General features: G+C 29.9%; 7 protein-coding genes and 1 long non-coding RNA gene across 22 annotated transcripts; 3 read left to right on the forward strand and 5 right to left on the reverse strand.

Annotated features, from left to right (window-relative positions):
- Positions 1–4,111: 4,111 nt before the first annotated feature.
- LOC143200822 (uncharacterized) lies at positions 4,112–5,428 on the reverse strand. The gene is made up of 2 exons (XR_013006819.1): positions 5,297–5,428; positions 4,112–5,039 (listed from the first exon to the last, which is right to left on the reverse strand). It is a non-coding gene; the product is annotated as an uncharacterized LOC143200822 (long non-coding RNA).
- Positions 5,429–17,236: 11,808 nt separating this feature from the next.
- On the forward strand, positions 17,237–23,838 carry LOC143200802 (spermine oxidase). 2 transcript variants are annotated; one of them, XM_076411520.1, is made up of 5 exons: positions 17,237–17,448; positions 18,628–18,907; positions 20,762–21,323; positions 22,446–22,648; positions 23,265–23,398. In XM_076411520.1, the coding sequence occupies exons 1-5, from the start codon at positions 17,268–17,270 to the stop codon at positions 23,272–23,274; spliced, it is 1,236 nt and encodes a 411-aa protein (XP_076267635.1). In that variant the 5' UTR covers positions 17,237–17,267; the 3' UTR covers positions 23,275–23,398. The 2 variants fall into 2 exon arrangements, with proteins under 2 accessions (XP_076267635.1, XP_076267634.1); XM_076411519.1 differs by lacking the exon at positions 23,265–23,398 and adding an exon at positions 23,552–23,838 and having other exon boundaries at positions 17,238–17,448.
- Positions 23,839–26,055: 2,217 nt separating this feature from the next.
- Positions 26,056–28,735, reverse strand: Pngl (N-glycanase Pngl). The gene is made up of 10 exons (XM_076411512.1): positions 28,349–28,735; positions 28,137–28,274; positions 28,022–28,075; positions 27,803–27,968; positions 27,559–27,740; positions 27,322–27,504; positions 26,940–27,262; positions 26,591–26,883; positions 26,382–26,540; positions 26,056–26,327 (listed from the first exon to the last, which is right to left on the reverse strand). Exons 1-10 carry the CDS (start codon positions 28,562–28,564, stop codon positions 26,161–26,163), a joined length of 1,881 nt encoding a protein of 626 aa, XP_076267627.1. The 5' UTR covers positions 28,565–28,735; the 3' UTR covers positions 26,056–26,160.
- A 70-nt stretch (positions 28,736–28,805) lies between these two features.
- LOC143200812 (pyroglutamyl-peptidase 1) lies at positions 28,806–34,022 on the reverse strand. Of its 4 annotated transcripts, none has more exons than XM_076411535.1 (4): positions 33,879–34,022; positions 29,600–29,854; positions 29,308–29,540; positions 28,806–29,217 (listed from the first exon to the last, which is right to left on the reverse strand). In XM_076411535.1, the coding sequence occupies exons 2-4, from the start codon at positions 29,792–29,794 to the stop codon at positions 28,992–28,994; spliced, it is 654 nt and encodes a 217-aa protein (XP_076267650.1). In that variant the 5' UTR covers positions 29,795–29,854; positions 33,879–34,022; the 3' UTR covers positions 28,806–28,991. The 4 variants fall into 4 exon arrangements, with proteins under 4 accessions (XP_076267650.1, XP_076267653.1, XP_076267652.1 ...); XM_076411538.1 differs by lacking the exon at positions 33,879–34,022 and adding an exon at positions 30,579–30,706; XM_076411537.1 differs by lacking the exon at positions 33,879–34,022 and adding an exon at positions 30,125–30,232.
- On the forward strand, positions 29,836–38,754 carry LOC143200810 (TM2 domain-containing protein almondex). 5 transcript variants are annotated; one of them, XM_076411528.1, is made up of 7 exons: positions 29,836–30,004; positions 30,055–30,125; positions 37,755–37,903; positions 37,953–38,080; positions 38,140–38,312; positions 38,366–38,507; positions 38,562–38,754. In XM_076411528.1, exons 1-7 carry the CDS (start codon positions 29,929–29,931, stop codon positions 38,600–38,602), a joined length of 780 nt encoding a protein of 259 aa, XP_076267643.1. In that variant the 5' UTR covers positions 29,836–29,928; the 3' UTR covers positions 38,603–38,754. The 5 variants fall into 5 exon arrangements, with proteins under 5 accessions (XP_076267643.1, XP_076267647.1, XP_076267645.1 ...); XM_076411531.1 differs by lacking the exons at positions 29,836–30,004; positions 30,055–30,125 and adding an exon at positions 37,498–37,627; XM_076411533.1 differs by lacking the exons at positions 29,836–30,004; positions 30,055–30,125 and adding an exon at positions 37,538–37,622.
- LOC143200801 (uncharacterized) lies at positions 33,959–37,057 on the reverse strand. Of its 3 annotated transcripts, none has more exons than XM_076411516.1 (3): positions 35,709–37,057; positions 35,251–35,645; positions 33,959–34,804 (listed from the first exon to the last, which is right to left on the reverse strand). In XM_076411516.1, exons 1-3 carry the CDS (start codon positions 36,925–36,927, stop codon positions 34,724–34,726), a joined length of 1,695 nt encoding a protein of 564 aa, XP_076267631.1. In that variant the 5' UTR covers positions 36,928–37,057; the 3' UTR covers positions 33,959–34,723. The 3 variants fall into 3 exon arrangements, with proteins under 3 accessions (XP_076267631.1, XP_076267633.1, XP_076267630.1); XM_076411518.1 differs by having other exon boundaries at positions 34,583–34,804; positions 35,251–35,473; positions 35,691–35,830; XM_076411515.1 differs by lacking the exon at positions 33,959–34,804 and adding an exon at positions 35,022–35,145.
- Positions 38,746–41,489, reverse strand: Grip75 (gamma-tubulin complex component 4). The gene is made up of 10 exons (XM_076411506.1): positions 41,267–41,489; positions 41,073–41,214; positions 40,683–41,001; positions 40,468–40,633; positions 40,111–40,416; positions 39,792–40,050; positions 39,560–39,740; positions 39,267–39,474; positions 39,124–39,192; positions 38,746–39,068 (listed from the first exon to the last, which is right to left on the reverse strand). The coding sequence occupies exons 1-10, from the start codon at positions 41,333–41,335 to the stop codon at positions 38,787–38,789; spliced, it is 2,001 nt and encodes a 666-aa protein (XP_076267621.1). The 5' UTR covers positions 41,336–41,489; the 3' UTR covers positions 38,746–38,786.
- On the forward strand, positions 41,398–46,783 carry Su(var)2-10 (E3 SUMO-protein ligase Su(var)2-10). Of its 5 annotated transcripts, none has more exons than XM_076411507.1 (10): positions 41,398–41,934; positions 42,024–42,193; positions 43,140–43,287; positions 43,350–43,509; positions 43,568–43,821; positions 43,924–44,164; positions 44,221–44,455; positions 44,512–44,690; positions 44,752–44,916; positions 45,711–46,783. In XM_076411507.1, the coding sequence occupies exons 1-10, from the start codon at positions 41,908–41,910 to the stop codon at positions 46,046–46,048; spliced, it is 1,917 nt and encodes a 638-aa protein (XP_076267622.1). In that variant the 5' UTR covers positions 41,398–41,907; the 3' UTR covers positions 46,049–46,783. The 5 variants fall into 5 exon arrangements, with proteins under 5 accessions (XP_076267622.1, XP_076267623.1, XP_076267624.1 ...); XM_076411509.1 differs by lacking the exons at positions 41,398–41,934; positions 42,024–42,193 and adding exons at positions 42,540–42,660; positions 42,753–42,865; XM_076411510.1 differs by lacking the exons at positions 41,398–41,934; positions 42,024–42,193 and adding exons at positions 42,544–42,691; positions 42,753–42,865.
- Positions 46,784–60,948: the final 14,165 nt, after the last annotated feature.

The following is a 60,948-nucleotide window of genomic DNA, read 5'->3' on the forward strand; positions in this document are numbered from 1 at the left end:
ACTAAATTGGTGGATTCAACAGAACATTTCTGAAGATTATTTATTAAAAATATACAAAAAAATTAACGTTACCTTTTCTGTTATAACAAAATATTTATAAATTACATTACAATACTAGGTCAATTTCAATTGGCAACTATTTTGATGATACATATAAAAAAAACTCAATTATTTCTACATTAATTGCTATGAAAGTAGCACAAAATACTTATACAACATAACAATCAGCAACTGTTTCATTTTATACCACTAATTATCAATAACGTGTTTTTATTAGTAATTAAAATTGGTAAACGTCAATATACGTAAACCGCTGAGGCATGTGCACATGTCAAATATACGTAACAGCATACGCATATTTTTGTTATAATTTCTGGGCATATCAGAATATTGTAAAATATCTTATTTATTAAAACTACGCCTGGATATATTTGAAATATATATGTACTATCATTACTTTTAAAAGATTTCAAAATAAAATTAACTTTTTGAAAAAGAAATGCTTTAAAAACTATTTAAACTGTTTTTTTTCAATGACATTTCATTCGGTATTAAATGTATTTGTTAATTAGAGGTGATGGTAGACGTTAAAATACGTAAACCATTAAAATATATTTTAAAGGTCATACGTAACAGTATACGTGTACACCTGATATGAATTCCAAATATAGGCAAACTTTAAACAGAATTAAAATTTGTATCAACTTTATGCCACATTTTGTAATATTATTTGTCTAAATTAGGAACTTTAATTGTATGAAATAAACGTCGTTTTGTAGATATGAGGAGCTGTTTGAGATTTGCACGTTATATTTGTATGTAACGTTTGAATAATTTAATTAGTTTGTTAAGGACATCACTAAAAATTACTGTTAATTAAAAATAATTACGCCTCAGGCTCTGGAAATTAATAAAACCTGTAATATTTGGCTGTTAAATCCCATTTTTCCTATTTCATATTATTGAAATTATGTTTCCCTTAAAAATTACTTAATAAAATGTTGGAATACAACAGTTTATAATTAATAAAGAAAATATTTTGGTGGTATTAAAATATGGAACCTCATAAATATGATATTATACCTAAAAACTTTATAGTGTGTCTGAAAATGAATATTTGTTTTCCACTAATTTTTGATTCTGATTTATTCAGCTAAAACCGAACATTTTATAAATTCAATATTCTGTTTGGAAATTTTGGTAGGCGATACGTAATTTAATTTCTAATTTTTTTTTCATAAAATTTCTCATGTTAAAATATTTTGAGAACAAGATAAAATGATATAATTCCTATAAACTTAGCTTTTGTATAGCTTGACAGTAAAAATATCTCGATTCAACATATAAAATAAAAATAATATTTTCTCTTCCTATAATAAATAATACCTGTATATATCAATTTAATATTTAAAATAAAAAATGTTTTCTCATTCTATTATAAATAGAAATAAATTTCAAAGAACAGTTGATATTTGTTTTCGACCATTTTTTAAATTTTGATTGATGCAATTAAAATTGGAAGACTAAAATAAAATACTGTGTTATAATTTCAATATATTGGATGTTAAATTTGTTTGAAAGCGCCTAGAAAATACTAAAATTAAAATATGAACGACATAATCAGTTTGGCAAGGACTAAAAATAACTTTCAATTAAAAATAATTAGGATTCAAACACACACAAATTTCATTCTAGTATAATATAATGTATGATTAAAATCATATTAAGTTTATATTCTACATATTACTTATACTTTTGATTCTAAATGATTCAGCTAAAACTGAGCATTTTATAAATGTAATATTCTGCTTGTCTAAATTCTATCGATGATCAAGAACAAAATTCCTATTTTGTCTGTTCAATATTATTAAAATGATATTTCAGTTGAAACGTTGGACTGCAATACGATTTATAATTTAATTTTAAGTTAATTTCTTTTTTATTAAAATTTGTATAAGTAAGCACAGAAAATATTTAAAATAAAATGTGGGTGTCTTAATAGTATTGTATACACTAAAATCAGTATTGTATACACTAAAATCATGTTAAGTTTAATTTCTACATTTTACAAGTACTTAATAATGAACTATCAACATTGTTTCATCAAGTCAGATATGTTAATAAAATTCTAAAATGTAATACTGTATGACATAAATAATAAAAATATTTTGATGATATTAAAATATAGAGAACAAGATAAAAAGGGTAGTATTCCTATAAACTTGGCTCTTGTATAGCTTCACAGTAAAAATATCTCTATTCAACAGATAAAATAATAATATTTTCTCTTCCTATAATAAATAATACATATCAACAAGAAATTAATTTCTATATATCTCAATTCAATATATACATTAAAAAATATTTTCTCATTAGAAATAAAATCAAAGAACGGTTAATATTTGTTTGGGCTATTTTTTAAATTGTGAATTTCAATATAAAATGTAAATATTAAAATTATTAAAATTAAAATATTAAAATATTAGTAAATAGTAGTAATTTCTAAAAATGACTCTCAGTTAAAAATAATCACGATTCAAGCTATTTTCATTTCATTCTAGTAGAAAATAATATATAATAATAGTCATATTAAATCATCAACGTTGTTTCATCACATCATATATATATCAATAAAAAGCGGAAATAGTTATATATAACGAAAATATTTTGTTAATATTATATCAAGAACAAGATAAATATGACACAAAGTTATTTACTTCTGTATAATTAAACAGTAAAAATATTTCCGGTATGTATTCGACGATTCTTTTTTTAATTCTGATTAGTGTAGCTAAATTTGAACACTAATACAAAATATTGTCTTATAAACTCATATATAATATATATATATATATATATATATATATATATATATATATATATATATATATATATATATATATATATATATATATAATATTATGTTAAATTTGTATTTAAATGTTTGAACTAAAAATAATATTGTTTTAATCTCATTCGAGCGTATGTTATTAATTCAAAACATATTATATTTTACTAAAATACAATACTATATGTTGTAAAGTATACTGATCTTTCGATCTCATCATAATTATAACATAGTTCATATAAAGTTCAGTTTGATTTCATAAAAGTATCTCAACTTTATGCATTTAAAAAAGAACTAACATTCTTTCTTTCTGTTATACGTAATATTTTCAATTATAAACTAATCTTAAGTTTTTACAATTAGCCTTTCAAAAATTGGGCATTATATATTATAATATTCTACAAACTATTATTTTATAAATCCATCATGTTGTGTTAAATTTATATAAACACAGTTAAATATCAAAATTGTGTAATTGTAAAAGTATCCGAAATATATCAATATCAATAAAATTTATAATATACCATTCACTTTAGCGATGCACACTTAGTGCAATATGGAGAATATATAAAATATCACATAAAATACCGTTCTAATTATGCCGCAATTTTTGGTTCCGATGGGTTGACATATTATGCCACTCAAATTTCTACAGTACTTCTTTCTACTAATTTCTATTCATCATATTTCTACAGTTATTTCTCTGTAATTTCCCCATTAGTTGTTTGATATATTTTAACACCAAAGTCTCATAGTTATATAGATTACTTTAGTTTTGCGTCATTTATTAATAATAACCTACACATTCAAAACCCACATCGAATACTCGATATTGTATCTTGTTAAAACCTGTTTAATCACGTAACAATTCGTCATATCTCACTATAATGCGCAGTCATACCAATAAACATGTTCTCGACCCATTTCATTCTGCATTACCAACATCGTCATTATTATTTCAACAAAAATACGACATCTAGATGCAAACGCCCTTTTATGGGAATAATAACGTAAAACAAATAACTCTAAAATTAAGTACTTACTGTGTCACGGCCATAATTGTTGTTTTTTAATCTCCCATAGTACGAAACCTAGGCTTCATATTTGTCTCTCATAGGATAATAAAAATCCCGATGATATAATTCACTCGTTTACCAGTGAATGGTATGTAAGATATATATGTATCACATATAATTTCTTGTTCTATTTTTTTTGTTTTGTTGGGAAATGGTGTTTAAAATTAATAATACTGCGTAAAATACGTTTCGGTTTTAAAAATATTTTATTCAAATCGTTGTTATAGTGTTTGTACAAACGCCATTCTATATCTTGTTTCGTTTAATATATAAGAGGGAGTTGAATATAGCTACACAACTTAGCCGTTCTAGGTTAGTGAAAATTAAATGTAAAAAATAATTGGGGGAGAGAAAAATTATATATGAGCAAAAGCATATGCTTGTGCGGTTATTCTGAATTTAATAACTAAATACTATCTTTAAAAAAATGTATAATGTATAGAAGTTATTAAATTGCAGGCAAGAAGAATAATAATAATATAGTATTAATAATAATAATAATAAAATATCTAACAAAGATAATGGAATTCACAATAAACGGTTTAAAAAGTCAATATTTATATATATGTATGTGGAAAAAGAACTTCAATCGTTTCAGTTTCGTAACAAACAACAAACACCAACACTACAACTGAGCAGGAAAGAGCGAGAGAACTGACAGAAACTGTATATCGTCGTTATCGTAGGGGGGGAAGGAGGGGTAGAAGACGAATCGGTCGATAAACGAAAACCGCTTCCTATAACCTCTCTCCATCATTTTCTCGTCGGGATTTAGTTCAGATCTAGAAAAATTCTATTATGGCGGCCGTAACGACCGGTTTTAGTGGACCTAAACGAGACCACGGGGGTCTCTCTAAATCTTAACTTCAAAGTAAATTGCAAATAAACAAATTAATATTAAAAATACTAAAATAAAAATACGTTACTCTTTCTGCGTGCCTTTCGCACCCTACTTTTTACGGTCTGTCGTCTCTTTTTATGGTCTTATTTTTCGTGTTTCGGGATCAGAGCGTGCGCGTTCCTAGCCTAGACCCCGCGCCCCCTTTATCTTATATCGATCGATCGATCGACGACGACGACGCCATATTGGACACGTTTTTTATCGTCGATATTCTCTGAAATTAATGGAGATTGTGACACCACAGTTCGGTGAAAAACAAACAAGTGTTTCTTCAATTCCAAAACGGAATATCAGTAGAACATAAAAATAAAGAGAAAGTTTGCTAGTTAGATGATGACGAGAGATCAGTCGCCATTTCGCATTGGCCAGATGCTAGTGGCGAGACTGATGCGAATTTTGAAAAGAATAAAGTAAAAAAATGTATAAATACGATGTAATATCACCAGCTGGTTTTTTTTACAGACACCTCACCAACCAATCCTCTCTCTGTGTGTGTGGGAGTGACCTCGGACGCCTCTTCTCTCTTCGTACGTACACAACAACACTAAACAACGAACTTCGAGGCAACCGGGCTATGCGCCGATATTTATACCGACTCTCCCCACTCCTTAGATTTTACTAGAAATGACGCTTGGCTACGTGACCCTTCTCGATGTATTGATCGTGGTGGGTCGTGGATAATGGCCGGCTGCATCTCGTCGTCTCTCTCTCTCTCATTATACATTCAACCCAGCACTCATCTCTCTCACTGAGTCAACTGTTTCGTTAGTCGTATATGGTACGTTTTCAAAAAAATTACTGCGTAGTTCTAGACTGCCCTCGTTTCTTTGTTATATCACCTTAAACCCTTAAACATATATTTACCCTTCGAAATACTCGGGCAGTTAACATAATTGCAAAGCAAACAAGTTCAAAGCTTACGTTCATTGTTAATTTCTGGCGACGATAGCAAATATCGAAACCCGTAAACAATCTAACCAATGTCAAATAATAAATTATTATAGAAAGGCAAAAATTTCCAGTGGATCAATTGGGTGAATCATATTTTGACGACGTAAAATGAAATGAATAATAATTTCTTTACTTCTGATATTACTGGATGGATTTCGATGAATATCTAAATATCTACCATACAAAAAAAAACGAAATTCTCCAAATATATACACATATTTTTAACAAAAACAAAACAGCTTCCACGTTGATAGCCATAAAACTGACGTAAAAGTTGTTGGTATTCTATGTTGATTAAATAACAAGTTATTCGATGTCAGGTTTCGAAAGGTGATGAACATTCTTCAATTAAGTTAACACAAAAAATTCAATTAAGATTCTTCGTGTGTTAGAACAATAGACGCAGAGCCAACTGCGATAATTCTCTTCGGTTTTTAGACTCCAAAACTATTATCTGCAAATGATAAATTAACCGTATAGTTAGAAATTAACGAATTTAATAGACTATCGTGCAATATTGTCATAAATAATACTTGGAAATAAACAAATAATGATTTTATTTTTGTTTAATCCCCATTCATTTATTGCATTGTATCTAAAACAAATGAGTACCAATAAATATTTGTAATTCCTATCTATTCTATTTATACTTTAATTGTTGTGTGGGGTCCCACAAATATAATAAAGACGATTGAAATAACGTCGGGCTTCAGATAAAGTTAGATTATAAAATAATGAACGACATATTATCAAATATAGAAATAAAAAAATCGATATATCATTTGTTTTTGGTCGGTTTCATTTTTACCAACTAATTTATATTCATTTATCTACGGATTATACTTGACGAATATATAAACACTGATATATACTTGCCTAATAATTTAGATTAGTAAATTTCCATGTTTTATATCCATCGATATATGTAACAAATGAATATAAAAAACTGTTTTATGTTAATTAGTGAATCATATCAATATAGATACTAATAATACTTTATTATGTCATATAGTACTATAATATTATCAAACAGTTTCTGCTGTTTGACAAAAAAGACGTCACTAAGAATTTAGAATCACAAATACAATAATTGCTCTACTTAGCAAGTAGGTTCTAAGTAAGACATGGGTCTATATGTATATCAGGATATTTAGTCGGCACATGTAGCTGCAGTAGTGATTTTTGTGATCGGTATATTAACAGTTTACAGGGAATGTATAGTCTATCCAAAGTTATTTTGTACATTCGTCATCAAGATGTTTAATGTATTGTCTACCGCATATAATTTAATACAATTATTTCAAAGGAAACTGTTAGTCTGAAAAGTATTGAAGAGGTCTAATGGAACTTCCGGATATTGCTTTTAAAAGAATACAATTTTAGACTATTTTAAAAGACTTATTATTTCATTATATGTAATTAGATGAAACATGGATATTTCAGAATTGGACCAATCTACCCAACGGTCAACAAAAGTTGACGGAAATAGGAATCAATGTAAATATAATCAAACACGACCCTAACCTACAAACTATTATAACTGTGTACTTAATTGTAGTTTTAAGTCCTTAGATAATAAATGCATTAGATTTACTGTGATGTTAAAATAAATTATATTTGATAACACTATTTTTTTAAATTATTTTATTTAGATTAGAATTTTGTTGCATATCAAAGCCAAACTGAACTAAAACTCTATGACGTATATACAAATTGGATAGACTATAGTAAAGTAGTGGACCCAGTACAATGACTTGTAAAACCTCTGAATATATTGTTACACATCAGTCAAATGAAAAAAACAGTTATTTATATTTTATTAGATTGCATTATAGAAGAAAACGTTCCATCTTAAATATCTAGTGAATAACATCCATAGTACATTTAAGCAGTTATTTTACATTTGTCAACATGTTGATGTTATTCTAAATTAACAGCAACACTCAACTATGATTTAGCATTTATTCATATTTCATGTATCGATGAAAAATCTTTCCACAACGTCCTCCTTCTCTCTGTAGCACTAATATCTTCAGAGTTTCATTTAGTGATTATTTTCTTCAGTGATGTACTTTATTAATTAATATATTAAGCGTCGCTTCGTACCGTATTTTATGTAGAAAAATAAGATTTGTACTGATTTTTAATTTATAAATTAGTTTGTTCAATATAACAGCTTATATAGGATTTTATTATTACATTATTTAAAATTGAAAACTACAGTGGTTTGCAAAATGCAGAATTATTCCCTGTTCAATATATGTTTATATTTAACTAGTATTATATTATTTAGGATAAATTTTTTAAAATGATTAATGATTCTTTGATAAATTTTACTAGGATATAGTAAGATTTTAATCCATTTTTTTTGATATTTAGGATTTATGAATGAAACAGAACAATATCTTGTGGATAGTTCAGTTTCTTTAGAAACTAGTGTTTAAATTTTAAAAATAAAATGTTCTTTTTTTGTAAGATGAAACACTACAGACAAAGATATAACGTTAAATTTCAATTCTGACTCACGTTCATTCATGACTTAAAGGAAGTTCTGGAAAATTCTAGAAGGGCGAAGTTTATTGATTTTGATATAGTTCCTTTCCTTGGCGTTGCCTTGTTGATATTGATTTTTAAGATAAGTCTTGTATGTATGTATGTGTAGATTTAGAATAGATTGCCAAATTGTTAGGATTGATAGATAGTTTATAATAAAAGTAACTCTTAAATATTACAAAACAATGAATAATATATGTTGTTACCATGATAATCGTACCAGATAATCAGTATTTTCAAATTTTCCGAATGTTTAAGATGGCCTGAGGAAGAAGGAGGAGTCCTAATTAAAGGGCAATTGAATGATCTTCTGAGCTGGCTTCTAGAATAAACCGTAATAGAATCCAGTAGTTTTATTATAAAAACCACGTGCTCACCCTCCATTCTCATATATATAACTTTTTCGATATAAGATTTTTATGATACCTATTTGATGTGCAAACATTGGAAATGATATTGCTTTGATAAGAACGAAATTAATCCTCATTGGCCCAAAGTTTCTTTGTATAGTGTTAACTTCAAGCTTTGCTGTCTCAATATATCCACAAAAATGACAGTATATCGTAAAGCCTACTTGTAACTTTAGCAATATTCGAACAACTTCCTGTAAATGAATGTAGTCTCCATTCATTCATTCATCTAATGAATTATCATAACTTAATTTGTCCATATACTCCTGAACATCATTGTAATGTATCTTTTTTCGACCCAAATGAAGCAAATTCCATTGATAAAGTCTGGAACCCAGAGGTTGGGGAACCCTAGCTTGAATTTTAGATAAATTTAGGTCCATTTTTATTTATAACAAAATATTGCCAAAGAAAGTCACTAGAATTCACGACTTCAATTCGACAGTCACGGTTTTATAAAGGTAATATTTTACCAGAGAAGTGGCAATGTCGTAGATCAAAACAGCACATGTATCACTGATTAGTGTTTAGAATGTATGTGAATAAATTGGCACCCATTTTTTTGTTTTTTGTTTACCAAGCTCAACAATTGATATCTGTAAACCAAAATACGCCTCTACATATGACCATATATGTAAGCAAACATCCTTTAATTATTTGATAATATTATAATACCACAATAACACAATATTATATTTAAATATTATCAAAATATTATAAACAACAATATTTTATTAAAATAAATAATATTTATCAAGACAGTGGAAACAAACTTTGTATCTAAAGTAATTTTACATATTTTTAATACGATAATATTTCATTTTGTTTGTATATATTTACTCTATTCAGGGTTTAGTAATTTCCTTTTTAGACGCCATAATATTTCCTTTGTTATACCTTAAATACAGTAAACAGAAGGAAGAGCTGGAATATTCCGTAAAAGCCTGGACATATTGATTTTCTCTGCAAACGCTGTAAGCTGGCTAATATGAAAAGTTCTATTAGTAAGAAATATATTTTTTATTAAATTAAAAATCGGCTATAGTTGATAGATTGAATTCGAAGCTAAGGAAGTATAAATAAACAAGTGTTTTTTTATTGTACCTTATATATAGATAGATATGCTTAACACAATCTTTGTACTGGAAAAAATGAAAGACGAGTGTAGGATAAATGCAGTAATAAAATCAGTATGTATTTCCAAAATTAAAATTAAATTAAGAGTCACTCTTATACACTGTACAAGTTTTGTGATTTTGTTTGCTACAATCTGCAAAGCGTGTTGTCCAGTAGCTATGTTTTTTGATTTTGCTTTTTTGTAACTGTGATTTTGTAACCTCTCATGTTTGAAAGCAAAAAATTATTTTGAGATCATCGTGTATCGTGTGATTACAGTGACCTACTCCCAATATATTCGGGTGTTCCGCAGGGCAATGTTCTTGGCCCATTGTAATATCTTATGTATACGATACAGTGGTTTTATAGTGACCCGAGGATCGAATATCAGCCACAAAAAACCTCCAACTTCTCTTCAGCAAGCAGACAACGTTAAATATCTGGGAATGCATTTCGATCGACGTTTGACATGGAAAAAACATATAGTTACAATAAGCAAACAGCTTGGGCTTAAACTAAACCAAATGTATTGGCTGATAGGGCGTAAATCTAAATTATCATTAGATAATAAGGTTTTGCTGTATAAGTCAATATTTAAGCCCATTTGGACAAATTTAACATAGATATCATCCAGAGGTTCCAGAATAAAGTGTTGCGAGTCATCGTCGATTACGTGTCCAACAAATTGCTTCAGCGTGATATCCCCATAGAACCCATAACGAGTGTGATTTGGAGTGTTAGTGGGAAATACTCTGAAAGACTATTAGTGCATCCCAATACACTCGCCAAGCAGTTAAATGTGCACGATGATAGTAAAATGCGTAGGCTCAAACGCAAACTGCCATACGAACTGGTTAATCGACACATAGGGTAAAATTTAATAATCTCTAGAATAAGTTAGAATAGTTTTTAGAATAAGTTAGGAGACTTTAAAATAAATTAGAATAGTATCCAGAATAAGAGTTCGATTATAAGTTGTAGATCACTTACTGAAGTGTGTTGAGATGTTTAGCGTTGTTGCTATATAAAATGACAGTATTGTTAATAGTACTTGCGTAGCCTGATTATACATGAGCTGCACATGTACATGTTTACTAAAACGAAATATTTTTAACAACTTTTTTTATTTCTTTAATAAAAGCCTCTACTTTACTGAACTTAAAGACAATAATTTCCCAAGATTCTCAAGATGATTCAAGCAAAAAAATGTTTCAAAAATTGCTTTTTTGAATTTTATAAATTTATACTTAATATAAATATATGTGAGTAATAAATGCAATTTTTAACACAGTTTATTATTAAAAAGAACTGTTGTACAAATATATCTCTTTATATATTTACGAAATTCAAGGTTTATTTCTCTCTTCCCATATCGTGTAAACGAACCAGAGAGCCGAAATATTCCAGAAAAGCCCGGATTATTGATTTTCTAACTGCGTTTTGTAAACGTTTCGAGCTGACTAATGCTTACTGACTATATAAAGCGATGGAAATATATCTAACACAAAAGATAGATGAATAATTTACGAAAATATGGTTATGACATATTAATAAAATATTTATTAGTCATCTATTTTGCATTCATTGACAATTATTTAGGAATATGGTGATGAAGTCCAATGATTTACGTTTAAAATGAATGATAAACATATAAAAAATATTTTTAACAAAAAAAATTAATCGACTTCAAAATATAAATAAAGAACTCACTAAAAGTTAAAAAATAATCAAATTTAGATTTTAAGGATTATTTTTATTACATTATTTTTTTAAATAATTTATATAAGTTATATATTTCATTCAATTTCACTTAAACAATATTATTTTTTGTTTTCTATAGGAACTAAATAATCTAGCTAATATGATACATTAAAACAAATGATGTAGTTATTTAAACAATGGACAAACAAAGTAATAGAAAATGGTTTCGTGTCTATTCGTTGAGTACAATGAACTGCTTCGCAATTAATGTAGTTCATTACATTAGTTTATTGTAATATAGAAACTATGTCAATTTTAATAATATTACTCTGTTAATAAGTTTATATTGCTAAAGACAACTTTAAATATCACAGGAATTGTATTTTCTAAACTCTATAACAATTCATACTAAAAATTATAATTTTTATATTTATAATTTGGAATATTTTCTGTTCTTTACAAATTCTGAACTATTACAGATATAATTTTTTTGAAGGTTTTTAAAAATAAATAATTGTTTCCCTCGAACATTTAATCAAAATGTAGACATGTTAACATCAAGATGTTGGTTTTAACGAACCTTTCAAACAAATATTCTGGTAATTGTTAGTGTCACCAGAATTATAAATGATTTAAATTGATACTGTATATTGTTTTTGTAAAATAAATTGGTGGTTCAAACAAAAAATTACTTTGACGAAATAGTTTTAACAAAATTTTTTTTTTTAATAATAATAGGAATTTCACAAGATGATTTTAGTAGAAAATATTTTTAAAATGAATTGAAACCCTTTATTTAATGTAAATATGTGTGAGTAAGAAATGCTGATTTTGATATTGTTTATTTTTAAAATAAGATTATGTATACATATGTCTGGCTCTATATTTACTATTATTTATTAATTATCTGACTATTTATGATTAAGGTTTATTTCACTCTTCTTACATAGTGTAAATGAAACAGAAAATGGAAATATTCTAGAAAAGCCCCGGTTATTGATTTTCTAAGTTCGTTTTGTAAACGTTTCAAGCTGACTGAAGCTTACTGACCATATATAGCGATGGGAATATATCTAGCACAAAAGATGAATAATTTATAGAAATATTGTTATGACATATTAATAAAATATGTATTATAATCATCTGTTTTGCATTCGTTGACAATTGTTTAAGAATATGGTAATCAAGCCGAATGGTTTGCGTTTAAAATATTTTTTTAATAACATCTTTATTCGATACGCTTAGTATAATCCTAATTATAAATTACTTTATTACTACATTTCATTGTACTTGGATTAATTCACAAGCAAAACAAGTGCGAGAAAATACATCAATATGTATTCCTCAACTATAAAATTATAACAACTTATAGCTATTGTTTACAATTTATATAAGTTCGTATGGTTTGGTTCGCTTCTGCTGTCCAGCAGTTGTATTCCTTCCACGTTAGTATGATTTAGTAACCTTCTTTCGTATTTCAAGGCGAAATATTGGATAACTTCGTACGTGGCGATAGGTATTGGTAATCAATCGAAGAACCTTGTTTTGACAGCGTTGTATGACTAGTTGATTTGAACTTTTAACGCAACCCCATATTTGCACCCCATAGGTCCAAATTGGCTTTATGATTCTCTTATAAATCAACCTCTTTGATTTTAAGTCAAGTTGAGAGTATCTGCCGACTAACCAGTATAGTTGTTTTATTTTGGTTCTAATGTGTTTTGCTTTTTGTCTAACATGATGTTTTCAATTTAATCTACCGTCAAGATGGATTCCAAGGTATTTAGCTGATTCTGCTTGAGGTGATAATTAAGTTTTTATTATTTCGCCGCAATTCAAAATTAACGTGGACAGATTTGGAGCTATTAAGTTGAATTTTCAAATCTTTCGTCCATTCGTAGATTATGTTGACTGCCACTTGTACTTTTTCTATATCCCTAGGCATGATATATCGTTTGCCATAATAACTATATCGCGAGCAAAGGTTCCAAGTAGTGTTTCTTTTGTTGTTGGAATGTCAACAGTGTAAAGCAGATATAGGAGAGCCGGAACTCCAGCCGAAATAGTTTTAAATGTCGAGAACGCCATTTCGTACGATACTCTACATTTTTTTCCGAAAAGGTATGACTCCAGCAATTGACAATAGTTACGCGGTAACAATTTGCTCATCTTACAGATTATTCCCAAATGCCAAACCCAATCAAAAGCTTGTGAGACATCCAGGAATATTGCAGGGCAGTATTTCTTTTCCTCAAACGCTTTCTCAATGGTTTAAAATGATTGACAAACGTTTAAAAAACGAATGAAGACCTACTAATATCTCTAATACGCTAAAAAATACTGAGAATTGTAATGATAATTAATTTATTCATTCAATAATATCATGCAACCGTCATTATTTAAAATATATTATTTCTTACGAGAATCAAGATTTTCCAAATAAAAGACAGATAAAATAATCAAATAACAAAAAAATCTAGAAACAGTCGAAGTTCGCATAGAACAGAATGTTGCATTCTAGACTTGTTTTGGTTTCATTTGTTTTGAACATCAGCCCCCCATTATTGAAAATCCCTTTTCAGAAGCTCTGTCAAATAACGATTCAAGTGCAGGTAATATATATTTTTAACGCTATATCTTTATTACTACGCAATAATTTTTCTTATTGCATCTTATGTGCATTAGATATGCTTAGGCAATATTAATATATGAAATTAATTTATTTTATTGTTCTGTTGTATTTGCATCAATTATCAACCAAAACAAGAAGAAATTAAAATTAAATTAGACTATTTAAGCTAAACTTAAGGGTAAACACTTATACACTATACAAATTTGTGTGACTTGGTTCACTTCAATCTTGATTTTTGTGTGTTGTCCAGTAACTTTATCGCTTCCACGTTGCTGTACCGTTACGTTGATTTAGTAACCTTCTATGTTATTTTAGGGCGATATCTTGAATAACATCGTGAATCTATCTGATTTCGAGGTCATCGTGCGGTTCTTCGCTGGTTAGTAGCGATAAATATTGATTATTATTTAAAGAACTTTGTTTTGGCAGCGTTGGATTACTAGTCAGTTTGATAACTTAGGTTAACTCCATACTTGAACCTTATAAGTCTAAATAGACCTTATAATCAACTCATAGACCAATCTCTTTGATTTTTGTTCAAGTTAGAAATATCTTCCGACAAACTAGTATAATTTTTTGAGCTTGAGTCTTATCTGCTCTGTCTTTTATGTAAGGTGATGCACTAAGCAAGATACACGTTATATATTTGATTCACTTTAAGTTAAACATTTCAGTTAAAAAAACTGAAATAGTTTTTTATAGATTATGTTTTTTTTTAGTTTAAAGAAAAACTAACTGTACTACATCAAATAATGTGAATATGTAGACCATGTGTAATGTGTATAAGAGTAACTTAGGATCTTCTCCAACAGAGATATGTAAAACGAGAAATACCGCCTCATAGACTGTTTCCATATTTCCAATGATGTGTTAATAAAAGATATTTTTGTTCAAGTCTGAAGAAAAAGCTATGCTGGAGTCTAAACAGTGCTGGAGGTTTCTATTTCGAATCCTCTACTAGAGATTATAAATATAAAATGTACAAAAATAATCGAATATTCCTTTTCGGCTATGTATTTAGATCAGAAATCATTACAGTGGTCCTATTTAAGTAATTATAAATGCTATTTTATCAAATCAATAAATCCATCCACTCAAAACTAATAATAAATCTTTAATTAATGTTGATAAATGAGAAAAGTAATTGGTTTTTCCAATAATCATACTTTTACAATTCAGTTTTAATTGCGTTTTCTTTTTTAATATTACTTATTTTTTACTTTTATTTCGTTAAAAAGGAGGTCAATTATAAGTCAATTAAACTATCAAATACTGAGCAAAGAAACACTAATTAATGGTATTAAATGAAGAAATTCCTATTTTCGTATAAATACAGTTCTCTAATTTATTTCTAAATTACAAACTATAAATTGCTGAAACTAATGGTAAAACTAATGGTTCTCTGCCATTTTGATCGATGATCTTCTACCTCTTTCCTGATAAAACTATAATTCTGTCACTGTGGTGAAATCTGAGCAACAATTTTTTTATGACATCTTTATTAGATATGCTTAGTACAATCTTAATTATAAATTAATTTATTACTGCATTTCATTTGTAGTTGGATTAATTCACAAGCAAGACGAGTGCGAGATAAATACATCAATATGGATTCCTCTCAATTATAAAATTATAATAACTTAAGCTATAATTTACACTAAAGGTATACATTTTATATACGTTCGTATGGTTTGGTTCGATTCAATCTTCTGATATCCTGCGCGTTGTCCTGTAGTTGTAATGCTTCCACTTTAGAATTATTTAATCTCAAAGAACTTCACAAATCCATTTGATTTCCAGGTCATCGTGCAATTCTTCGTTGGCTACGCAGCGATAGGCATTGATAATTAATCGAAGAATTTTGTTTTGGCCGCATTGGATGACTAATTGATTTGAATTTTTAGTGCAACCCCTTTATTTGCACCCCTAGGTCCAAATTGGCGTTAGGATTGTCTAATAAATCAATCTCTTTGATTTTAGATCAAGTTGAAAGTATCTTCCGACTAAACAGTATAGTTGTTTTATTTTGGTTCTAATGTGTTTTGCTTTTTGTCTAACATGATGTTTCCAATTTAATCTACCATCAATTTGGATGCTGATGTATTTAGCCGATTCCGCTTGAGGAATTGGGTATCTATTGAGTGATATAATTAGGTTTTTATTATTCGCCGCAATGCAAATTAACATGAACAGATTTGGAACTGTTAAGCTGAATTTTCCAATCTTTAGCCCATTTTTAGATTTTGTTGACTGCCACTTCTACTTTTTCTATTGCCCTGAGCAGAGATATGTCGTTTGCCATAAAAATTGTGTCGTCAGCAAAGGTTTCAAGTTGTATTTATTTTGTTGTTAGGTATGTCAGCAGTGTAGAGCAGATACAGGAGAGGTCCTAAGACCCTACCTTGAAGAACTCTAGCCGAAATAGTTTTAAATGTCGAGACTCCAAAATTTTCTTCCGAAAAGATATGACTCCAACAATTGACAATAGTTACACGGTAACAATTTGCTACACAATCTGATTATAGAACATATACAGACTTTAGAATAAGATTCACGATAAGACAAATTTAGTTTTAAACTTTTAAACAAACTTAATGAAGCGATTTTCTACAAGTCATGGGTTTAACATTATAAATCTGTCATCATCCCTACTGGACCATAATTAGAATAAGTATATTGAAAACTGTTGAAGTATATTCAAAAATTGAATGTTTCAATAAATATCGCTTAAAAGATAAAGTCGTTTTTACAACTCACTTATAAATCAATTTTTCTTTTTCGGTCCATTTTCAAGTATTTATTGAATAACCTGGTATAACACGTTCATAATTTAGTGATTGTATGAATGAAGCATTCAAAATATTAAGTATGATGAAATTTACACGAAAAATATAGCGTACGACATGTTATCATTTCAACCAATATATCATAACGTACAAAAGACCCTGATATAATAACGTAAAAAGCCTTAAGTATATCTATAGGTCAATTATTTTCAAATTTAACGTTGTTATCTCCGTGTTTATATATAGTCCCCCTAAATCATTCCTCATTGGTCACTATTCATTGCGCCTCCAAAATGATATCACATGTAATTATAGTGGTGGCGTTCTTCTTAAGCGGAACGATACAAGTTCATTCTGAAGCTATACCATCCATAATTATTGTGGGAAGTGGGCCATCAGGTATAGCAGCAGCCACCAAACTTTTAAAAAATGGTTATACGAATTTATTGATATTGGAAGCTGAGAATCGAATAGGTAAGTAGAATATATAAGTAAATACAATGTAGTGGAGGTAGGGGTAGTAAGGGCAGCTTCTCTCATGAGATATAATAAAAAATATATGATTTTTATTATATGACATCTGTATTATATTAAATAATCCTGAAATAGCTGTATTTGATGTTAGTTGATATGTAAGTTCATTTTTCGTGAATAGTGCTTGATCTTTGACAGAAAAACAGAGGAAATCTTCATTTCAAAATAATAGGTCTAATAAAGTCGATTTTAACAAGCTTTTATTGAGGTGTATTTTCTCACTAGTAAATTAAATATGTGGTAATCAGTTGGTGTCAGGTCCGGAGTATAAGATGGACGCATAAGAACCTCTCAGCCAAGCTTCCGCATCTTCTTGCGAATCGCTAAAGATGTGTGTGGCTTGATAAAATTCCTATCCTACTGTTCAAAGTTGTTTATTTTAATCTTATTCAAAAGTTTGGCAGTAAGGAAGCAGGTCATAGTACATGATCTCTTGCTAGTCCCGCCAAACGTACATTAAAAATCATCATCTTCCTGATCATCTTCAAACACTGCTCCGAATCATCAACTAGTCGTTGTTTTTGGTCAAAAGTGAGCTCGCGCCGCATCCACTTTGCACAGAGCTTTCTCATACCCAAATATTCATGAATGATATGATGTACACGTTCAGTTGATATCTTTAGAGTGTCTACTACTTCATTCAATTTTAATTTAAGGTCACTCAAATTAATTTATGGATTTTTTTAATGTTTTCGTCGGTAACAACCTCTTTTGGGCGTCCACTGCGTTTACTGTCTTCGGTGCTCATTTCACCACGTCTAAACTTAGCATACCAATCCTTGATGGTTGATTTTCCTGGGGCAGTGTCAGGAAACTAGGCATCAAGCCAAGTTTTTGCTTCAACTGTATTTTTTCCTTCAAAAAGCGATGTTTTATCAACACGCGAAATTCCTTTTTATCCATTTTTTTTTCACAATAACAAAAGTTGCTTCACTCAAAATGCTATAATTCACAAACTAATGGTCCGACAGCTATCGAATGTATACACGCATGTTTTGAGGGTTGGGGCTAACTAAAAACATATGGATTTAATTCTAGTAGAGCCATCTATGTGTCAGGCCGGGGACGTTTCAATTGACCTGTTAAAATAATTTAATGTTAATATAAAAAAAATTGTAGGAGGTCGAATTAACAGTATAAAATTTGGCGACGCTTTCATTGACCTTGGAGCTGAATACTGCCACGGGGAAAAGGATAACATTGTATATTCGCTTGCTAAAGATCTGGACGTACTTCGACATTCCGACAGTCAGATCCATTTCTTGAGATCGAACGGAGAAATTTTGGATGGATCCACAGCAAATAAAATCATAGAATTCGAGGAATCGTTGGAAGCGGACGAGACCTCCAAAGAGAACTGCAGGAACGTCAGTTCCATTGGAGAATGTTTAGAAATTAAGTAAGTTTAATTTAGTGAATATTTCTAGTTTCAAGTCCGTCAGGTTCTTATTAAATTTAATATTAATACCACTAATCAAAGAATTGTAATCGTGATGTTGACCATTATAGATCTTTCTCACTTCACTGGTGAAAATGTCGACAGGGAATATTATTAGGAATTATGACACGTTTGTGTGAAGCTATCCACATCCGGGGAGGCTGGAATTATCGGCCAAAATCTCTCGGTTTATTCACAATCAATAACTCTAGATATATAACTAGGAGGACCATCGGCCCTATCTCCGTATCTGGTGAAATAATGTTTATATATGTCGCTTCTGTATATTTTATTATATGGACCTCACTACACAACACTGCACAAGATCAGATGATTTGATTCTTTTGAGTCTGTGCCCTGTTCTGGTGGTATCCAAAAGCTGTAATAATTCAATATTCTCGTGAGAATGTAGTCTTTCCTCATGCCCACTTGCAATTCTTTTGATTTCTTGACTGACTGTGGTTATCTGAAGGTCTCGATGTAGGTAATCAGTCCTATAGTATTTGGGTGCGCCCACAATACCTCTCAGGACTTTGTTCTGAAATATTTGTATTTTATTTATATTACTCTTTGCAGAACATCCCCGTAATTGAACTCCGTATGTCCATATAGGTTTCAGTATTTGCTTATGTAATAGCGATTTATTATATACTGATAATTGTGATTTTCTTCCAATTAGCCAGTACATTTTCCTATAGTTCAATTCCAGTTCCTTTTTTTCTTCTTTATATGTTCCTTCCAGCGAAGTTTCGCATCAAGATTCATTCCTAGATTTTAGCGTTGTTGCTATATGGAATGATAGTATTATTTAATGTTGTTGGTGCTTGTACGGCCTGTTTATAGGTGAACTGCACATGTACATATTTACTTTCATTAATTCTTATTTTCCAAGCTTGTGTTCAATTATTTATATTGTCACTTGCCTGTTGTAATTTTCGTGAGGCTTCTTCATTATTTTCTCCGACAGCTATAATCGCAGTATCATCAGCAAATGTAACCATTGTAATTTTCTCCATTTGTGGTATATTACAAGTGTAGAGCAGATAAAGCATGGGTCCCAGTACAGTTCCTTGTGATACACCTGCTATAGCTTATTTTATTGTAGAGTAAGCTTCTTCTTTATTGACTCTAAACATTCTGGTTGTAATGTATGATTTTAATAGTTCGATGTATTGTTTTGGTAGCATTTTCTGTAGTTTATGAACAAGACCTTCATGCGAAACTTTCGTGGGCTTTTTCAATAATATCTGTTATTCTGTGGACCTGGTTAATTGTTGAATGCTTGGTAATAAACCCAAAGTTTGTGTGGTGTGTTGGTATTAGGTGTTTCTCTCTATGATCGGTTTTATTCTTTTCAACAGGAGTTTTTCAAAAATCTTAGATATTACTGGCAATAGTGATATAGGTCTATAGGATTTTAATTCATTTGGTGACTTCCCAGGTTTTGGGAAGTCATCATAATTTCCGCCATCTTCCAAATGCCTGGGGCATATTTTAATCTATATGCTGTATTGATCAAGTTGGTGAGTTTTATAATTCCCTTTCTTAGTATTTTTTGCACTAATTCTCCTGTTATTAAATCGTAGCCTGGTGATTTTCTGGAGTTAATATCAGTTTTAACAACTTAGGTTAGGCTTCTATGTCCTGCAAATTGTATTCAATATTAGTTTCGTTTGGTCTGAAAATTTTTTCTAAATATTCAGTAAATGCTTCTGCTTTTTGGTAATTGTCACGTGCCCATATAGACCCATACAAGACAGAATATGTATCAACCAAAATATTTGCAATCATTTTTTAATCAGATTGATATTTCAGATCAAAATTGTTTCCCAAATCGGCCACGAACTCGAATCAATCCGAGATATTTCAAGAGGCATACGAATGGATCAAAAACAGCTTGAGCGCGTTGGACTCTCCATTCGACCTCAACGACCTAAATATCACGTCAAACTACACCAAATGTGGTGGAGATTTAGGCATGAACTGGAACGGACGTGGGTACAAAACCATCCTGGAGATAATGATGCAGAAATTCCCTAAAATAGAAAACCAGCTGCCCATTGACGACAAAATATTGTTACGAAAGGAGGTTGCAAATATCACTAATTGGAATGAGTCAACGTTGATTGTTACCACAACTGACGGCGACAAATACGAAGCCGGTCATGTAATTTTCACAGCTTCACTGGGAGTTTTGAAAGCCGATCACGAAAAACTGTTTAAACCAATTCTGCCTGAGACTAAAATCAAAGCCATTAAAAATATCGGATTTGGGGCGATACTGAAGATAGTGATGCGTTTTTCTGGTAATTGGTGGCGGAATAATTCCAGCTGGCCCCTAATTTGGACTACAAAAGATATACAAAAGCTTAAACAGGTCTGTATTGTTTTATTACCAGTTTTTAGGAAAAAATACAAATAAAAGTATTGTCTATTTGATTCTATACATCTTGTCCATCTTTAAGGCAATTTATGGATGCCATTCCAAAAAAATTGTTTGTCTCTTGAGCAAAACCATTCATCGAGTCATTTTCTCTGTAAGCGAGTGTACTATTGATGCCGAAAGTTGATAGTTGAATGAGGAAAGATCTGAAGAGTACGGCGGTGCGACAATATGTCCCATCCAAGTGCTACCAACGCTTCCTTGACCGGTTTTACTTCATGAGAGGGCATGTTATGGTGCTCTATAATCATTTTACCGTGTTTTTCGATCATTGAATGGTTAAAATTGATAATTTGTTGTCGATAGCGATCACTATTAACCGTTTCATCAGGTTTCAGCGGTTCATAATACACCACGCAACTCTTGTCGAAAAAATGATTTGGGCTTGGAGTCGATCGGCCAGTTTCGCCAGGTGATAACCATAATTTTTTGCGCTTAGGGTATTCGAAATAAATCCATTTTCCATCACCCATCATGTGGGTTTTACACAATAAAACTCGTTTTGGTACTTCGAATAATTTCAAAATATTTACACAGCAGTACACAGTAACAAATATGGAGTGGCCATACCTCCCCACTGACCACACCTCTCCACACATTCCCGTTACCTGCAAAAATGTTTTTAATTTTCAATATAATTTCTCTTAATTTCCTTCAGCTATTGCATCATTGCAGTAGTACCAGAAAATAAATGGAGTTATAAAACGAACCATAAATGTCAATCAAGATGTGTTTTGTTGAAGGATGATTGATTACCTTCAATAAACCAGGTCTTTTTTCGAGAATTTTTACATCCAATAAAGTGCACAGTGGTCTAAAAGTTGGAGTTTGGAGGTGATACATGAACAAAATTTCTCTTCCAACTTAAAAAGGTACGCTAACACTGTTTTGTTTTGATTCAACATCATGGTGGTAGATCCAAGTCTCATCAAGTGATAAAATGATGAACAAAAGTTATGAAGAATAACGTAGTAAGGTTTGCAATCTTATTTCCTTTTAATACCACGAAAAATTTACTTATTCCGTAATTTAACGTTGTAATTCACTCAATTTTAGGCAAATTTGGAATGGCTTACCGCCATAAGTGGCATAATCCGCGGCGAGAACAACACAAAGGTACTTATCGCTTGGTTTGCCGGGAAATACATACCGTACATAGAAACACTATCAGAAGAAGAAATTAAAAATGGAGTCACATATACACTAAATGCATTTTTCTCTCCTCATTATAATGTTACACCACCAGAAGAAATAATAAGGTATGGAAAAAGTATTCGATATATAGCACACCGCTCAGTGAGTTGCAAGCCCGACATATATATAATATTTTAAACCTCTTAACATTTTCTCGAAAGGTAATCTAGTAGTCTTAAGCTTCAAACCACACGTGTCAAAATGTCACGACTGTTACTCTAAAAGTTAGAATGATTTTAACGTGTCAATTTCTCTCGGACTCCATCGACAAGAACGGTTAAGAGATGATACCCACTAGAAGTTGCAGAAAGTCTCATAAGTAGTCCATAAAATCAAATAAGTTGCCTAAGATAGCAAAGAAGTTAAATACATTAGAACATTTTTAACAAGAAAGCCGTGTTCAGAGTCGATCAAAAACCTCAATGCATGAATGATTTAGAACACTATAAGCGAAATATATAAACAGTGGAGAACCCATCAATCCATTAATCCACTCCTGAATCAAAAAGATCGTCAACTGATTGCATATAATTCGGTAAAAACTGTCCATAACAATGAAAAGTTCAAACATCACTTGCTGTGATATGGTCTCGGAGGTTTGTTCATTGACTGGTGCTGATTAAATCAAAATCATTAATAACGAATATTAACTAAAGTATATCCTTAAATCCAAAATTCTAGTACTAGTTAGTACAGCCTGTTTGCAAATGTCGCTAAAAAATTCTCTAGGGAAAGAGATTTGGTTTAAACAAAGAATGATTCTGTGGAAAAGATATATAAAAGAGGAATAAGCTGAATACTGAATATCTCCTCCTCAATCACTCCTCAAATAGAGCAGAAATCTTGATGAATAAAGTTGAATTTTGCCTAAAAACTGCTGATTGATAAGTTAGGCTGAGGACTTTGAGTGGTGTGTTAATAATACTTACTCTTTTTTTGTTTATTCTTATAACGATATTGCATTACAGAACTACCTGGTACTCTAATCCCCACTTTAGAGGCACCTACTCATACGAATCGGTGAGAGGTTATCTTGCAGGGGGTAGTAATCTACCAGAATTATTGGCAGAACCTCTGTTGAAGAGCGATGGCACACCATCACTTTTATTTGCTGGCGAAGCAACTCATTCCCATTATTTCTCCACTGTTCATGGAGCAATTGAATCTGGTTATAGAGAAGCAAACAGATTAATAAACTTTTACAGTAAGAACAAGTAAAATATTATGTCAATAAAAGTTGTTTACTTAAGTTCAAGTTAAAGTTGAGTTATTTCGCATTTAACAACATATATTAAAGATTTCGAAGATATATATCATCCAACATCCATTCTATTTTCGGACATTTTACTATGATTTGTTCACTTAGACTAATTTCTCAATTAAAAATAGCTAACTGTAGTTTACTACAACAAATGTCATATAAAGTCACGTTATCAGTAAAATATGCCTTAAATCAAATGAAAAAAATTCAATTTAATACCATAGATGCTGATGATGAAATATATATTAACAAACAATAACGCAAGAATAATTTTTATTATATTGAACTAAGGTTTATTTTTAGTCCAAGGAAAACATAACCACATCCACACCAAAAAAACCACATCCGTTAAATATGATTACTGTATAATCAGTACTTCCAGCAAAGCATTCTAAATGGAAAGTAATTGGAAAAGAAATATCAAAATATAAACTTCAAACTTAGACTGGAAGTTCCCACGCTTTTTGACAAGACCCACAGCTGTGGGGCAATTTTAAAATAACCCCTATTTAGATATAGTCGGGAGACATCTGTTCTCGCAGCTGCTATATAACAACTGTAAATATTAGTGCACACATATGACATTTCGAAGTATATAATAGGTAATACCGCATGAGTTAACATCCGAGGTAGTTTCTTTGGAGTAGTAGGCTAGAGTAATTGGAAGGCTGAAGTTTTTACATACAAATAAAGAAAATCCATAAAACATGTAAATATTTTAGGGAATTTTTACTAAAAATAACAAAGGGATATTAAAAATGAAGACGTAATGTAAATTTAATTCATGCCTATAACTCCGAAATAGAGTAAATTTTAATTGCATAGACTCTTTTTAACCCAATTATGACAATGACAATCTAAAATTCAATTACAGTATTAAGAGTTGCATAATAAAAAAATATATGATATGTTAAAGTGACATATAAATATTTTAAATCAAATAGAACCCCATCTATTTTATATGTATTTTAAAATTAATTCAAACGATTGAATAAATAGAGTCAAATCGGTTCTATCGTTCGGTGAAGTCATTCTCAAATTCCATTAATTAATTTTGACATTTTTATGAAATTTTCACTTACTTGAATACTTTTTTAAAACGTATTTAAAGATTGCAATGCGTGATGGATCCTTAATATTTTTAGTACAGAATATAAATAAACTTAATAATCTAAAAAACTAATAATTAATTCAAATAACAATATATAATCAAAATAATATGTAACAAATATGTCCATCCCACGCGTTTTTAAGTGCCCGCATTCTATAAAGTATAATAATAATTTTAATAATTCTATGTATATAATAATATCATGTTCCACTTTTCTAGAAGTCTTTAAAGATGAAAGTTTGGGAGCCCTTCATATATTATGCAACCATCCATACTATAATAAATTAATTAGTTTAATGAACGGTGGTTAGATTATGAAATCCCATTATATTATTTCTTAACAGTCCATGTAGTTAGTAGGAATAGTGATATTCTTACTCTGTCGCTTCCAAATGAGGTATATGGAAAATTAACTTTAATCTATTCAAGTGTTTTGTTGGGGTTGGAAACAGCACTAACATTATAACCACCTAAAGTATATACAATAATTCACTTGACATATACATTCGTTTCTAATATTGTTCCTCTTTTTTTACGATATTTGAAAATTTTTAATTCTAAGTTTCTAAAGAGTTATAATGAAGTAATAAATTGTTGTTCTTTTATATTTTAAAGTCTCCGTTTTACAAACGAGAGTTTATCTGGACTGGACCTATAGATTAACATGAGCTCTGAACTAAGCTCGACTACACAGACTAGCTAATGACCAACTTGGAAATCATCCCAGAAGACATCCGGTCTTACCCAGCCTGGTGATACCTGGGTTTTCCTTGTCGGATTTTGTACTCTTGCCTAAGGACAATCACAAATGTTAAACAATAACAAACATAAATTTACGACCAAGCCCCAACTGGATTCGAACCCGCGACTATCGCAACAGTAAATGGATTGTCCTGTCGCCTATGTTATAATGTTACTAAGCAGCCCTTCATATATTATGCAACTCTCCATACTACAAAAATATAAATTATTTTGCTGAACGCTCAAGGAATTTCACATGCCTATGAAGCTCTATATGGGGTCTGATCATAAAGAAGCTATAATGAACTGAAATGAAATCACAGCTGCCTTATAATTTTTTAAAGGAAAACAAAACAAAATAGTTTTCACTGTTTTACTCAAAAAAGAAACAAAACAATTATTTGTATGCAAACTTTAAAAATGACAATTTATATTTAACAATTGATAACTACATAACAAATACATTATTTAAAAACGAAACTTATGGAAAATGGGTAATTGTCACATTCCAGTTTCTGGCGAAATAACTGAGCATGTTGCCATGCAACATCTCCAGTACCACCTCCCAAATTGGCAATAACAGTAATATCGGTTTGACTAGAGAACTTTTGTGTTATTAATAACTTCGAATCTAAAAAGATATTTTCTAAATATGATACATCTTTAATAACTCAAATCATCATACCTTTTGGTATTTCTTCTCTGGCATCTTTACTAAATAGTTTTGCATTAACTTCGCCGTTTTCAAATGTGGTGAATGGAAAACTTACTTTAATCGTGTCTAACGTTTTGCTCTTAACCTTTATATCAAATTTCCAAGCAATACTTCCCATACTGTCACTACCTAAAGTAATAAGTTATAAACTAGTAAAAAACAATTTGCCAAAATCATACTCTCTCTTGATAAATAAACTTGTTTCCAGTCTTTTTCCTCCTTTCTTATGATATTTGAATGACTAAAAGTACCTAAATGCCAGCCTTTCAATTGTTTGATCTTATTTTCATCATCGTTACTCTCATACATATCATTAGAGGGATTATATCTTAAAGTAAATGTGCCTTGAAGTAAATTGTTATCGTTAATTGTCCAAACACAGTTTTCAGACTTGTGTTGAATTTCACCACGCAAAAGTCGCCACACTAAGTCTCCAGATTGTCTACCTTGATTTTCGCCGTCTTGGGGCTTTCTAAAATAAAAATAGATCTAATTTGGACGATACAGAAACCAAAAATAATGAAATACCTTGGAACCATTAACTCTATTAATTCATTTAAAATCCTTCTGGTTAAATATTCTTTACGCGATTGAGACAAGGTAGACTGTCTAGCTGCTCTTAATTTCATTAAGGCATCAATTAGTTCACTTTCAGTACAATTATTTCTTCTTTTTAAAACCTCCTTATGATTACTTGAGTATCTCCAAGTAACATCCTGTACTTCATCTGGGGAATATGCTATAATATATGAAATTTTCTTTTTCCAACCCGCTTCATAAATAAGTGGCTTATCACAAATATTTTCGCAAGGATCACAGTGCAACCATCTCTTCCGAGCATAAGAATAAACCTACATTAAAAACAACTTAAATTGAAACTTCAGTATATGTCTTCTTGTACTGAATTTACCTCAGTCCATACATGATCATTTTCATCTACCACCAATCTAGCATCCCAACCCATGGCAATACATATCAATGTAAAAGTATTGCCCCATTCACCACATCTACCCTTTCTAGTTTCCAAAAGTACATTTAAATCAAAATATCTTGGAAATGACGTAAATATCTGACAGACATCACATTTATGCATCTAAAATAATTGCAATAAGAGAATTGCCATATAAATCAACAAAATTATATTTACTTCTACTCTATCAGCATATTCAAGTAATTTACTATCCTTATCAAAATGAGAAAAATTAGTTTTTCCCCCACAACTGTCACAAGGGGGCGAATTAACCCAAGTAAAAAATTCTTCCTTAAACCACTGAAGAATTTCAAGAATTAACATATCCTGAACAGAAATATTAGGATCTGGAAGGTTCCCTTAAATATAAAATTATATATAATTGAAATTAATTCAACAATTTAATAATTGCTATTCTTACCAAGTTTAACCTGTTCTTGAATACTTCTTAATCGCTTTTGGGCTTTGTCTTCAAGAAGCTCTAAAGGTATAAGCTTTTTCGCTCTTATTTGTAGATCTTTATCTTTGTAATAGAGTGTTTTATGAAAGCATGTCTCTACTGCATGAAGAAATTTATTTTTGAAAAGCTAAAATGAATAGTTGATGAAAACACATTTTTAACTATTAAAAAATTACTTACTGAAACCATAGGAGGAAGGATTATTTTTTTCACATTATGATCACTGGATACTTTCTAAAATATATATCGCACATAGTAATTATACTAACAGTAAAAAGTAAACAAATAATCTTACATGAATTTCACTTCCATCATTAGAACACTGATTATTCTTGGATATTTTAATAGATTCGAGCCATATAGAAAGGGTCTCCTTGGCATCCTTTAACGGCGATAAATCTGACATTAAAGGTAGTGTAAAACATTGGTCATTCTACAATAAAGCAAAATCAAACCTATATATAATTATGGTACGAATATTGATAATATGCCACAATAGTTTCTTACTTCATTAAAACCCATCAGTTTTAAGCACAAACATCCTCCATTAATTTGCATAATTTTCTTAGAAATGTTGGCATTTGTTTTTTGTAACGTACGTATTTTGGGATTCTGCGGATCATTTAAAATGTTCTCTATTATTTTAAGTAGAACTCGAACAGTTTCTTTTGATTCATCTTGAGAATTTTGTCCTAGTTTATCAAGCACTTCGACAAAACTCATTTTTCCGAATGCTTAACATAAAACACCGTGCAATACTACAAGTAATAACTCGATAAATATCATATCTCTATGTCATTATTATCAAAAATACATAAAAAATCAGTTTATAAAATGAATTACTCAGCGAAATTTATACACACGTATAACTGTATATTCAGTTATCTATCAACTAGGCGCTATACCAGATATATGTTATAGTTTAAACTCTTTTGATTTACTATTTGTAAGTTAATAATACAAATTTAATACACAACATGAGGTTTATTTAATATTATAATTAAAGGACTACAGAATATTCTGATTAGTATATCCAGTTGCATTCTTATGAGTTAGTTATTAATATATAAAGCAGGTATATATCCTGATAAAGATTAACATTGGCGTAGATAAGTAAAGTAACATTGGAGAACTAAATTTCACCATGAATTTAGAAAGCAGCTGCAACTCGTCCATTCCTATAAATACTTTGAGAACTAGAATCAATATTTTCATAATTTTTATTAACAAGGCCAATTCCACATTTAACGATTATCTCAAGTGCCATAGCCAACTCCTCTTTCGTAAATGGTTTATCAAGAGGTGGAACATGAACAAATAGTGTGCGTTTTTCATCTATACTTAAAGAAGTATAATAAATAAACTCACATAAATACCTAAAAAATTAAAATTTGTATAGCAATAATAAAGCAATCTATCATTAAAAAAGCATTTCTAAATATTTTAAATAAAAAATTATATGTTACCTTCCAGCATTATTTGAGATAGTTGTTTCAATATTTAATAATGACGCTAAACGTTTCGAAATCGTCTTTGGACATAAACCAGTTTCAATACACTCTTTTCCGTCATCACATCCAGCTGTACAATTTTTTGGACAAACGCTGGACACATCGTTTCTTTGGTAACCGCTCCTGTGTGCACGGGTTTCAATCTGTATTTGATTTGTATAGGAACTCACACCGACATGAATTACAAGCTACAAATAAATTATCAATGTAGAATATGTACATAAAAACTTTTCTCGCCGTTACTTACTTTAGGATTAAATTCCTTCCATAATTTCGGTACATTTTCTTCCACATAGGAATATATAACTGGGATTTGTTTCTTAATAATCTTGTAACCTCCAATTTCATTGGGTAATAGCGAAACACATTCCCAACTCGCATTTATTTTATGACAATCAAAAGGTCCGAAGCCTGTAATTAGTATATTGCCGAAATTCGTCATAATCTCAAATGTGTACGCCACTGGAGAGACGAATGAATAAAGAAGATAACTGTAGGCACCCTGAAAACAAAATAACTATGTCATTTTTTCGGAAATATGATAAATAAATGTAAATCTACGGTTTTAGCTACAAAATGAGATGTATTCATATTAACATTCGCAAAGCAACTTTTATTCTACTCACTTTTTTAGCTAATAATATTCGAACAGGTATGTATTGGTAATATAGAGTGTGGTTATGTTACCAATTGTTTTTTTAGCTGATAATCAAATACCACTTTCTAATGAAGAATTTAAGAAAAGTAATAACACTAAAGAAACAAGCCTTACTGTAAGTACGACCGTCAAGAGCAATGTAAATATTTTGTTACTAAATATTAAGGCAGTGAAATGTCACAATATGGTAAAATGCCTATAGATGTAGACTATTAATTCTTTATTATAGCTGTCCAAACAGAATTATTATAGCATATAATTAGATAAGATAAACGCATAAAAATTACACTTCAAAAGGTATTTTAACAATTTTTGGAATCAGAAAACAATAAAAGAAAAATTTATATAAATATAATATTTGAAATATATGTAAATTGCAATGTTATTAATAGTGTTGAATGTTAAAGGGAGAAAGCAATGTTGTAAATAAAATACAATTTATTTTTTTCTTATCTGTGTAAGTTAATGTGCAAAGACGAGTTTTTTTTATTTAAACAAATAATATATCTAATACATAAACTAAAAGAGGTAAAATTGAAGATGTATAAAATGAACTGAAACGACTTACTAAAATATATGTCTGATTTGGCTAATGCTGATTTCGTGCTTGAAGCCAAGTACTGATTACACAAACGACTGACAAGAATTCTACCTTTCTTTTTGATGTAATTATTCTGACTGTTTCTTTCTTCTTAATGCTGATGTTCTTTGGTGATCCTGTTTCTCCTTCTGGTTGTTCACTGTGGATGCATCGTGTTTTATCGCAGAAACTCCTCCCTTGGGTTCTTGGGGGTGGTTCAAGGTTAAGAAGTGTAGGTTGTTAAGGTTCAAGAAACCATTTTCTGCATCCCAATTCGTTCAAATTTTCAAGGGGGTAAAGACTTTTTCAGCTAGACCTTCTCATGCAAATAGAACACGGGCGTTAGGGACTCTTAAGAAATGCTTGGGTATTCCACGATCTCGGGATTTTTGAAGTTTTATGGTTATGGCCCCAATAAGGGGTATTCCACCAGGTCTAACATGTTACACCCCTTGTTTACCACTGGTACCTGAACCCCCATTATCCGAAGCACCCGCCAATGAGCTGATGGGGCTTACCTTTTGTTAGCCATGTGTTTCCTACTATAACCTGGCTTCACCAAATATTCGATACAATACGATATTGTATATTGTCTCACGTTATAAATTTCTTCCCATGGCACAAATATTATAAAACTGTTAGATGACCTAATAAATTAGACCCTTAAATTATACAAAAAAAACATATTTTTCCTAGACTTAAAATTAAACAACTTTCTACGACATTATAATTTCTACGACAAATATAATTGCGTATTTAAAAATAAGTAATTGTAATTTACAATCAATATTCTACTCAACAATAAACAACTTTAAAGACAATATAACTACAATAAACAATGTTACATAAAAACAGTTTTTTAGCATCCACACATAATAAAAGATAAATTTATATAAATATAATATTGAAAATATATGCAATGTTATTAATAGATAATTATAATTTACAGTCAATATTCAACTAAACAGTTTTAAAGTCAATATAACTATGATAGGCGATTTTACAAAAAAAAGTTTTTAATTAAATCTGCAGTCATACATATTCCAGCAAGAATAGCAAATATTCCAACAATGAGCATGTTTTTGCCGGCTTTATATCTTGTATAGGTATCACTATAATATATTATGGACATTATACCACCTACAATTTTGAATCTGTTATAATGGGTTATATTTTTTATATTCGCCCTATACCAGTAAAATTTATTATTGCTCCAATTAACATAAATACATAATTTAAAGTATCATCTAAGTAGTTCTTAACTGCTAGAGTTATTAAGCAAACTATTAATATTAGGGAATAACCATACAACCCTATACTGAGGACTTCATGGAACCAATTTACGCTGCTTAAACTAAGGAATATTGCCCCAAAAAGACAGAATGCCTAAAAAGTTGTTTTTTTATAAAAGAAATAATATATATTGTTTTACTACCAGTGCAAATAACTTTATGATGACATGGAGTCTCATGATACACTGTAATGAGATGTTGGTGACAGTTTGTCTACTTGGCAATAATATTTTGACATTGTGACTTTATTATCGTATCAACATTAGTTTAATTATATTTTGCTAATTGTGACAATTCAAAATGCAGTATTTTTTTAGAAGAATAATATCATGAACTGTCCATTAAATATGGAATGTAAAGAGCTATCCATACAGTGTTTGGATTGTAAATTGAATGAAAATTGTACCTACGGTCAAGAAGTTACTGCTGAATGTCAAATAAAATCTCAAGTTAAATGCAAAGTAAGCCAACCACACTTATACATTTTAAATGGTTAAGTTTCCTATATATTTTAGGGTGACACCAAGTTTTTAAAATCTCATATATGTAGGTACTGTTACCAAACTGAAAACTGGGAGCACGAATGTGAGCTGAAAGCAACTTGTGAATCAGTTGCATCACCTAGAGATATTTACATAACAAATTGTACTGTTAAAAATAATTTATTGTGTTTAGGTGAGATTTTAGCCCCGATTTTTGCAATTAAATGTCAAGACATATACTCTATTATTTCTTTTGAAAGAAAACATTTTTTTTAGGTCATAGAACATTCAATAAAAAAGTTAAATGTAACTGGACAGGTGGTTATAAATGGTTGACAGCTTTAATACTTAGTATAACATTAGGTGGGTTTGGGGCAGATAGATTTTACTTGGGACATTGGCAAGAAGGTATAGGAAAGTTATTCAGCTTTGGAGGATTAGGTGTATGGACAATTATAGATGTTGTCTTAATATCATTGCATTACCTAGGACCAGCTGATGGTTCACTTTATTTATAAGGTGTAAACATAAACTCAAAATTATTGTTTATTAAACTTGTATTATATTATTCTTTTTTGATAAGACTGTATATTTAAATAAAATATTATACTATGTTGTAATTAAAATTGTTTTTATCTAAATTTGTATATTATAATTAGCCGGCTAGGTGATGGAATGGGGAATTTTCCGATGAAACTTTTCAATTCTCTCCCGGATTACAATAATCAATTAGCCTAAATAATGTACTGATACATGATTAGTACCTAAAAAACAATTGAAGTAACAGTTTTGATTGGGTAACATAAAAGTAAAGACAAGAATACCACTTAAGTTAAACACGCGTCAGGCTCACTATATATTTTTATCATAATTGTACATTATTATATATATATATATATATAGTTTACTATACAATTTTTTTATTTATATATAATCGCTCACCATGTATCCACTATCTACCCTAGAGACGGAATTCTGTCTAAGATTATATAGATAGAATAAAATCCAAAGCAAGCCACGACATTTGCAATTCCGATTAAGCGATTAAAATGCTATACACACAAAATGATCATTTCGTTAACTTTCGAAAAGTATACATTCATTTACTTCCATGATAATCAGTCAGAGTGAGTTACAGCTAAGCGTGGCTAAGTTTAGCTGCTTTGTTATAGGTATTTTTTAAATGTCATTGCAATGCTGCCATTTTAATTACGATAAAATATTTGTACCGTTAGGGTGTAATTATTTTGATATATAATAGTGTGTTTTGACCTTCCCTAACTAAGCTCTTTTTTATGTCATGAACATTGCTGGTATATTTATGTATGAGTTCAGTAAAATATCTAGACAAGAAGCTAAAGAAAGTTGAGTAAATGTAAAACAAACTATTAAATTATCTGTCTTTCCCACATCTAAAAACTTATGTTTATGTTAGTATCAATATGAATGGAATAAGATTGTTATAACATGGTAGCCTGACCAATGTACTATATAACCAAAATTCCAGTACTTACAGTAGGTAGAGTTGTCTGTCTGCTCACCCTTAAATCTCTTCAAATATACTTCAGGTACACAAACATAATAAAACAAAAAATATATATGTATTCCTTTATTATAAAAAGATAAGACGCAGTTAAATAAGATAATGATAAAATACTGAACAAATTTAAAATGATTATAAATACATTTGGCAAACATTTATTGGACTAGGTTACGCACATCGAAGAAAAGTATATAATACCTATGGTGATAGTTACTTAAAATTACACACACATTTAAAAAAAAATAACACACAGACACTTCAGAAAACATAATAGTACTTTGACATATTTTATTCATTATTATTGAGCAACTTCTGGAATGTTACGGTTTTAAATGTTAACATTATAAATATCATGAATTCAATTCTATAAATATATGTATGTGTATGTGTATATCAAAATGTCTAAAATAATATTATCTAACATTTAAAATGTAATCTTTCTTCTATAAAGAAATGATCAAGCAAATACAAAACTGTCATATTGAATTGTCATATTATTCTTTTAAATTCTAAAAGCTGCCTCAATTTAAAAATTATAATAAATATCAATTTATACAATCATCAGAATAAATAATATATTACAAAAATTAAATAATTTAAAAGAAAAAATTGGACTACGATGTACTAAAAATATGTAATATTACAATAAAAAACTATAGCTTCATATTTATACAAATAAAATTAATTTTACTATAATATTATTGCTAAACAATATCAAACCATTTATAATTCTAGAAGGTACTCACAATATTTTCTTGGATATGTGAATTAAATTGATTCAATTACATTTCTTCTGATCCCAGTGTGGAGTAAGTATTAACAAACTAAAGACAATTCATTCCTTAATATTTCTTGTACTTCTGACTCTTTATTATTTATAATATCTTCTGTATTCACCTGTTCAATATATAATATCAAATTAGTTAAAATTAAAAAATCTAGTTAAATTCTACTTCGAATAACAATTACTATACACAATTTATGCAGTATAATTATGGATATATATGCGATTTCTTTTACGTGTTAATTAATAATAATCACATATGTGCAGATAAAGTAAAAAAGAATTATTAGCAATGATGTATGCACATTAAAAAACTAATAGTTAAAATGTAATTGAAGTAAATAAAGTGTTTCATAGAAGAAAGATTCTCACATGATTTTAAAAAGGCTTTATGATGTAATAAAAAAATCTTAAACACTGAGTATCACTTATTTAACTTGGAAGTAGGTTAAATCTGTAAAATATTTTAACATTAAATCAGAACCAATTTTGAAAATTAATTTATAGTAGTAGTATATTTAAACAAAGTATGAAAATAAATTCAATCAAATTTACTTACTACAATTAATGCTTCATCACATTTGTCCAGTAATCTTAATTTAAGATCCATCAAACCTGTAGGAACTCTGTCGGTATTTTTAAGGCAAGTATAATCATCTAGTACTTCTATATTGACCAACTTGTATATATTTTTTCGAAAACCAGTTATTCCGATAATGTTTATAAATGGTATCTGACAATGAAGATCACATTTGTCTATATCAAATTCCTTGGAAATTGCACTGAAATGATTGTTGATATCTCTCAATACAGGTCGTCTTTGTAATTGTTTATTATGGTGATATTTGTGTGATAGATTGGGTCTGGTTTTTAATTTGTTATACATGTCAATATCTTCATAGTACATACAAATAAGTAATAAATTCAGGCTCCTTTGACTAATAGGGTTAGTGGCTTAAAATATATTTAATTTAATATGGATCTATAAGTCTTCCTTACCTCATATAAAGTTAGCACCTTTTATCTTCTGAATGTTTGTGTCATTAAGGCACTCATTAATGAGATCAATAGCTTTATAATTCATCATCCACATGTACAAAATTATATCAACAATAGTCTTTGGGTCACTATCTTTCAATCTTTCCTGAACTTGTGGTAATATACAATTTTCTATATCTTCTTTCTCCAATTTATAATTTAAATTACTTAGTGCCCACAAAAACCTTTTGATATCCTTCAGTCTTGGTTGTTCAGACAGATATGTATCTTTTGATACATATTTACTTTCTTTTAATAAATTTAAACCTTCTTGTGAGAAGGCTTTTAAAAGAGGTTCGTCATAATACAAATAATCAGAATAAACTGCTAGTATATGACTTAAAGCAGTAAAAGAATAGCAAGATATTGTTTTATTAAAGAATATTGTACAAGACAATGTTGAAAGAATATCATCATCTTGATAACGATTATGTCTTAGTGTTTTTAAAAATGTTATCAAAACTGCAGGGTCTTTTAATAAACTCAAATTTTCATTTATAAAATGTTTAACCCTTTTTAAAAATAATTTATTTTTTATTTGTGTACTGGTTTTAAAAGTTGAATTACATATAATACATAAATCCTCTTCTGTTAAATCATTAATGACTTGATTATTAAGCTTTTCCAAACATACCTTCAACATGTTTTGGGATTTATTACATTTCTTTAAAAAACCTATAAAAAATATTGTTTGCACTAATTCCTCCTTTGAAAGTTTATCTATTGATTTCACAATAACTTCTAATGCCAGATTAAAATAATGGCATTCTGTTAGGCGATTTGGATTAACAGACAAAAATGAATGTAATAAGCTTATTGTCATCTGAATATTATGGGTTTTCAGCCTATTACAACATTCTTTATCAATTAAATTCAAAATTTTGGTATAATCTTGCTTGTTTTGAATAAAATCTCTATCAGTCAAGAGCGTCAGTGCCTTAATTACTTGTCTGGTATCAAATTTCACTATATCCCTGGGATAATGTTTAAGTGTATTAATAAGATTAAAACATTCATTACTTTTTACATTCTCAATGGAATTAAGCTTTTTTAGATATAAAAGAAACCTTCCTGTAAGTGTATCTTCGTTTAATGGCCTGATTTTATCTCCGGTCACAGCCCGAGATAAATATTTTAAATTAGTGCAGTATTTAATTTTACGTAATAATATTCCAACACTTCTTTTGATGGAAAGCATTATTTACATTTATTAATAACGTAAACTAAGGATTTACCTAGCTACCATAATTTATATTGGTTTACTTTCATATAATAAATTAAATAATGAACATATGTAATACATTTTTATTAAAACTAGGGTTAGATATAAGGATGCAGAAAAAATATCGACATAAATATATATCGATTTTTTCTGAAAAGAATATCGATATTTTTGGCCGATATATTGATATTTTTTAGCCATTATTTCCTAAAAATATATTAAATATTATTTTAATAAACATTTAAAATTAGTATTTAATTTTAAAGATTTGGTAAATTTTGGTACTTCATTCTAAAGTTCCGTTAAAATATAATACTTTTTGAAATGTTTAGAAAACATATATATTTTTAAGCCAATATTTCACTATATTTATTCTTAAAAATATCGACATATTTTTAAAAATATTGATATTTTTTATACTTATGGGTTAAAAAAATATATCATTATTTTTTTCTCGGATATATTATTATTATTTTTTCAAATATCGAAATCGATATTTCTATTGGTGGCCAACTCTAGTTAGATCAGCCTTTTCTGTAGAATTTTTGAAATAGCTACACGGTGACAATTTGCAAATAAATATTCTGCTAACTTCATATTTGTTGTATCGACAGAAATGACAGTACATTTTTGTGTTTTTGAATTCAAAAAATACACGTCAGTGTATTTTGGTAAAGTATGTTTATTGTTAAAATTATAATATTATACATTAAATAATGTTTAACATTTAGATAATCACAACTTTTAAAACTAATAATTAGCTTATTATTAATAAGCTTATAATTCTTCAACTTAATTTTTAGGTGATGGGGCTTTCAAGGCATGAAATAAATCTCAGACGTTTGCTTGTAAGATGTGAGCTTATGTGTAAAAATCAAAAGGATGATGAACGGTTTGAAAAATATATTGAAACGTTAGAAACTATGGTGCAAGACATGAAAAAACATGCTGGGTATGTAGTTCAATATATAGTAATTATGATTAATGTTTCTATTGTTTAGCACTTCAATTGAATCATTAAAAGACTACCAAAAAAGAATTATGAATATTAAGTCAGCTTTAGGTATAAAAACTCCCAGTAAATATGATGAATTTAATGATCCTTTGATAATGAGGGAAGATTTATTAGGTGATTATTAAGTTGATAAATTGATGTTAATCTATATACATATTAATTTTATTAATTAGGCTTAAGGCAAAGGAACTTGCCCCAACCAACTGTAAATACAGAAGATTTGAATGAAGTTATTAAATACCATGACAATATTCAGAAGAAATTAACTGATGACATGTTAGAATTTACAAAGACTCTGAAAGAACAATCTGAACTCGCAAATAAAATTATTAAAAAAGACACAGAGGTTTGTTCCAGTATGACATATATTGTGTTGCTTTAACTGCACTATATTTTTAGGTAGTATCAAATTCGGCCCATTTAAGTGATAATAATATTTTAAAGTTGGAAACAGAATCATCAAAATTAGCAGAACATTCAAAAAGGGCATGGAAATGTTGGATGTGGGTCATGTTAGTTATAGTTCTAGTTATTTTTATAAGTAAGTAGCTTTTATGTATTAAAATATAAATTATTATCTTTTTTTATATTCTAGATATGGTGCTTTTTATGAAATTAGTGAAAAAAAGCACGTAAAAAGCATAACAGATCTAATCCACCAGGTGATGCATATATCTAATTCTTTATGTTTATTGGATTATATTAATCTTTTCTTTATATACAATTTTAAAAAATCAATATATTCCAGCTGTTTGAATTGGAGTCATTAAAAAAATATACTGCTTTAATTGTTAATTTTATTTATAAACTTAACATCAAATTAATAATTATTTAAAGCACCAGTAATATTCATATCAGTTCGATTCTTACTGAAGTAACGGTTAAAATCTAAATGGAGTAATAGCTGAAGTAAGTGACCTCCACTTACTTTTTCATGAAGGCTGTATAGAACAAAAAGAAGAGATTCAATTGCTACATCAGATCTTTTTTGAAAAAAATCTAGTTCTTCCAAGTCTGATTCAGTTAATGTTGTCTCCCATGTATTTGCCACCATGCAGAATTTATCACAAAGTTCAAGTAATATGGTAACCACATTGTAAACCTAAAAATAATTTAAATCAATATGAATAATTCAATTTATGTTATTTATGTGTTACTTTGCTTGGTACATTATGTTGCAGAGCAGGCATTTGATATAATCTATGTTTATTTTTTCCTTGGGGAGACTAAAAATACCAGATTACATTACTTAAAAATACAATATATATATATATATATATATATATATATATATGTTTACCTCTTCCGGTGTCAAAACAAAAGATTTTGCCAATAAGTTAGTAACAAATTCATGATGAATTTTAATAATGTCTTCAAACTCATTTGCATTCTCCACAGCTTTCAATAAAATTGAAAATTGAGCCTCTATGACATTAACTTGCATGTAGTACTGCAAATTATTAACTAAAAACATTAAATTTTGCCGCAACATCCACACTCTCCTATCACTAAAAATATAAATTTGTTAAAAATCTAATAAAAAAAGAATACGTTTAGTTAACTGGTATTCTTTAAAAATAATATTTTACTTACATTTTGTTTTTGCTTAATGTATGGTTGGACCATAATTTAAATAAGTTAATTTGGGTTTTCTTCAATCTTAACAAATAACAAAATAATTTATTGTAAAATGCCATCACTTCTGGATGGAAAATAATATGTAAAGGCCATTCAACCTCAAAATTTAATTGAAGACGTTGAAAAGGATTTCCTTCTGTAAAACAATAATAAATACATCAAACATATCATAAATTTGTGGTTATACTTGAGGTTTCTCCATTTTGGGCCATAATTTCAAATCTTAAATATGTTTTATCATTTTCTCCATAAATCTTTCTTGAAGTTTCATGAAAAATAAAATTGATATGTTGCATAGTTGAATCTAAGGAGGCATCTTTCAAGTACCCATCTGAAACTGTAAGAAATTGTTGAAAAAGTTCACCACGTCCTAGAGCATAATAGTCTCGAATAAGCTTTAAATGTTGTATTAGATTTCCTTCTTCAAGCATAATAGACCAAAGATACTAAAAAGTATCATACTATTAATAAAAATAACTACATTAAAAATTGTAAAAATTAAAGACCTTTGTTAGTTTCACTCTACACTCTTCAATTGTTTTCTTAAATTTAACTCCATTAAAAGTGTCATTTCCTAATTCTTGAACCTTAGTGTAATATTCGGTATCTTTCCCTTCCCAAATATCTCTACGAAATTTTGTCTGATAGTCTTCAGTACATTTATCTTTCTTAGGATCATTTCTAACAATCCATACAATTCTCCCCATAAACAATATAGTTTCTGCTAATTCTTCATTAATAAAAGTTGGTACCATATCCCAATTAATATAAAATTTTCTTACAGGTGGTGGCCTTTTAATTTTATTTTTTTTCTAAAATTCATTATAATTATATAGTTATACAAAAATATATACCTCCTGTACAGTTAAATATCCTGTATCATCTGACAACTGTTCTGGATAGAGAAAGTTTTCATCTGCTACTTTTCCATCGCAAATAAAAAATTCATTATAAGGATCAATTAAATCGCCACAAACAATCCAGTTACATAAATGCTGATAGAACACAGTGTTTATAGATTTAATTATTCTGTAAAGTGTTTCAATAATATTCATTGCATTCATTTAAAAAAACTTACATTTTAGCTGCTTCCTCTATTTGATCTACACCACAATTAATGTATTTATGCAAACCATTCATTAATAAACATCCATGCAAATTTTCACTATGGATCTTGTTAATCATTGACTTTAAAACCCCAAAAAGACACCTATATTTATCAATACAACTTAACACATAAGTTAAGGATAATTGTGGAAATTCCAGAAATTTATCTTCCAATTTTAATATTTCTGTTCTATAGCTTTGTAAAACTTCTTTAATCCCATGAGAAAATGCTTTAAGGTATAGACCTGCCTGTATATTAGATAATGGTGGTTCAATATCTTGATTTTCAACTACAACATTTTTATTTTATTTTTTTTTTGATCCAGACACAAATTGATACACAAGTATTGATAGGACAAACCTTGATGGATATAATTCCGATTTAATATATCATTTGTAAATGATGTTATTTTGTGATAATATACTCCAATATTTATTATAATTTGTAACAATTTTTCTTCCCCTGGATGTAAAAACTGTGGCAATTCAAATAAATGGGTCCACTATAAAGTATATTTCATTAAGCAACTAAAAAACACTGTATTTTTAACTTACATCACTATATTCTGTATCAATTATATTTCCTGGATTATTCCATAAATTAAAAAGGAGTTCATGAATCATTTTATTTATTTAATTTCAAAATAACAAATAACGGTTATGTACACATTCTTCTGTTCAATTTTATCAATAAGAAATACGGTGAGCTTAAATAGAAATACCTCTAATCTATTTAAGAGATATAACCATTCTTCTTTTAACAGAAAAATTATTCTTCGTTTTTGATATTATCATCGGTCCCGATTTTATCGGCGTTGATACGTCCACATTTCTTTAAATAATTAGTTTTGTGACATTTAATTGGCCAATTTTAAGTCAACAAATAGCGTATAACCGTGTAGTTATAGAAAGTTGATATTCTAAAATTAAATTGTTTTTATGTTTGTGTATATTGACTGACAAATAAGTTGCGACCACTATTCTTCCCATTACAACAAATTTGTACTACAATGAAGAAAGAAAAAATATTACCGTTTCCCGCCCAACATTACAAATAATGCAATGAGAATTGAAAATTCACCTGTGTGATATTTGGTGAATACCATATAATAACGCCGAGAGTTTCAACTGTTTTGAACAGTTATTACGACTAGTTGCTACTTACAGAATCTAAATTTCTTCATGAATATTGGGAAATGTCTGAAAACACCGAGGAATTGCGGGTAATAATGATATATTTGTTAATACAGCACAAAATAAATATTTATGTATAAATTGTTAGTGCTCTACTATCTAATACTATCACTTTTAGAATATGCTCTTAAGTTTTCGAGTATCAGAGTTGCAGATGTTATTAGGATTTGCAGGTAAAAATAGATCAGGAAGAAAAACTGAATTACAGCAGAGAGCTCTAGAATTGTTAAGAGCTCGTTCCCATCCTATCCATCAAAAGATCAAGGATTTATATAAAACAATACAAACGTAAGTTTTAAGATTAGTTAATATATATACGGTTTTATTATGGGCAAAACCAACATGGCTTAAAAAGATAGGAAAATCATTTATTTATAAGGAATTATTGCAAGTATTTTGTTAAAATGTGTATGTGTTGAAATATTTTGTTTCTTATAACCTATAAAAACTGCAAACTAATAATATTTGATAGATACAATAATTTTTTTGTTATACAATGATATTTATTTTATTATTTTCTTATATCTGTTTTTTATGACAAAAAAAATGCTGAACAAATTAGCAACAAAATATGTTGCTATGTTACGATAAGGTATAGTGCCAAAGATTTTTTGACGCAAACTTCACGTCTTATGTTATTTGGTCAAATGTAATGGCGGATGTCTTAGCGTTTCTAAAGTTTTGGTCCTAAAATATTTTCTCGTTGGTTTACAAAACATTCTGTAACTAATGTCCTTGCGGGATATTTTATATAGGTAATTGGGACGTTTTGTACTATTTTTGCAGGTCAAATATTCACTATTACGAAAATTTTAGATGAGTTTTCAATATTATCAATTTTTTGTAGCAAATTATGAATAAATGGTAGTTTATGATCTGCCTAAGAATTTTATATCACTGATGTATTTATTGGCGTATTTCATCTCGATATAGGACCTGCACTAAAAATATGTACTACAGGTACTTCAGATAATAATTGTGGTGGTAATATTTGTATTTTCTGTGTAGGGTACATCTTCATCTACTTTTATTGGTTCTTTGCTTGCTTGTTGGGTTATTTCTGATTGTTATCAATATTTACTTGTAAAGCTTTATTTTAATAATGTTGCCTGATTAATCATTTAAAATTTAATGTTTTTATTATTGGGTAGTTTTGAAATTTTAATTTGCTTAGAATCAATAAAAATCAATTTTGTTTTTGTGTTGATATTATAGTTTATATTATATTTGACAGGCAAGCTGGCACTTTGTCAGTCCCACCACAGAACAGTTCTCCTGTAACCCAGGAACAGGTACAACCAAATACAATGCCACAACAGCCAGGAAATATAACACGTACCACTGCTCAAGTACATCCATTCAGTGTGGATAGATCTATGACAGTAAGTAGTTACTTTTGCTTATGTACAATATTATTAAACATTATATTATTAATTGTTTTTAGACAAGACAAGCAGCTGCTGCTACTATATACAATACTCCTTCAATGAATCAAAACATGTACTTTTCACAATATGCAAATCCTAAGCAACCTGTATTATCAAATACATTTCCTGTTCACCCAGATGTTCGATTTCGTAGGTTACCATTTTTTGATATTCTTGGTAAGATTTACATGGCTAATATCATTTTTTTTTATCTGTAACTCTGCTTTTGTTCTAGCGGATCTCATAAAACCTTCAACTTTGGTACCTCAAACAAATCAGCGAATGCAAGAACAACCATTTTACTTTCATCTCACTCCCCAACAGGCAACTGATATAGCAAGTTCAAGAGACATACGTCCAGGTGTTAAATGTGATTACATTAAACAAGTTCAATTGAGGTTTTGTTTACTAGAGACTACTTGTGAACAAGAAGATTGTTTTCCTCCCCAAGTGATGGTTAAAGTTAACAATAAGCTATGCCCTCTACCAGTAAGCTCGGTTTTTTTTTATTATTTGTGTTAAAATTAATTTCAGTTAATTTTTGTTTTGTTAATTTTGAATTGTAGAATATTTATTTTTTTGTTTAATTAGAATCCAATTCCTACAAATAAGCCTGGAGTGGAGCCAAAACGTCCCCCGAGACCAGTAAATATTACACAAATGGTCAAGTTAAGTCCGACAGTTGCAAATCAAATATCAGTATCTTGGGCGGCAGATTATGGACGTGGTTATGCTATGACTGTGGCATTAGTACATAAGCTTACCTCATCAGATCTATTACAAAGGTTACAGAAGAAAGGTGCCAAACATTCAGATCATACGAGAGCTCTGAGTATGTACTTTATATATTTATTATGTTGGATTAATGACAATCATAATATTCTGCAGTTAAAGAAAAACTAAGTGATGATGGGGATTGTGAAATTGCTACAACTAGTTTGAGAGTTTCATTGATGTGTCCACTGGGTAAAATGCGTATGACCACACCTTGTAGGCCTCAAACTTGTGGGCATTTGCAGTGTTTTGATGCATCCTTGTTCTTACAAATGAATGAGCGTAAACCTACTTGGAACTGCCCCGTCTGCGATAAGCCAGCATTGTATGACAATTTAGTGATTGATGGGTAAGTAAATCTTTTACAAAAATATATATCCTTGATTAATTTTTTTTCGCATTCAGGTATTTTCAGGAAGTTTTAAACTCTTCACTTTTACCATCAGACTGCAATGAAATTCAGCTCCTTCAAGATGGAAGCTGGAGTAGTCATACGAACGAAAAGAAATCAGTCAAAACTGAAAAATCGACCAGCAATAGCATAGCCATAGATGATTCAATTGAAATTATTGAGGACAATGTTGGTCAGTCGTGTTCTTAATGTTCCTTTTAAATGTATTTATTTATGTATTTATTTTTTTAAAGAAATTGTCTCTTCGAATACACCCACATCATCTTCAACAGATAAACCTAGTCAGCCGGAGAAAAAGAAGGAGGTGGTTGATCTAACGTTATCCGATTCCGACGATGACGAGCCATTGGCGAAACGTAAGCCACCACCAAAACCAGATTCGACAATCAAATTTAACGGTGAGTCTTAGGATCCTTAAAGCCCATTTGCAATCTATTAAATTAACCCAAAGTGAAAATGTTTCGGGGAAATAAGTGCCCAATCTGTTTCCGTTAAGTTTTAAGTCTTAGTATTCACTTTTCAGTATCATTTGTAGCCAAAGACCCTTAAAATATTTAATTTGAAAAATTTCTCAACATAAAAGTATTACTCGACAACGTAAAAATGACCTGTAATTTTTTTTCTATAAGTATAAACATAAAGTACACTTGTAGGCATAGGACTGGTTAGTTTTTTATGAAAATTGTAAAAGTCACTTTATTTGACATATCTCAGAAACAAATGTGTCAGTTGCGTCAAAGTAATGAAATTGCGTTCTGGATTGTTCAGAAATCATTTTTAATCTGAAATCTGTGCGGCAAGCAATACAATCTCAATATAATAAGATAATACGACCCGTTCGTTGTTTTCAAGTGTCTCTTTTCTTGAAGTTTTCCGTTTTTGTATGATATGTTGTATGTTGTAAGTTATATTGTTATCAAAATTATAATTTTAAAATTTTTTGATTTTGTCTTTTATTTTTAAATATATTTTTCCTAAATCACGGTGCTAGTTATTTTTAATTGTTAATATTTTATTACTAATGGACTAATATTTATAATCCGAGTTTAGATTCAAATATTTTCATCTAGTGGTTCGCTTATTACCGATTAATTTGACTTAAAATGTAATCAAAAAGATTAATTATAATCTGGCATATCCATAATCGGCCACTTACGATAATAAACTTATATAATTATTCATTATATTCCAGATACCCAAAGTAACATAAGTTCATCAAGTTCTACTCAACCACGTACCACCACGACTCCTGGTCCCTCCTCCGTTTCCAGCTCAGGCTATCCGGCCAGTCCAGGCATAATTACCCTTGACAGTCCTTCACCGCCACAGTCACCGCAGCCTACAGTTCAACAAACCCCGAATCCTAACCCATCTTGTATGATGACTGCGCCGACTACACAGACAAATTATAGTGCGAATGGTAATATAGCTAGCCAAGGCACGTTCGGCATAGCACCGACCAATATGCCATTTTTGGACATGGAAAATGAAGCCAGTGGTGTTAATATTAACTATACGCAGAGTTATTAAAAATATCGGGCCAAAACAAGGATTTTAATAGTGATAGTGAGATATTTTCAAGATTTAATGGAGTTGACCAAGACTCCACTGTGCAAGATCATCCATATTATTCATACTTATATCTTCATACCATTAACAGTGAAATGGAAATTAACAAAACAGTGCTGGTAGATTATTTCGATCCTTCCAGATTTCCAGACGAATTGTATATGAACTAGAAAACATTTTAAGCAATGACCAAGTTTTGACTAAAATAAAAAATTACACTCAGTTTCCGAGGCAGCATTCCTCACTTTTCACACAACTTTCTGAACAGTATAAATGTTGAACGCTGGATATAAGACTTGTAATAAGTGGCATTTACTTTGCCTCTATTACTGATAATTGTAATTATCTTAGGTTTAGTAAAATTGTATTATAGTATTTATTGTATATACTGTATGTAAACCGTTCAAGTTACAAAAAGTTACCTTTAAGTTTTTTCTTGTTTCTACTCAGGTGGATTATGTTTCTGAATAAATTAAAAGCCTTCATATCATATTAGGTGTGAAATAATATAATTCAAAGGGTTGAGTTCATACGACACGTAATAAATAAAGGTCTTACTTGTATTAAATGTATCACTGTTTAGTTTTGTTCATTATCATAAAGGATTTTTGTAGTTCTGAGTTGAAAATAAAAGTTTTATACTGAACTATTCGTAATAAATGGTTTAATTTTTTTAGAATGGCAGTTTTATTAAAAGTATCCAACTTCCTAGTTCAATTTATATAAAACAAACTGATCTCTTGAAAATGTCGCTTTGTCATACTCATTTTTGAATTTAATAAGAATCAGCGATAAAGGGGATCTGAAATTGCATTTATGGAATACCAAAAATATATAAATCATACAAAAAAGATATAACAATTCTATTTTTTGCTAAATATAGATGCATTTTAATAAAATTGTTCATGTCTCTTGCCAAATCTCAATAACATGCTCGATGAAAGTATTAAAATATTTTGCAGCCATATTCCATATCCAGGCCACTGATGCTGGTTCCGATCAAGTATGAAGTCGTTGATTAATATATAAAAAGCTCCTATTACGCATCCAAAACTGACCATCAGCCAAATAAAGAGATAGAATTTCGCAACTCTTGGACTGAAACAGCCCTGGTTATATGTGATGCTGTCATAGAAAAAATGTGCTGGTACAATGTTAACGCTGAAGAATGCCAACGTCGCTACGATGCCGGGAATATGGTATAAACGCTTTTTTTCAGTAACTTTATGAATATCTATATCCGCCATCACCCACCATCCTCCAAAAAATAAAACACTGGCTGTAGCAGAAATAATAAGATTCACCTGTAACTTATTTAGGCCAAATGTATTTGAAGACATAATCATGTTTTAATTTTGATTTTCATTTAAGAAAGTATGTGACATTGTCACATAATTTTTATTGAGATATTTTAAAAATTCCAAACCAACAATTTTTCAATTTTAAACTAAAATAGTTATTTTGAAATCTATGCAACCAAATATACACATACGTGTATACATTTTGCATAAGGTGTCGCTTAATTTATATCGAAAACATTAAGTATTTTATATTTTACAAAATTATATTTCTACATAACTTTTTAAATTCCGATATATTGTAACTATATATATATAAATCCGTTTGTATTGTATTAAAATAAAGTTAAAGAGACAACGAAAATATAATAATAAAATAAAATACTTGTCAACACAAGGAACCAAGTCGTATTCTGAGATTATATATGGATTTTGTAACTTTAATTAATATTAATTGGAAATAAGTACTGCATATTGGAAAAATTTGCAAATCATTTAAACTATAAATCAGCTGGAAACCTAAAATATGCTTCCTTGTATTATTTATACAATATTATAAAAAGGGCCTGTAAAAATGAAATAATTATGATTTTCAGAAATAGGAAGCAAACTATTAGGCAATTTTGACATATTGTATGACACTAAAGAATGTTTGTTTTATTGTGGATTAAAGTGACGGTATTTAATTATCATCGGAACTATACTTTTAGTTATGTTACTTTAATAGAAATCAAAACAATTAAAGGTAAAAGAAAATAATATGGTCTGTCCATTAAAAGAATACAAAATCACCCCGACAAAATCCGCACGTCCCACAATTCAACAATAGACGACTACGGTCCACGGGGTCCAAAAATCCAAGCTGTCGTCCTCCACATCCACCCGAACCCATGCATACATAATTATTTTATTATTGCGATCACACGCTAGACCTCCGCAACGCGGACGCGCACGGCAGCGCCGCATGGGCACGGCCGCGATCCCGCTCCGTTTTTCCGCTGGAACAACGGCCGCGCCGACCGTTGTTCGCGCGGAACGGCTTTCATCTGGCGTGCCCGGCACAGACTTTAAAAAAGCCTTTTCATCTCCTCGGAGCTGTATCCTCGGTCGTAATACAACATATCAGTTATTTGCCGGTTTCTTTTTGAATAAAATGCAGGCGTGTAACGCTGCCGGTATGTACGCGAGGCGATGGGATGCCGTACAAGGGGAAACCGTATAGAAAACCGACCCGTAAATATCTAAATTACGTCTAATTGGATGGAAATATGGAGAATGTATAGTTTCGTATGATAAATACGACCGTTTGCTGACATTAGACGACCTTTTCTTTATATTTTTGTTTTGACGATGTTTGGAGCTGACGTGGTTAATTGACAGTAACATAAACTAATAAACAAATGAAGTTTCATTTATTTGACGTTTCTTAAACAATTTTTTATATATTTATTAGAATTATTAAATATAAAAGTCTGAATATGAATGCTTCTATATAAACAAGAGATATTAATAAAATTAAATATGTCATAATGTGACAATTTACTTAAAAGTTTTATAGGGTATCTATGAGGCAAGAAATCAAAATAAATATAAATAATTCAGCCAATGACATTTGGTTGTAAATTTATGTACATTTTATTAGAAATTCTTTGAATTTAATTTGTGAATAAAAAGTGATAACACATTTAAGGAAAATGTAATATTTTTACTATTATTTCTGTATTGTGAAATTATTGTATCATAAATATAAAGGTATTTTCTGGCTCATTAGTTAAATTGCTTTATTTGTCAAAGAAAGTGATAAATATAATATTATAAAAAGATAATTTTCTGTGTTATTTCTGGTATAACACTAGTTTATGTTCACGATTTTCTTTTCAATATTAATGGTCAAATATTCCTTTTGTTTAGTTGGAGCGTTGCCAAAAAATAATGTATGGTTCGAAGTAAAGTATCATTACATAAATTTATAATATGAATACGAATATAAACAAATATCTCTAATGGTAACTATTTATGTGATATTCTATTACCTAATAATTTTGTACCCTGGTACCGTTAGTATATTTTGTATTGGAATTTGACTATGGGAGCAATAAATATATAGATGTGGTAACGAAAAAACCCCAATTTTAGTAATTTCCTTTTACTATAAAGACGATTTACTTATGATATATTTTGTATTCTTCGGCAATACTTTTTTCAAAGACAGAAATATATAATATTTGGTTGTTATTCCGAATCAAAATGACATACTAAAATTAATATTACGTAGATCAACTTAATTTATTTTGAAAACAAATGTTATTAGCTCGCTTTCGTTATATATTCCCTTGCGTATAAGAATGTATGCCAGCGCTTTTTTCCAACGGTTTTGGTTTCCTCAATCTATTTAAAACAAGTCCGTGAAGCATTTTTCAGTTTTAGGATATCGCCAGACACCCGACGGAGTTAAATCGGGTGAATATGACCATTATTAAGTTTTACTAATTTTTGATGTTTAAAATCAATTTATTTTAAATTAATTATGAAGTAGTAGCACTGATTTAGTTTTAATGTGTGTCATTAGTAAGATCGTTCGACGTTGAACCCAATATTTAGATATTTTTTGGTGGCAAAAATAAGATTTAATTTATTTTGTGCGTACAGAATTATTAGGTACGGATTTTTCATTCAATTTGTATGTCAAAACATAACGCTTTTTGCCAAGTATTATATTTAAATTGAAATTGAAATAAAGACAATACATTACACTAAAATATTATCGGATATTGTTTTATTTGAAATATTTTAAGCACTTTTTTAAATAATAGCTGTAGCACTTAATATATCTGATTGTAGTTTTCACAAAATTGGATTGAAGAATTTTATATAAGTTTTATTAATATATTTAACATATTAATGTATCTGTATACGGGCATCTTTGCTCGCGTCTTGAGTAGGTTCCTTCTTGTTTAACTATAAACGTTCTAATTAAATAATGAAAATATGACAAGATAGTTGGTATCTCTCTAAAATTGCAATTGTATTTTACTATCTCGAGTTAAACGATACAATACACACATATTATAATTCTGTGGAACTCTGTTGAGAATTTTAGTGAAAAAGTTCCCGTGTTAAAGCCTTAAACAAAAGAGACCCAGGGTGACGACAAAAGTTTCGTCGGATAGGCAATCAGGCTCCATCTTCCACACAGCCTCAGATATTGCGTCAACTTTTAATACGACTTTCTGCGCGTATAATTTTTGGCCTTGCGGTAGATTACAAGTTAAGAGTTTGAGGCTAGTTAATCGACAAACTACTTAACCACATTTTAATATATTCCTCGAAAAGTTATTTTTGCGCATATATTATCTCACTTAAATTTTACTCAGCTTCAGAAAATAGTTAGCGGCTGTAGAATAATAATATTCTTTAAAAAGACGTTTATTGAGACCAATTGGTAAAATATATAAAATATATGTTCTTGTGGAATGTTTTCGTTATATAATTTTACTGAACAGCTCGAATTATAAAACAAAATATACAGCATTTTTCCAACAAGACGAGTTTAAGAAAGAATAAATACAAACTACAATAGTTAGCATAGAATAGAACCGCGCTGAAAAAAACATAGGTATTTACGTTTTAAATATACAGCATTTTCCAACAAGACGAGATCAAAAAAGAAGAAATACAACATACAATAGTTAGCATTGAAAAGAATGGCTCTGAAATAAACATAGGAGCTACATACTTTGTCCACGAAGATACAAAATAACTAATACATATTCAATGCCTTTTTGAGACTGAAGCATGTTCCGGAATATCGTAAGGTTGTTCGAATAATTATGCTTAAAAAACCTGACAAATCGTCAAAACAAGTTGGAGCTTATAGGGCTATTTCGCTGCTACCTGCGATATCACAATTATTTGAGAATCTTCTATTAAAGCGTATTAAACCGTTCATAGAAATAGACAATCGAAATGCACAGAGTAACAGCGGTTGTAGAAGAGGCATTCGAAGAAAAGAAATACTGCCCTGCAATATTTCTGGATGCCTCACAAGCTTTTGACCAAGCCAATAAAGCGAATTGTGACCTATCGAATGCAAATATGGGGTTGCTCTATCGATAATCGTGGCGAGTATTTAAAAAAAAAAAACAATAAAAATATATTCGCAGCTTAACTATTTGTTTTTTCCTAATCCCGAAATATAAATGGTGACCCTGGTAATGCAAATACAACAGAACAGTAGTAATACATTAATTTGTAAATTAAGAATAAGATTAAATTAAGAAATTAAGATTTATACTAAACATATCTAATGTAAAACCTTATTTATAAAAAAAAATTATATATATTATTTATGCAATAAATATTGTGTAATGTTAAATTTTAAATACTTACATAGAATATTAATCATTTGCAAAATAATATATTCCGGTCACTATTAAGTTAATATCTTTTTATTAAATTTTATTAAGAAACATTATTTTTGCAGCTAATAGAAATATAGTATCTACGTATTTTTCCATTTCACTCATTAAATAATGAATAACATCAAGAACCAATAGTACCAATCTAAATAGTGGCCTGATAATTAGAACCACCTTGACCACGCTTGTATATCGAACCAGAGCCGAAGCTCATCTTCGACCGTTGTATATTGCCCGGCGGGGAACCGCACCGTGTACCTATTAAATCTCGTAGTCTTTATCTGGTAGATATTATTTATTATCTCTGGTGCTGTTTTATTTTAATTCGATTATACTGCCAGATAAAATTTATGTTTTTTTTCCTGTACTGTCTGAAATTTGATTCTTTTACGTCTATATTTTGTCCGAGAATCTACGTAAATACTGGAATTATTTAAACGTATAAAAATGTAATAAATATTCTTTTATGGTGATTGGTTATATGATTTTTATGTCTTTATATATTATAATATCAACAGATGTTTAGTGTAGCTGTGGTAATGTTAGCGTTTCGCCTATAAGACTGAAGATATCTTCATCTAATTATATAGTTATTTGCTTTTGATTGGTTATGTAATTGTTGTCTTCATATGGCAAGGCTAGAGGGACAAATACTAGATATGGTATATGGCTAGTTGGGTTAAATACAATGAATAATATTTCAATTTAGTTTTGATATATATAACGTTTTTGTTTTTGGATAACGATACTCTTTACTTTATTTATTTATTATTGAAGCTGTTTCAGAGAAAAACAAAACAAAAAATTGATTATAATTATTAACATTTTAGGACAGTTAAGGGAAATGTCTGAGATGGCGAGTTGTTATGCTGCAAAATCTCGTGTCTTTCAGCGTATTGTGGGCGTTCAAATTGAGATCCAAAACGATTTGGTCGCATACACTTCATGGTCCCGCCTGGCCGGGTGATAACCATAATGTTTCTTCACTTGGCATTTCCGAAATACATCAATTCTCATACACCGTTACTATTCGATGCAGAAATGTTTTCTTTTCACATATATTTTTTAATTCAATTCATGGGCACTCATTTTCCCAACTTTTGCATCTTTCCCATAGTTTGTAATGGTTCACAAATTACGAAACGACTGTAAAAGGACCTCAGCGTACGTGTTAATTTGTCAGAACTGCTGTTGTTTACAAGAGTTGTGGTTAGGAAGGTATTTTTAGGTATTTATTATATAGTTATTTATTATTTAATACATAAAATTAACAGTAAACAATGTAAAAATAAATATATGAGGTATTAGTAAAATGTTATGATTTAATTTAATTGTACGCTAAGCTAGATAAAAGTTATGAGAAATAAAGACTCTTATGCTCATGGCATGCTATAAAGAACATTCAAGGCAAAAAGAAAATAAAAAAATCTGGAACTTTATAATCTGAAAGTTATTAATCAAACAGGAGAAATTCTTATGATTGCTGACGGTTCTAAGTATGTAAGTCTCTATCAGCAAACGATGACTTGCAGTGATTTTAATCTTTTGATGGGACAATAAAACCTTTTCAGCCACATAACGTTTTCAAAAGAATATAAATTTATAATTCTGTTATTTTGTCGGTACATAACTCCTGTATAGTCTATCCAAAATAGCAGTGAACTCAGGTCATCATGTATAATGTATTGCCTATTGCAGTTTCCAAATTCGTTTTAGTTAAAAAGAGACACAATGCTGTCTGATGTTGTTTTGGCAACATTGTTTTGGCGCTTCGCTTCTTTTTATAAATTTCAAATCGCTGCTTATTATTACTTTGATTGAAGATGCCGAAGTCAATAAATAATTAGTTGGAAACAGATTACGTCTCTAGTTAAACCTTCGAACAGGAATGAGGTAATGGGGCCTTATTACTAGTAAAATTCGTTAGAAAGGTAATTGTTGATAATATTATATATTAATTACAGTAATTCTTATAGAAAATATGTTATTGTGCTGTAGCTGCATTGAATTTTAGTACTAAAATCTCTAAAAAAAAGAAAAACAATTTATAAGTAAGTGAGTGTTTCAAATTGTTATTTGGTAAATATATAAATAAAATATCTAAATTTATCTTAAGTTTATTTAAATAATCCTGAAAAAAGATACACAGTAGATTGATGGCTGCACAATATGGCTACAGAGTCAATACAATACGACTTCCTCCCTATCACTGCATTTTCCCATCAGATCATATCAGATCGAATTGTTATAGTACGCGGTAAAGAATAAATACAATAGGCATTCAGGCCAAGAAAGATATACAAGCAAGAACTATTTGGATATGTGGAAGGAAGGATTGTCTATAATAACACCCTCCGGTTGACTTAAAATTGAAAAATGGTCAATTTATAATGTAGTACTAAATGGTATAGTTATTGACTTTAACAGTAACTCAGTACTGAATGAAACTTTCCGGATATCGGCTTATGATTCAATGCTGACCATTACCAAGACAGGGTGAAGAGAGTGAAAACAACTAAAGGTGAGTATATAATTAAGTTTAGAATAACCGTATAAAATCGTATTCTAGAGTGTGAAAGATGCATAGATATGTGTGTAATTATTATACTAATAATTCAAATATAATTAATACTAACTCTTTTGCATGAAATTGCAAATGCTTTAGGGAATACGCAATAATTAAGTAAAGACAGCAAAGAAAGACAAGGAAATACAGTAATGAAGGAAACAAGAACTAAACATAAAAAGGTAAATGTGCTCTCTACTGTAATTAAAATATTTTACTTGGATATACAATTAATTAGGTAGATAAGACTTCCAGGTGATACCATAGGTAGTTAGCCCCGACATTAATAGACTTCTTCGGCAACGTATCTGTATTTATTATTAATCGCGTTTCGGCAACGTATCTGTATTTATTATTAATCGCGTTTCTGTATCAACATTTTGTATAACATCTTCCTCGTCTGTGGATTCATTAGATCATAACGTATTCATTTTTTCTCGATTATTGAATCGAGTGATGACAAAACAACATTCTTTCCTGTTATTAGGCAGGAAAGTATGTAGTTTCAACAGAGGTATGAAAAAAATTTATATTTTATAACATGTGTGTTATATTATATTTACATTAGAATGATGCTATATATTAAAGTCAAAATAAACTAAAAGTCAAAGTAAAATGCGGCAACATTGCGATGATTTGGATAGACTGTAGCGATCTTGAGGCATGTCGAATTTTACATCGTGGAATAACTGTCAACAAAGTACCCAGAAATATAATCCCAGATGTTGAACACGGGCGGGATGCCAGCAGCGCCAACTAGAACACGATAACGAATAGCTGGTAACCCCGAGACGTTTATCTGGGATGCTATTGAAAGGTATTTCCGACATGTTTTGTTTAGTTCAATCAACGGTAGCGCTGCGATCGCAAATTGTGATTGGCTAGTTTAAATACCTGGACTTTCACTAACAAGGAACGTGATTGGTCGATCAAATTGTGTGAAGTCAGCATTTTCTATTGGCGTCCATTTTTAAGTTTGTTGTTTGAAGGTTTTGGTTTTTGTGTTTTTGTTTAGATCAAGAAATCTTCGTTTTACGTTGTGCATATTTTCTGTTTTACATTAATTATTATGGAGTAATAATACAAACATTGATGACAATGCGTCAGTGTAGCAAAAGATGTAGTGTATCGGGGTAAAAATCTACTACGGTAATTAGACATTGTTTCCCAAAGAATGATCTCGCTCCTTTCCAAAAATGGGTTGACCAAGTAAATAGTAGTAAGTTACCTGGATAAACCAAAAATGGAAATATGTCAACGTCATGGTGTCTGTCGCGGACAATTTAGTGAAAAATTTAGAATTACCCTTCTTTCGCGAACAGGTATTAGGGTAAATGCATATCCAACATTGTTTTTATCAGGTACATATAAAATTATATATCTATTACATGTCTGTTTATATATTGTTTGTTTAGAGAAAATCAAAACCTACTTATGAAGATGTTAGTAGTAATAAAATTCAATTAATCTACCAAGTTGTTCGTATGCTGTCAGTGTGATGTCTCTACATAAAGAAGTCTTACAAGAAGATAATAATTAAGATTAAGGATAATTAGTAGTAATAAATATTACTTCTAATTGTAAAACATCCCTAAAATATTTGTAATACTTTAACTTTTTAGAACAATAGGTGTTCAATAATTTTATAGTAGAGCTATTGTATATTTAAATTTTATTGCCTTGTTAAGAAAATATTTGTTACGGTGCCATCAATTAAAAATTTAATTGCTACTTTTAGGGGATTTATTATCTTATAGATATCTATTTTGTCTAAATTTACAAATAACTACATTTGTTTAACAAATCTTAGCCAAGATTGCTTAAAGAATGTTGTTGGATCTATTAGAGGTCATGGAGGTAGAAACAGCATCCTTCACCTAGTATGTTCGAGATATCTTTAAAAGGGCACATCATCACTTCAATTTTTTCACATCATTCTCCCGGAGAAAATTGTGAAGAAGATGAACATGTTAGATAACTTATATTCTTTTTTAACGGAAGAATCTAGTACCACTTGAGGTTGTTAAATCACCAGTTGAGTCTATATTTTCAGTTTCAGAGAACTTTGCTCTGAGAAAAACAAGAGTCTAATATTGTTTTTTAGTCTTATTTCAGATTATTTAACAAAATTTCTGAAAAAGAGACAACATGCAATATTTGTCTACATTCTATATTAAGTAGTTCCACAGATTAAATACTCTAAAATCTAAATATGTTTAAAAAAGACATAAATTTTTAGTGTTTCAACTGTCCAACCCATAATGATTTTCAAGACCAAATTTTAAAAGTTATTATGAGGTGTGATTATATTTTTGGTTTAATGAAGTTAATGCAATATCAACAGGGAAGGATTTAAAGTTTACCTTCAATATATCAAGATAAGTTAGAACTCTAATAGATCCCATAAAATTGATGGCACTAAACAAATATGGGAAGGCGTTATAGAAGAATTATAGATATTTTAATTTTGCCTAGAATAGAGTTCATAATTGTTTTTTTTTTGCTTTTTGTTTATATATATTTATATTATTTACACTTATGTATATTTGTATAGGATTTTATTTTAATTAACTAATTTTAAAAATTAAATTTGATTTTTTCATTTAAATACTATTGGCCAATAAATGTGACGTCACAAAGTAATCAGGCGAAATGGCCTAACCAATCAAATTCACGTTGTCAGCGCCGCCAATGAATGAACTAAGCAAAACTTTGCCCCATTACTTACCATTGGAGTTGCATACCCCTGATTTCCGATCATTCAGTAACCGATCATCGTTTGGTTTAGACGTGCCACCATCGACTGCCCAAGCCTCGTCTCCAGGTAACATCGCTGCCATCCGTTTTATCTATTTTGTATTTTCTACATTTTTTATATTGCCAATAAATAACGGTCACATAATGTAAACACCACCGTTTCATTTCGTTTGACCTCCATTCCCCGAGCCATATCAGTTTACCCTAAAAGACTATAGTTTTTTGACTAGTGTACTATAACTTTTTATACATGAAACATATTTGAATTTTTGCGGCTCTCTGTGATCGGTTATTGATTTTAAGACCGGTAACAACCAAATATAAAACATCTGGATATTATTTCGGTTTTTACGTGGATATGAGTCATCGGGACATTATTCATATTGGTATTTTTACATCACTTTATAAAATTCTATTAGCTTTTAAAGCGCGCTTGGAATTTTTACGACCACCGTTTATTCAAATGCCGAGTATAAATTATATTTTATTTCATTATTATACCGTATCCGATTAATGTGATGGTAACTCTGTAAACGTTGTCATTGGCTGGCATAAATATTTATCATTTCCATCAACGGCTTAGGTGCACTGACTGTAACCATTACCTAGATATAGTTTTTCCAACTACGTATCGCTAATATATTAATAAATTAATTTCAACGTTCTTTAATATGTACGTAGTTTGTAATATGAATTAGGGATATTAATAAATTATTAATATGCGGTATAATAGTATTTCTGGAATGTTTGTGTAAGTTTGACGTTAAATTTACGTTGTCCAAATTCGGATATCATATAGGTTTTAAAATTTTCTCTTGATAATTGGCCATTGTTATTCTAGGAAGTTGTTATTTCTAAACTCTTCGTGTCTTCATCATTCCGTATTCATCATTTAAACTAAAAAATGTCAAAATCACTCTGTTCATGTTAATTTTTGACAAGAACCTAATAATATCAATGTTCGATTCCTCAAGCAGAATCAGATAAATACCTTAGTATCCATCTGGATGGTAGGTTAAATTGGAAACATCGTGTTAAACAAGAAGCAGAGGAAAAAACCTAACATAATTTTAATTGGGATTAGTCACAGAGCAGCTCCAGAAGCTAGGTACCGATTGCAGTCACCGTTGACTCGTCATGTCTTCGCCGAGGTACCAGAATTGCCAACGTCTCGTCGTCAAAGAAAATAAGGTACCACGTCGTCAAACCATCGATCCTCTCACAGCGTCGATTACGGGAGCCCTGTCCGAAAAATAGCTTGTTCTCAACGTCGTCGATGGACCACATTCAAGTGCCAAAGCGACGATGAAGCAACGGTATCTGTAGGACCGGAAGATATCAACAGCCGTACCAGATCGCAACCGTACCAACCACAACCGTTTCGATTTATCATATTTTTCAAAGCCCTTTTCGTGCAGCACATTTTGTTTGGTATATAATTTTTTTTTTGTATTTAATATATTTTCATACATTTTTGTTGCTTGGAGTAATTGTATGTAAAATTCTGGCAGGGGAGTATTGTAGTGACCTTGAGGCATGTCGAATTTTACATCGTGAAATAACGGTCTACAAAATACCCAGAAATCTAATCCCAGATGTTGAACACGGACGGGGTATCAGCAGCGCCTACTAGAACCCGATACCGAATAGCTGGCAACCCCGAGAATTTTATCTGGGATGTTATTTAAGGATATTTGGATTCATTCAGTGCTCAACCATCGTTTGGTTTAGACGTGCCACCATCCCACTATGCCCAAGCCTCGTCTCCAGGTAACACCGCTGCCATCCGTTTTATGTAATTGTATTTCTCCTATTTCTTTATATAGCCAATAAATAACGGTCACATTATGTTAACACCACTATTTCATTTCGTTTTATCTCTATTCACCGATCCACATAATTCACCCTAAAGTATATATAATAAATTAATAAAAATATGAATAAATAACAATATAAATAACAATTACTTGGATACGAGGTATGTATAACAAGTCAATTTGATACGTTTAAATAAATATTTTAACTTAAATATGGAAACAGTCGATAGGCAACGAACTATTCGAATAAAAATAGTAATTTCATAAAATAGATATGTACAGATTCTATCCCGTTTTGAATTTTGAGTGAGGAAAGAACCGAGATAATTGGATCTCTGTGTGTAATTGTATCTCTGTATTTTAACATTTGGAAAGAAACAGAGACATATAATAAATTAATTGATTATCACTATTTCATTCGAATATGTGCTTATGAATTGTTTTTTGTAATGTTTAACTATTCCATAAGTGAGAAGGAGATATGTATTCTTCTCGTATTCATTTTGAGAAAGAAAAGGAAAGAGATAATTGCTGGATCTATTATGTGCAAAGAATAGTTTCATTTTGAATGACGTAAAATTTGTTTTTATATTTTAGTGTACACTGGATTCGTAAGGAGGAATGAAATAATGACCCCCAAATATTTTAAATTGTACTTTAATTAAATTAAAAACCATATACCCCTTAATCAATACAAGCCACTAAAAGCTACAAAGTAGAAAAATACTATAATAAAAAGCGAATTTTCGGTTTTATTTTTAGAATAAAAACTATTTATGTTTAAGATTCCGGTGAAATCAGTATTGATGCTTGAGTATGCGAAGCCGTTTCTTTTATTTAACGTGGACTTTTGCCAAAAATAATATCTCATTACAATTAAAAGAGCAAAACGTAAGTTCCTGTTATGAATAATATACCAATAAATACTTTCCTCGATAACTAAATTATGTTTGTGTAATCTCTGAAGTGTTGAGAGCATTATAGATAGCAGGTTTTGAATTACACCCGAAACAATTGCCACATCATCAGCGAAATTCTAAAATTAAAAATTAAAATCGAATATATTTCTACATTGTTGTGTCGAGAAACACAAAATACTTGATAATGATTTGAGTGATTTATTATTACACTTATTTGAAGACTGTCAAAGTTGAAGTTTTTTTTATTGTAGATTGACACTCTAATATTAAATTACTTGTTTATAATATGATTCATTTCAGTATCATTGGATTTTTTAAAATGTTATTTATTACCATATTACATTGTTACTGGTCTTTGACGACTAACCTACAATTCATCTTTACAATAACTTAAATCTAGGTATATATCTAGAAGGACCCAGGATCTTAGTCTTTGGAGTAAGAATGTTTTTGAATTAACCTTGTTGCTTGTCTATTAAATGCACCTCACTACACTACACTACACTAAATGAGATCAAATGGTTTGATTTCTATGAGTCTGTGTCCTGTTCTAGTGTTATCCAAGAGTTGGAATACTCCGATATTGACATTAGAATGGAGTCTCCTAGCGATTTCCTGAATGACAGTCGGTATCCGAGGGACTCGATGTAAGTAATCAGTCTTGTAGTATCAGGGTGCATCTACAATAATTCTCAGGACTTTGCTCTTGAAAATTTTTATTCTGTAGGTTTCTATACTTGCGTGTGTAGCGATTTTGAGGCCTGTCCAATTTTACATCGTGGAATAACGGTCTATAAAATACCCAGAAATATAATCCCAGATGTTGAACACGGGCGGGGTCCCAGCTAGTACACGATAACGAATATCTTGCCTCCCCGAGACGTTTATCTGAGAGATTATTGAAGGGTATATATAAAATACAATAAAGTGGTGATCACGCCGTGATATTTTTCGCAAAATTGGATTTGGACTCGTTAATGAAGGGTACGTGCTACATGCTGAATTTTACGTGACCGTTTTCTTTTATACAAAATTTTCAATCATTTTGAACGATTCTTTTTTCCATTTTACTTTTTTTCCAATTT

Source organism: Rhynchophorus ferrugineus, unplaced genomic scaffold, assembly GCF_030347505.1.
Source record: "Rhynchophorus ferrugineus isolate W39M unplaced genomic scaffold, kcgeb_rfMv2 rfM8, whole genome shotgun sequence".
Classification (NCBI taxonomy): Eukaryota; Metazoa; Arthropoda; class Insecta; order Coleoptera; family Curculionidae; genus Rhynchophorus; species Rhynchophorus ferrugineus.

What these genes read in the sequence shown, in the direction of transcription:
- LOC143200801 (XM_076411516.1), bottom strand. Translation starts at nt 36,927, where the DNA reads ATGCTTTCCATCAAAAGAAGTGTTGGAATATTATTACGTAAAATTAAA. An exon ending in AAACATTCAGAAGATAAAAG is followed by an intron (nt 35,646 to 35,708) that starts GTGCTAACTTTA and finishes ATATATTTTAAG; the next exon opens with CCACTAACCCTATTAGTCAA. An exon ending in GTGATGAAGCATTAATTGTA is followed by an intron (nt 34,805 to 35,250) that starts GTAAGTAAATTT and finishes TATATTGAACAG; the next exon opens with GTGAATACAGAAGATATTAT.
- LOC143200802 (XM_076411519.1), top strand. Translation starts at nt 17,268, where the DNA reads ATGATATCACATGTAATTATAGTGGTGGCGTTCTTCTTAAGCGGAACG. An exon ending in GGAGAATGTTTAGAAATTAA is followed by an intron (nt 18,908 to 20,761) that starts GTAAGTTTAATT and finishes TTGATATTTCAG; the next exon opens with ATCAAAATTGTTTCCCAAAT. An exon ending in ATATACAAAAGCTTAAACAG is followed by an intron (nt 21,324 to 22,445) that starts GTCTGTATTGTT and finishes ACTCAATTTTAG; the next exon opens with GCAAATTTGGAATGGCTTAC.
- Pngl (XM_076411512.1), bottom strand. Translation starts at nt 28,564, where the DNA reads ATGAGTTTTGTCGAAGTGCTTGATAAACTAGGACAAAATTCTCAAGAT. An exon ending in AACTGATGGGTTTTAATGAA is followed by an intron (nt 28,275 to 28,348) that starts GTAAGAAACTAT and finishes GCTTTATTGTAG; the next exon opens with AATGACCAATGTTTTACACT. An exon ending in ATGATGGAAGTGAAATTCAT is followed by an intron (nt 28,076 to 28,136) that starts GTAAGATTATTT and finishes TATATATTTTAG; the next exon opens with AAAGTATCCAGTGATCATAA.
- LOC143200810 (XM_076411528.1), top strand. Translation starts at nt 29,929, where the DNA reads ATGAGATGTATTCATATTAACATTCGCAAAGCAACTTTTATTCTACTC. An exon ending in GACATGAAAAAACATGCTGG is followed by an intron (nt 37,904 to 37,952) that starts GTATGTAGTTCA and finishes TCTATTGTTTAG; the next exon opens with CACTTCAATTGAATCATTAA. An exon ending in AGTTCTAGTTATTTTTATAA is followed by an intron (nt 38,508 to 38,561) that starts GTAAGTAGCTTT and finishes TTTATATTCTAG; the next exon opens with ATATGGTGCTTTTTATGAAA.
- LOC143200812 (XM_076411535.1), bottom strand. Translation starts at nt 29,794, where the DNA reads ATGACGAATTTCGGCAATATACTAATTACAGGCTTCGGACCTTTTGAT. An exon ending in GGAAGGAATTTAATCCTAAA is followed by an intron (nt 29,541 to 29,599) that starts GTAAGTAACGGC and finishes ATTTATTTGTAG; the next exon opens with CTTGTAATTCATGTCGGTGT. An exon ending in ATCTCAAATAATGCTGGAAG is followed by an intron (nt 29,218 to 29,307) that starts GTAACATATAAT and finishes TTAATTTTTTAG; the next exon opens with GTATTTATGTGAGTTTATTT.
- Grip75 (XM_076411506.1), bottom strand. Translation starts at nt 41,335, where the DNA reads ATGATTCATGAACTCCTTTTTAATTTATGGAATAATCCAGGAAATATA. An exon ending in TTGATACAGAATATAGTGAT is followed by an intron (nt 41,215 to 41,266) that starts GTAAGTTAAAAA and finishes TATACTTTATAG; the next exon opens with TGGACCCATTTATTTGAATT. An exon ending in CCAAAATGGAGAAACCTCAA is followed by an intron (nt 39,741 to 39,791) that starts GTATAACCACAA and finishes ATTGTTTTACAG; the next exon opens with AAGGAAATCCTTTTCAACGT.